This window comes from Agelaius tricolor, unplaced genomic scaffold, assembly GCF_023055355.1.
Source record: "Agelaius tricolor isolate 1412-34295 unplaced genomic scaffold, bAgeTri1.0.p SCAF_29, whole genome shotgun sequence".
Lineage (NCBI taxonomy): Eukaryota > Metazoa > Chordata > Aves > Passeriformes > Icteridae > Agelaius > Agelaius tricolor.
Genome location: NW_027269289.1, coordinates 1,881,907 through 1,951,988, shown reverse-complemented (window position 1 = coordinate 1,951,988; position 70,082 = coordinate 1,881,907). Strand labels below are relative to the sequence as shown.

Genomic DNA, 70,082 nt, shown 5'->3' with positions numbered 1-70,082 from the left:
GCGATTCTGTGATCCTGATTCGGTGCTTTTGGAACAAATCCACCTTTGCAGAAACAAGGAGAGCACATAGAACACCAGAATTCCTTCCCATTGCACCTTCACATTGCCAAGCCCACTCCCCCTCTCCACAGCCCCATCAGCTCCTGCTCCTCACATCAGGCATGGGATTCTGGGACCCCACTGGCTGCCTCTCAGCCCTGCTTTTCCCAGGCCACGTCCCCACTGCTCTCCCAGCGCCGACCCTTCCGGAGCATCTGGAAGCTGAGCACACAAAAGTCGGGCAGGGAAAACCACACAGCATTTTTATCCCCCAGCAGAACCTCCTGTGTTTATTTCTGGAGTCACAGCAACCCCAAACGAGGAGCTCTAGGGCTGAGAAGGAATGTCTGAGAAAATTGTCAGTGGGGCTGGGACACTGGCTGGGATGTGCTCTCCAGAGGATGGGATGGGCTCTCCAGAGTGTGGGATGTGCTCTCCAGAGGGTGGGATGGGCTCTCCAGAGGGAGGGATGGCTCTCCAGAGTGTGGGATGGGCTCTCCAGAGGGTGGGATGGGCTCTCCAGAGGGAGGGATGTGCTCTCCAGAGGGAGGGATGGGCTCTCCAGAGGATGGGATGGGCTCTCCAGAGGGAGGGATGGGCTCTCCAAGGGTGGGATGGGCTCTCGAGAGGGTGGGATGTGTGCTCCAGAGGGTGGGATGTGCTCTCCAGAGGGAGGGATGTGTGCTCCAGGGGGTGGGATGTGCTCTCCAGAGGGAGGGATGGGCTCTCCAGAGGGAGGGATGGGCTCTCCAGAGGGAGGGATGGGCTCTCCAGAGGGAGGGATGTGTGCTCCAGAGGGAGGGATGGGCTCTCCAGAGGGTGGGATGTGCTCTCCAGAGGGAGGGATGGGCTCTCCAGAGGGTGGGATGTGCTCTCCAGAGGGAGGGATGAGCTCTCCAGAGGGAGGGATGGGCTCTCCAGAGGGAGGGATGTGTGCTCCAGAGGGAGGGATGAGCTCTCCAGAGGGAGGGATGTGCTCTTCCGAGGGAGGGATGGGCTCTCCAGAGGGAGGGATGAGCTCTCCAGAGGGTGGGATGTGCTCTCCAGAGGGAGGGATGAGCTCTCCAGAGGGAGGGATGGGCTCTTCAGAGGGAGGGATGGGCTCTTCAGAGGGAGGGATGGGCTCTCCAGAGGTAGGGATGGGCTCTCCAGAGGGAGGGATGGGCTCTCCAGAGGGAGGGATGTGTGCTCCACAGGGAGGGATGGGCTCTCCAGAGGGTGGGATGGGCTCTCCAGAGGATGGGATGTGGGTCCTCCCAACATACAGCTCTGGAGGACAATCACCTGCTCTGTGCTCATGTCCCTCCCTCGTTTTGGTCATGGACAAGGCAAGATTTGGGGTGAAATCCTTCAAATTCTTCTTGCAAACAGATCCCTGAGCTAATCCAGCCCCTCTCTCCAAGGGATCATCCCCATCTCCACTCTGGGGAGGGATGCCCACTTGCAGATCTCTGCAAACCCTGGGCAGGCACAAACCACCCCCGAGTGATTCCTCTCAGCTTTTCTTGTGTGGTTAAACAAGTTTGAATCACAACCCAGATTGTTTATTAAACCAATTTCAATGAATGTGCCACCCTGGGAGCAGCCTGTGCTTGTTTCCTCCTCTCCCACAATCCCAAAGCTCACAGAGGGGGAATCCAGCGCTGCAGCTGCTGAGATTTCTAAATCCACACACCAAACCTGGATTTGTCCTGTTTCTGTTTGTCATTTCCATAAGCCATCCCAGTAGGAATTGCACATTCCTGGTTGCTAATTTTCTCAAGAAGGGCTGCACAGATCCCCGGGCTGATCCCAGGAATGCTCCTATGGAAAGAGCGTCGTGTTTTCCTGTCTGCACAGAGTGGCCCTTCCTGACAGGAGCTGCAGATGGATTTTTGTTGAGTTCTTGGGTTTGTTTGGAGTTTTTCCCTCCTTGCTGGTGGCTGAGCAAGCAGCTGGCACAGCCCCACCATGGATGATTCACTGTGACCAGGCAAAGGCGGATCCAGCTCTTCCTGGCCTGGCTGCTTGTGACGGGAATTCTGGGTTCAGGCTGGGAGGTTCTGGGGATGGGCCCCAGCTTTGGCTTGGGTTGGTGCAGGATGAGGTGCTTGGGAAGGAGAACGTGCAAAATCCCATTTTGCTACTGCTACAATGTGGTAATCTTGGGACTGGGGAGGAATCATGGGAGTGGATCAGAATGGTTTGGGTTGGAAGGGACCTTAAAGCTCAGCTCGTTCCAGTGGGACCTTCCCCTGTCCCAGGTGCTCCCAGCCCCATCCAGCCTGGCCTTGGGCACTGCCAGGGATCCAGGGGCAGCCCCAGCTGCTCTGGGCACCCTGTGCCAGGGCCTGCCCACCCTCACAGGGAACAATTCCCAATTCCCAATATCCCATCCATCCCTGCCCTCTGGCACTGGGAGCCATTCCCTGGGTCCTGTCCCTCCATCCCTTGTCCCCAGTCCCTCTCCAGCTCTCCTGGAGCCCCTTCAGGCCCTGGCAGGGGCTCTGAGCTCTCCCTGGAGCCTTCTCCTCTCCAGGTGAGCACCCCCAGCTCTCCCAGCCTGGCTCCAGAGGGGCTCCAGCCCTGGAGAAGCTCCATGGCCTCCTCTGGACTCACCCCAGCAGCTCCACTTCTGCTGTTGGACTCCCAGGCTCACACAGCACTCCAGGATGGATGTGCCACAGGCACTGATGTACAGTTCCAGCTCAAAATAAGGTTCAGTTGCAGAAACTCTCCCAAAACTGGTGTGAAAATCCCAGGTTTGTTTTCAGCACCTCAGCTTGGCATCCAGATGGGATCCCTGCAAGGAGCTGCTGTATCCTGCTGCAAGGAATGATTCCTTTGAGCTGCAGAACATACTTGGGGGGTGAGGAACAAAAACGAGCCCCAGACTCCAAATAAGCCACAGCATTCCTGAGCAAACCCTTCCAGAGCTTAACGAACCTCACCAATTAACACCTTCCTCATTGCCACTCTGTATTTGCTCACTGATCAGTTTTTGCCTCCCAACCCTTCATGGCCACATTTCCTTCTCCCATGGAGAAAGGGATAAATCCTTTCCAACACACAGAGAGACAAATGGAGCTCCCAGAGCCTCATTCCAATAATTTTCCTCATCTCTCCTGAACTGCTGCCAATTTTGCAGCTCCTCCACTTGGGCTGTAAATATTGGTGCTGTTGGAGCCCAAAAGCTGTCCCAGCTCTGGGATGCTCCTGCTGCTCCCAGTTCACATCCCCTGATTTGCACCCCAAAATCAGAATTATATTGGCAGAGCTGTGAGACCAGGCACCATTTTTTGGTTATTATCCCTGTTTTACTGGGGAGATAAGGATGTGTTCACATTAAACCCCTGGAAGTGACCAAGGCTGGGCTGGAGGGGGTTAGAGAACCTGGGATAATGGGATAAATAATTGCATAATTAATAATAAATTAATAAATAAATAATATTAACAACTATTTTTAATTTTTAATTTAATTTTAAATCTTTAGATTTTATTTATGTAATAAATTACACAATTTAATGTACACATTAAACCCCTGGAAGTTCCTGCCCATGGCAGGGGGTGGAATGGGATGAGCTTCCCAAAACCCTGCAAACCCCAGGGCAGCACCAAACATCTCACCCAGCCTTTGGAAAGGCACCCCTGGGTGCTGGGGGGCCCTGGGGAAGCTGCTGGCACCCACAGAACCCACAGCAGGCTGGGTGGGATCCAAACCCTTTGGCACATCCCAGAGCAGCCCTTGGCACAGCCCTTAAACAGGTCAGCAGTGGCAGAGATCTCCAAATGCAGCTGGGAAAGGGGCTGGAGGGCTTGGATTCACCCTGAAGGGCATAAATCCATTGCTTCACACCAGCAAAGGGGCTTTCCCCTGTGTCACCCAAGGATGGTGACAAAATCTCTCCATTTGAGCCCTTTTCCTGTGTTGATCCCACCCAGCCAGAAGTTCCTTGGATCCTCGAATCCTCCTGCAGCTCTCTGAGTGCCATTCTGTCACTTTTATTCATTTATTTGGCTTTTCATCCCCTTTCTCCTCCTTCCCTCACTGGCAGGAAGCCTCTGCCTTCTATTTTTATCTTCAGGAATTGGCTCTGCCATGAAAGTGGGACCTCACAGGAGCAACCCCTGGATCCAGAAAAGGGGAGAGGGAAAAATAAACATCGATGTCACGCTGTGCCAGCACTGAGCCAGGGCTGGGATTCATGGAGGAGGGAAAAGCCAAACCAGGGCTCTGCCAGCTGCGTGCTGAGAGTGAGATTTCCCCCAGTTGCTATTTTTTGGGGGGATTTCATGATGAAAACCCAGCATGGTGATGCAGATCCCAGTGGTTTATGGGGAGTTCTCCTCCAAGGAGGATTTTCCACTTGGCCAGACTGGGCAGTGCTGAGGAGAAGGGCTTGGAGGGGCTTGGGAAGAGGAGCTGGCAGGGAACTGGGAGCAGGTGCTGCAAACCCCTTCAGTCAGGCCCCAAAGGGTCACCTTATCCCAGGGTCTGGGGCACAGGATGGGGACATGGGGCCTCCAGGTGTCCCCAAGGTGCAGCCACTGTCACCAACCCCATTGCCAGAGTCCTGGCCCAGAAGAGCAGGAGGGGCCCAGCTGGATGAGGCTCTGCAGAGCCTTTGCACATCTTAAGGTCCAAAATGACCCAGGTTAACTTTTGATCCTTCATGCAGATGTTCCCCATGTTCCCAGGGAAGCTTTGGGAGGTGTTTGGGAACACAGAACCCCTTGCAAGGGCTGCTCACAGCTCAAACCCTGAGCTCCTTGGGCAGGGCATCCCACCAGGCTTCCCACAGGATCCTGATGGTCCCAGCTCCCAGGTTTTGGGTGTGGTGTCTCCAGGGAAACCCCAAATTACATCCCCCAGTGTCCCCCATCCCACTTTCCTGGGAAATATCTGGGATAGAGGTGGGGAAAGGTGGCAGCAATGAGGGAATGGGTTTATTCTGCCCTGCTGGGCTGATCCTGGCTGAGAATTCAGAAGATTGGAAAAATGGAACATCACAGTGGTGGTGGGGCTGGAAGGAGCAGCCATCCCACCCCATCCCACCCCACCCCATCCTATCCCATCTCACCCCATCCCATCCCATCCCACCCCACCCCATCCCATCCCACCCCATCCCACCCCATCCCACCCCATCCCACCCCATCCCACCCCATCCCATCCCATCCCACCCCATCCCATCCCATCCCATCCCATCCCATCCCATCCCATCCCATCCCACCCCACCCCATCCCATCCCATCCCCTCCCATCCCATCCCATCCCACCCCATCCCATCCCATCCCATCCCACCCCATCCCATCCCCTCCCATCCCATCCCACCCCACCCCACCCCAGCCCAGCCCAGTCCCAAACAGGGACCCCCAATGTTCACCCCAGTGTTTAAGGCAGGCTGGGAAGGTTTGGAGATCTGGGATTGCACTTGGGGAAACTGAGGCAAAGATGGTGAAAGAGGCCAAACTTGCCAAGAGCTCCCCAAGTCACAGATCCTGAGTTCCAGACCTGCAGTGGGGGATCCCTGCCAGCTCCTCGTGCCCTTCAGACAGGAAGCAAAAGCTTTTCCTGCTGCCAGATCCCCCTGCTTGGCTTCCTGGGTGCACTCAGCAGAGGATCCTCCCCTGGAGCAGAGCCCCCAGCAGGAGGACAGCGATGGGAATTTTGCAGGAGCAACCAGGGCAGGAAAAAGGAAAAACATAAAAACCCCAAAGAAAAATCTCAATGTGGGGAATTGTAGTTTTATTTTTTCTTGCAGAGGATGATTCCCTGCTCCAAAAGAAGCCCTTCTCTGGCAGGGCTGGAGCTGAGCAGGCTCTGCTCTCCCCTCCAGCCTTCCCAGCCTGTCCCAGCTCCTCCCAGCCCTGGATCTGCTGGAGGTTCTGTGCTGGGCACCTTGGTCTGCCCCAGCCAAGGCCAATGGCTCTGCCTTCACCTCTGGCTTTCCAGCTGGGAAATGCCATTAATGGGGGCTGAAATCCAATTAATTCATTAATGGGGCTGAAATCCATGGCACCGTTCCTGCCGTGCCTTTCCCACCGTGCCGGAGCTGGAGCGGCGGGAGGGGGGCGGAGGATGCCAGGGAGGAGCCCCGGAGGAGGGAGGGGAGTTTGGGATGGGTGGAGGGGTGGAGGAGAGGGGGATGTGGGAAGGCGGTCAAGGAATGAGCATGGAGGAGGAGGGAGAGGATCTGCTGGGTCCATCAAGAGTGAGTCAAGCTCAGGGAATGGGAAATGGGGAAATTGAGCCCATGGAAAAGTCAGTTCTAACCTGGCTGCTATTTCTGGAGAAGACAGTGCCTCTGTCTGCTACCAGCTCACCGGCTTGGTGTCCACAGGGGCTGTTTGCAGCCCTCAGTACCTGTTCTAAACAAAAGGTTTGCAATGCAGAATAGGGAGCAAAAGGAATTGGAAGAACAAACCCAGAAATACGGTGAGTTGCCCTGTCTGAAGGAAAAGATGAGCTCAGTTCAGCATGACCAGGCTGGCAGTGTCCTCCTCCCTTCCCAAAACGATGCTGAAGGCACGAGGGGGATGCAGCATCTGGGGAGCATCCCCACCTCAGGGATACAGAATTTTGGGGAGTATTCTCACCCAGGGATGCAACATCTCAGAAAGCAACCCTACCCCAGGGATGCAGGATTTTGGGGAGTACCCACACTCCAGGAATGAAGTTTTTGGGGACCATCCTTCTTTGATGGGTGCAAAATGTTGGGGAGTATCCCAACCCCAGACTTGCAGGATTCTGGGCAGTGTCCTTGCCCTGGGATACATCAGCTGTGGGAGTATCCTGACCCTGGGGGTGCAGAGCTTTGGGGAGCATTCTCACCCCAAGGAAGCAGCATTTTGGGGAGTAGCTCCACCCCAAAGATGCAGAATTTAAGGAAGAATTTTAGGAAGCATCCATCGTTCTGTGATGAATGAGGAATTCTGGGGAACAGCCCTGTGCAGGGATCCTTGGTGAGCACTTTGGGGACCATCCTTTCCTCTCAGCATCCTGGGGAGCATCCCTGCCCCAGGGGTACAGAATTCTGGAGAGCATCCCAGGGACTCGGGAACCATCCTCTTTCCAGGGATGCCACTCTTTGGGGAGCATCCCTTCCCCAGGGGTGCAGAATTTGGGGCAGCAGCCCTGGCCCGGGCTGCCCACGATGCCCTCCAGCTCAGGCTCTTTGCCTCGTGTCCCTCAGTCCCGAATTGCTGCCCTCCGGAGCAGCCTGGCACAAAGGCTCATTGTGGGAGCGCCTTTCAAGCCAGGCCAGGGGGCGGCCGCGCTGCCGGGAGCGGGGAAAGGCCGCTGGAAGAGACCAAAGTTGCTGTTGGACGAGGTTCAGAGGCCGGGGCTCGGCGGGAGGGAGCCGGGGGAGGAAAGCAAACAGCGGAAAGTGCTGACTGCGACAGGCAACCCCGGCATCCCACGGCAGCACGGCCAGCCCGCCAGGGGGAACGGGCACCCAAGGTGTCCCAGTGCCTCCCAGCAGCCCCAAATCTCCGTTCTGGACAGGGAATGGGCACTAAAGGTGCCCCAGTGCCTCCCAGCAGCCCAGATCTCAGTTCTAGAGGGGGAATGGGCACTAAATGCCTCCCAGCAACCCCAAATCTCTGTTCTAGAGGGGGAATGGGTACCAGAAGTGTCCCAGTGTATCCCAGCAGCCCCAAATCTCTGTTCTGGACAGGGAATGGGCACTAAAGGTACCCCAGTGCCTCCCAGCAACCCCAAATCTCTGTTTGGGAGGGAGAATGGGTACCAGAAGTGTCCCAGTGCCTCCCAGCAGCCCAGATCTCAGTTCTAGAGGGGGAATGGGCACTAAAGATGCCCCAGTTCCTCCCAGCAGCCCAGATCTCAGTTCTAGAGGGGGAATGGGTACCAGAAGTGCCCCAGTGCCTCCCAGCAGCCCAAATCTCTTTGCCTGGTGTGATGTGCTCACTGTGCCTGGATCCAGCACTGGGATGTGTCCAAGGGTGTGCTCACCCCACAGGGAAGCACAGGATGGTTTGGCTTGGGAGGGATCATGAAGATCATCCAGAAATCATCACCCAGGAAGGAGCCAAGCTCATCCCCTGCTCCTCAGCACCCCATCCTTCTCCTTCCCCCTCTCCCTCTGCATCTCTTTGCTTGGTCCCCTTAAATTCATCCTCCTCCTCTTCCATTGCCTCCTTCCACCTCCCCAGGATCTCAGGGATTTCCAGAGCCCTTCCCTCATTTCAGCCTTCAATAATTCCTGTTCCTGTTTCCATCTCAGTGTCCCTCAAACACCAGTTTCAATGTCTCATTTGAAGACACTAACCTGAAAATGTCCCTTTTCCTCACTGGTCTCCCCTTGGAGCAGCAGCTCAGGATTCCAGCCCAGAAATCCCCTCCATCCCACAGGGATCCCTCAGGACACGCTGCCTCCTGCTCCCCTGCACTGCTGGATGTGTGCATCCCTGGATAATCACATGCTGGAGTCAGGGAAAACCCTTCTGCCCACTCTGGCTCTGTTCAGTCCCACACCTGAGCAGCCTCACAGCAGCCAACAGACCAGAAAAATCCTCCTCCAGGTGCAATTCCCCACACAGGCAGGATTTGCTTCCTGGAGAGGACATCACTCCCAGCAAACCCCTTCCTCTCAGCTCAATTCTATCATGAAGCTCAATTATTCCATGATTCTACAAAATGATTGCACTCAAAGGTCTTGGAGCAGCCTGAATTGCAACCTGAGCTATTCTATTCAATTCAATTCAATTCAATTCTATTCTATTCTATTCTATTCTGTTCTCCCATCCTATCCTATCCTACCCTATATTCTATATTCTGTAATTATATTCGATATCTTGAAGGTCTCTTCCAACCTTGTGATTCTGTGATATTCTATAATCTTATATTCTATGATTTCAAAGCCCCATGTTTTTAATGATATAATTTATATAATATTTATCTATAATATTATATTCTATGATTCCAAATTCCCATGTTTTTAATTAGAAGCCTGGTAGCAGGATGCTGCAAAGGGGATGGATTTTGGGGGAGCAGAGCTGTGGCTGTGATGGTTTTTTCCGTAGGAAAAGCTCCGGCTCCCTCCCCAAACTCCACATCCCCGTCCCAAATCTCACTGCAGCCGCTGGTGGCATGGAGACCTTGGGAAAAGGAGGGGTGGGGACAGGGCAGGGGCATCGGGGGGGCCACATTTACTCCGTGTGCCCCCCGGGCTTCTTCTGGGGGAGCAGGGGGCGGTTAATGGGGTTAATAATTAACGCGGGGCCGTTAATGGGCGCTTTTAATGGGTGTTTTTAGCAGGAGCGCTCCACAGGCTGCAATCCCTGCGGGATTCGGGCTGCGGGGGGAGGAACCTGCGGCATCCCCGGGTTCTGCAAGGAGGGAAAAAAAAACCCCGAGAGCTGCGGCACCTTCACCCCTTTGGGGTTTGGCTGCTCCCGCAACAGAGCTGGGAAGGGAGCGAAAGGAGGGAAAGGAGCAGAAAGGAGCCGAAAGGAGCAGAAAAGAGCCGAAAGGAGCCGAAAGGAGCAGAAAGGAGCAGAAAAGAACCGAAAGGAGCAGAAAGGAGTGGAAAGGAGCAGAAAGGAGCGGAAAGGAGCAGAAAGGAGCAGAAAAGAACCGAAAGGAGCAGAGAGGAGCGGAAAGGAGCAGAAAGGAGCCGAAAGGAGTGGAAAGGAGTGGAAAGGAGCCGAAAGGAGCGGAAAGGAGCGGAAAGGAGCCGAAAGGAGCAGAAAGGAGCCGCTGGATGTTTATTTTCCCGGGACAGCCGAGCAGGAGCCCCGGCGCTCCCGCTGCCATGGAGAAGCCGCGCCGGGACCAGCGAGTCCCGCCCGGAGCTCCGCGCTGCGGGGAGAGGACGGAGCGGGCTGGGCGCTGGCCCTGGGCTGTCCCCGCTTCGGTTCCGGCCCCTCCGAGCTCGGGGATCGGCTCGGGGGTGCAGCGATGTCCCGGGAGCACGGCCCCATCAGGATTGCCCATCCTGGGCATGCCGGGATGCTGTTCCCTGTTGTTATAAATGGAGAGAGTTCCTTATCCCACATCCGCATCCCCCCGTGCCTTGTCCACTGCTCCTCTGGTGGTGGTGACCGTTCCCAGTGTCACATTCCTGAGCAATGCTCTGACCCGGGCCCTGCTGACTCAGCCAATCCAGCGTCACTGGTGTCCCTTGGGAACTTCCCCTCACGCAGAATTTTATGGATCAGCATCAGCTCCTGGCCCACGGACGTCCCCCAGATGCTGAATTCATGAATCACCACTTCCAGAGGCTCAGGCTCCAATCCAGCACCGTTTTCCTCCTGCCTTGATGAGGACAAGGAAACACCAGAGCCAGCATAAAATTCCCTGGAAAAGCATCCCAATTCCTGTGCAGGCTTGGGAGCTGGAATCACTGTGAGTCTTTCCTGATGCCTTAAGGAGCTGGAACTGAGGCTGGAGGGAGTTCAGAGGAATAAAGTGGATTTTTATTGAGGTGCCTTCAAAGGCCACACCCTGGCAGTACCAGAGCCACAGTCCTGGCTCTGCCTGGATGGCTCCAAGATGGGAGAAAAAGAGGCCTGGGTCACGAGATCTCCCATTTTTATAGATTTTAGTCCATTTGCATACAGGACTTAACTGTCCAATTAACAGCTTCAAATTATGAAGTTTCCTCCTCCTTGCTTGCTTGCCCCCCCTCCTTTTCTCACATTGTTTATGCTTTGGGCCTGAAGTTTGAAGAGATTGTCCTTGAGTCTCCATCTGGAATAGGATTGTTTTGTCTCCACCACCCTGTGCAAAGATCCTGGTAACAGTGAATATAAAGCTAAAAGCTGCACACCAAAACAGAAGAGAAAAACTCCAAACCCAAGGTACCATTCCAACCCAGGATATTCCATAATGGATCCAAATGTGCTTTTTTCCAGGATCTGAAGCACAGTGGTGAAGGACACGGAGAGGACCAAGGTGGATTTCTCCTCCCCATGGGCCCCAGCCCGAGGTCTCCAGGAGGAAAGAGAATTCCCAGCACAAATTCCTGCTGGTGGCCACGGGACCTGCAGAGGTGGCCACATCCCTCACCCCATTCCTGCTGAGGAAATGCCCCTCTCAAGGCTCCTTTGGACTGGTGAACCACAGATACCCCATGCTCCCAGTGAGCACTTGGGATCAAAGAGGCTTTGGGAGGCCTGGGGTGTGGATCCACCAGCCCAAAGTGAGAGGGAGCCGTGGGGAGCATCCCCCCACCATGAGGTCAGCCAGGCCCTTCGTTCCCATAAAACCCCAACTTCAATAACGGGGAAAACAGAGAAATTGCTGGATTTTCTACATTTTTTGTTTTCCCACTTTCTGCCCCAAATCTAAAGAGGAAAGACAAGGAATAATCACATGGACACCAAGGGTTAGGAATTATTCTTCTTTTAATTTCACATGGTTTAAAATACGATATGAAATAAGGCTACAGTATATAAAAAACTCTCCAGCAAAATGATGTGCCAGCATCAGCAATTAAAACAAAACCAATCCCCTCCTTCTCTAGGAATTCAATGGAGGAGGGATTTTATTTTTTTTTGAATCCTTTAAAAAAAACCAAACAGGACCAGACACAACACACGGACACACACACACATCGCTACATCTCTAAGCTACCTCAGCTCAGGTTTTTTTAAAAAAGCACCTGCTTTTTCCTTGTTTTTTTTATTTTTTTTTTAAATCTCACTTTTAAACTGTTTTTTCCCCCACTTTTAAAAAATATAAATTATATGAAAATACACGTTGGAAAATAGTCGAACAGCACAATATAACAATCTCTTTTTTTTAACTTCTTCTAAGTTTATCAGCTTAAAAAAATGTGTAAAACCAAAATAAAACAAAAAAGACGTCCTTATTTTTGGATTTTTTTGTTGGTTTTTTTTTTTTTTTTTACTGAGGCAGTTAATTCCTGGAGATATTCCATTATAACATATATGTATACATAGATTTATCCTCTATTTAAACCTCTTTGGAATGTAGACAACAGCTCCTGGGTGTTACACAGACCCTACCAGGGAGCAGAGCACACCAAGGCATCCCAGTTTTCACAAGGAACCAGCAATTGAATCCTAAAACCTCAGAGAAAACCTCTCCAAAAACTCAAAACTCAGAAAGTGGAGATGTTTCCTGCAGCATCTGGATTTACTGCTGCTTTCTGGGACTGTTTTTTGGAGGAGGTGTTGCTTTGGGAAGACAGGAGAAAGTGAAATTTTTTACATTACTCTTGACTTGTTGCCCTGTTTTGTTATTTCTCCCCCTGAAGGATCCCATCTGGATGGGGATGGTTGGAGTGTGGGAATGACATGGATCTGCCCTTGGACCCACTGCAGAGTCCAAGGGTTATGGTGATCCCACACATGGAGATGGAGAGGGACTGGCAGCAGGAAAGTGCTCGTGGGTTTTGTCATTATTGGGGTGGGATTATCATTATTGGGGTGGTTTTATCATTACTGGGGTTTTTCCCTTTAGTTTTGAGTTCCCAAATATCAACTGTCAAGGCCCCCAAAGCTGTTTGCAAGGCTCAGGCTCTGCCAGAGGGGCCAAGGGAGCACCAACGCACATGGAAACAGCAGAGAATGAGCAGGACACAGGAAATATCCCAAAATCTCACCCAAAGCACCTGAGACATTCCAAACCAAGACAAAGTCACCCCATTTCCAACAGTGTCTGCAAGGGGGAAATTCACTCCTGTGCACAGGAGGAAGACCCTGCCCTGGCAGATCTCCATCATCCCTCTCAGATCCATCCTTCTGGGCCAGTGGGAATTATCCAGATTTTCATGGACTTGAAGGAGCTCAGAGGGTTTGGGTTGAGCTTGTCCAGCTCAGCACAGCCCTCACCAAAGGCAAGCAATGAAAAGCAGAAGGGAAAAGGAACCCAAGCAAAAGACACAAAGAGAAATCTGCACATTTCCAGTGTATAAACAGCACCCATCTCTGGGATGGCCTCTAGAACAGGAATAAAAGCAAAGGAAAATAGGAAATGATGGAGCTGATGTGTCTGGGACTGTTCACAGGCTGTGAGCTGGGAGGGCAAAGGGCTGGAGAAATGATGGGGAAACTCCAGCCAGAGGCTTCTTCCAAAAATCCAGAGCTGCTTCCCCTGGCTCACCCTTCCCTACCTTTAACCCCAAAATCTCCCCAAAATCACTGGGAACACCCAGGCTCAGCTTGGAAACCTGGAATAAGCACAGTAGGGGAGGGATTTAGCCTGGCAGGGGCATGGGGCTGTAGCCAAAGCTGCAATTCCTCCTATTGGAGGGAAATTTTATCCCATTCCGTTTCTTTTTCAGCTGGAGCGTCCAAGCAAAGCAGAAGGGATGTCCTGGGACACAACCCATGCCAGGGGCAGGAGCTGGGATGTCTGGGAGTCCCTTTCTAAGGCTGGAAGGGGCATTGGAGTGACCCACGATGGGCAAGCTCAGGGCACTTTGCAGCAGCCCTGAACATCCCCAAAGCCCTGGGGTTGCTGCTGGGATGCTCTTGCCAGCTCCTCCCTGTGCCCTCACCCCTCTCCTGGCTCCCTGTCCAGCTGCCCAGCCATGGCTCAGGCTGGACCTGTCCCAGAGCCTCACCTCTGGGGTCTCATCCATGATATCCCAATTTTCCTTTCCTCCCTCCAGCTTGGCCAGGCTGCCTCCATCCTCCTCCTCCTCCCTGCCTGCCCAAGGAGATGAGCCTGAGTTCCACGTCTCGGTGGGCAGAGTCCCTTTCCTCCTTTGGGGTTCCCTTCACCTTCCTCCATCCCCTCTTCCCTCCTTTCCCTCCATCCCACCTTTCCTTCAGACAACCCACAGCACCTGAGTGTCACACCCTCCCTTCCTGGGCCCCCTCTGCTTCCACCCCCTGGCAGGAGCTCCCTCCTGGCCTCCCCATTTCCCTCCAACTCCACCTTTTGTGAGGACACAGCAATTCTGGGCCTGACTTCCCCTAAAATGCCCAGGTTTAGGATACAGAGGTGCTGGGTCCCCCCTGCTCCAGAGGCCAAGGAGAGCCCAGCACCTCTGGGCATCACTTTGGGGTTGGGCTCCCCTCCAGCTCTGCCCCTGTGAGGGGAGGGTTGTGCCTGAATATTCTGGGTATTTTACACAGATTCCTGTCCTGCCACCCCATCCTTTGGGATCAGGCAGGAATCACTCCCCAGCCCCTATGGAAAAGCTTTGACCCCAAGTCCCAGAGCTATCCAGTGCCTGAGCTGTGCCCCAAGACACTCAGAGAAGGATTTTGGTAAAGTCCAAAATGGTGCCTTTAAATGCAAACACCAGGGGGGTGAAAGATTCCCTTGGGAGGCCAAATCTGCAGGGATCTGGCTTTGGGACTGAATTGGGATATGGGAACAGCCTCTGACCTGTAATTCCCCCCAGTGCCCCCGAGGGTGGTGGGGCCTTGTCCTCAGCCTGCCCAGAGCATCCCAGGGAGCAGCAGGAGCGACCCCTCCAGAGAGAAGCAGCTGCAGGAAGGGTTTGGAGGCCAGAGGGAGCAGCTGCCCTGGGCCTGGTCCCTGGCCACCCCTGGTGACACCGTGCTCCGTGCCACCCTCACCCTGACAGCAGCAGCCCAAGAGCCACAACGAGCCCATTGCAGGGACAATTTCCTTTCCACTGTGCCCACACACGGCCATAAAGACAGAGCTGCTTGAAACAGGAAGGAAAAAGCATTTCCCTTTGGGTTTTGAACTTTTTCCTGATTTTTCCCCTCAATTAACTTGCATATTTTCCATTTACTGCATTGAAAACATGGGAATTTCCCTCCTTTCCCCCTCCCAAAATAAAATGTCTGTAAGCACCAAAGTGTTCCTTGAGCAAAAGAAGTGATTTGGAAAACGCCAAAAGACATTTAGACATTTTCCATGGAAATTTTGAGAGGATTTGTGCAGCCAGACATTAAAAAAAGCAGGAATTTCAACCAGAATTATCAGCACAGTGTGTGGGGCTGGAAACAGAAGTGGCACCCCCAGCCAGCATCAACAGGAGCCACTTTGGAGTTCATTTTCCTTCCCATCCCAGTCCCAGCATTTCAATTCTCCAGTGGGGTCTACATAAACTAATTCCTCTTTTTCTCTTTTTTCATCCCTGGGATAAAACTCTCTGCTGGCAGAACAGAAACAAACACACACAATATTGCAATACTGAGACCATCTTAGAGCTTAAGACTATTTAGGAAAAAAAAAAAAAAAACAAAATACTGGCACAAAATTTAATAAAATAAAACTTTGAAAAAAAAATAAAAAAGTCTTGATCCCTCCTAGGAAAAATTCTCTCTTGTAGAAAAGAGGACAATGGACAGAAAGGTGATGGAACAAGAACAACAGTTCTTGGTCTTTTCCTATATTGCCCCTCCCCAAAGCAAGAATATTCACCCATTTTGGTTTTCCAAAAGAAAAAAGTTTAAAATTCCTCAAATCCTCAGGAATATTGTCATTCCTGACCTGTCAGTTTGTGTGTGAGTGACCAAAGGGATCCATTCCATTGCAATTTTTTCTAAACAGCCAAGGGTGAGGAGGGGATTGTTGGTTTTTTTAAGTGAGCTACATTTTCCTAGCTTTCTCAAAACTCAGAATTTTCCTCCAGAAAAGCCTGTCTTGGAACTTTCAGGAAATCAACAAAAAGCCCATCCTTCCCTAAAGTTTTCCTCTTTCTCCCCCTGTCCCCCAACATCCTCAAAGCCTCGAATCTGAGCGGCCCTCAGAAAAAAAACGAGCAGAAGAACAGCGAAAATCAATAAAACCAGAACCGCCAAACAAGTCCCGCGGGCCGTCCCCGTGGGGACGGCGCCGTCCCCGTGTCCCTGTCACTCATCAGCGTCGGGTTTGACGTCGAGCATGGCGTGCAGCTCCTCGGGGGTGTAGCCCAGCAGGCTCTGCAGGTCGCACACGAAGCGGTACACGTAGCGCTTCCCCGCCGTCTTGTGGATGATGTTCTTGTCGTAGTAATAGCGCAGCCCGCGGCTCAGCTTCTCGTAGTTCATCTTGGGCTTGTTTTTCCTCTTGCCCCATCGCCGGGCCACCTGCAGGCAGCAGGGATGGGGAGGAAAGGTCACCCTGGCTGTGGGGATGTTCCCTTCCCAGCAGGAAGGGGGAGGATTTTCACAGAATTCACAGGATTCCTCATCATTAAGAATTGATACTTGGGAAAACCAACCTCTGTGCAGTGGCAGAACATGGCAGAGCACACCATGAAGATTTATCTGGGTAATTTCATGTGCTACCTCAGATATATCCTCATATCCTGAGTCCTTCACCCCTTTCCCAAGGTTCCTCCTCCACCTTCTTGTAGGGGGATAGAACATAAGCAAATAAAGGTAGTATAAAAAGTAATCTTACCCCCTAAAGAGTTGCAGCTGAGCCAATTATTAAGGATTAGGAGCAGGCCTGATGTTAACAGGCCACAGCTGTAGCCAATAAGAAGAGTGTTATAAAAGAGTGGATTGGTTGGTTGAGGGGAACTGGAGTCAGCTGGCTACTGTGAGGATAAGGAAGAGTCAGTGCCTAGAGGAGCTGCCTACAAAAAACCATCAAGGAGGTACAAAACTCTGGCAATATGGAACCCTTGCAATGTAATGATAATAGAACTCTTGCACTATAATGACAACACTTTCTGCCAGTTCTGAACCAGATGACACCAACATGCAATGGCCCAGTGCCAGTCACTTTTGCACTTAAGCAGGCTCCAGTCACTCATGGAATTATTTAGGTTGGAAAAGGCCTCTAAGATCGTGGAGTCCAACTTTTGCCCAGCACTGATCCACATCCCCAAGTGCCACATCCACAGAGCTTTTAAATCCCTCCAGGGTGAGGACTCTCCATGGGCAGTTGTGGACAGCCCTTTCCATGAAGAAATGTTCCTTAATATCCAACCTGAAGCTGCTCTAGTGCAACTTGAGGCCACTTCCTCTTGTTCTGTCACTGGTATTTGGCAGGAGAAACCAACGCCCACCTTCCAGTCAGGGGAGGGGACAAAGATCCCACCTGTTCCCCAAAGCAGGGGACAGTCACCCTCACCTGTACCCAGCCTATCTGAAGAGCTTTGCCACTGCTCCTCTTCCTAAGGTGTCCCATTTACTTCCCACCAACTTTGGGCACAAACCCCTGCTTCCAAAGGGTGACTGCATCCCAATTTTCAACAAACTTTCAGTTGGACTCTGATTCCTTGGTTCCCCATGACACACCCAAGACCAGAACAAAGTGGCTGCGCAAAGGGAGGAGGAGAGGCTTATCCACCCCAATATTTCTGAGGAATTTGGGTTGAGCACTTAATTCCAGGGCACTTTACCTCGTCTGGGTCTGAAAGTTTGAATTCCCAGCCATCGCCCGTCCAGCTGATGAAGGATTGACAGGACTTGTCAGTGAGCAGTTCCAGCAGGAATTGCCACAGCTGGATGGGTCCACTGCCTAGAAAGACAAAGGAAACACGGGATATTAATGCCAGGAAAAGAACAGTTTGCTCTATCACAGAGAGGAAAAATTCCCATTTTTCCCAAGTGAGCAAAAGGTGCTCACTTAGTAAAACAAAGCCTTCTCCTGTCAGAAAGAGCCACAGCAGCCACAGGGCAGAAGCTGAGCTGGGACTTTAACCCTACAGGTAACAGAGCTTCCTATTTGCAGGAAGAGCTGAATATTCATGCCCTGGAATGCTTCGTGTGGAGTTACATAAATAGGATTATTTTTCTGGCACACAAACAGGAGGAGTCACTGCCTTGGCACGGCAGCAGCGCCAATCCCTGTGCCAAGGAGCCGCCGGGCACGGCTGAACTCCGGCAGACTCCACTTCCCGGCCGTGACTCTTTGCTCTGTGCTGCTGATCCAGATAAGGGGACCCAGGTACAGAATTCCTTGGCCTCTTTCCAGGGCATGTTGCTGCAGGAATGGGCTCTGCAGGCTCATGGGGAGGGCGGGGGCACACAGAGCTCCCCAGCCCAGGATCTCCTCACTGGCACAGCCTCAGCACACGGAACCTCCCTGCGGCTGCTGCTCCCCTGGCCCCGCTGGAGAGGCAGAGGTGATGCAGAGCATCCCATGCCATGGGCATCCCATGCCATGGGCATTCCACCTCTCCTTCCACACCTGGTCTCCACCTCCCCTCCAATCTCTCCCTTGGGCCATCACCAATTTGTCCCAGCGCCCCCAGTGAGAGCCTGTGGTGAGGTTTGGCTGGATTCATGGAGTTTTGAAATATTTATCTCTCCCTTGGGCTTGTGTCCCAATCCAAGGTAGAGGAGAAGCCCTGGAGCTAAAGTCTCTTTGATGAGCAGCCTCCAAATGTGGCCACACCCCAAGTATTGCACTTAGCTGTGGGTAAGGTGTTTTGGGAAGACCTTGCCATGGTTTAAACCCAGCTTAGAATAGATCATTAATTATGACAATTTATAATGAGACAGACAGAGGAGAGAGGAAATTCTTTATCCCACAGGGAGTTGCACAGGCTGGATTAACTGGGGTAATCCCAGTGCTGACAGCACTGAGCAAAGCTTCAAGCAGGGAAAAAATGAGTTATGGGCTCAGAAGAAGGGATGGAGCCCAGCCTGTTTCCAGGAATGACAATGGATGCTGTCCGAGCTGTGGCTGTGGGATAATGCACAGAGGGAAGGGAGGGCTGCTCCCCTTCCCCACAAAGTTTGAAATTACTCCAAAGCTGCTGGGGAGGAGGAAATGAGGGAGCTGGCTCCAGGACACGGGAATGGCTGTGTCCCATCCAGCCCTTCCCAAATTGTTTCCCTCCTGTTATCCCTGTGGAACCCCTCCAGGGCTTTGTCAGCGCCAGCCCTGGGGGTTATCACAGCCCCAGGCAGGGCAGGGCAGGGCAGGGAGCTCATCCTGCTGGAAAGGGGAAGGGACCCGGCGGGGAAAGGCTCCAGCCTGCCGCTCCCTGGAGCTTGCCAAGATGTTAACTCCACAGCCACGCTCCCCAGCAGGGATGGAGCTGGATTATCCACGCCAAAATGAGGGAAGAAATGCAGATGACGCCTTCACCTCTTATTGAAAGGGAGGAGTGAAAAGCCTGGCCTGAAGTGCCACCACATCTCCAGGCTCAGGCTTATTTATAGCAGTGAGCTCTTAATGCAGAGAAAACACTGGGAAAAGGCTTTAGTGGCTGCCCGAGGTCCTCCACAGGTGAATTCCCAAGGGGATGAGTTCTCTTGGCCCATCTGGCCTCACACCAACTCCCCACACACAGCCAGGAAGCATCCAACACCCAAATCGAGTTAACAGAGACACAGCCCAAGTGTCCAAGGCCAGGTCCATCCCCTCCCCTTGATTTCTCTCCTGCCCAGCTGAAGAATAAGGATTTTTAGTGGATTCCTTCCCCAGAATAAGAGGAATGGAAATTTATCACCTGGGTTCTTGGATGAGGAACTGCCCTCAAAACACCCCTGGCCCATCCTGGCCCTGGATCTTTGGAGGTTCCAGCCAATGGCCAGTGCCATTCCTGTTTGTTTGCCAGCTGGCAGAAGAGGTGCTGGGAAACTCAGGAATTCTTGCCCTCTCTGCAGCAAGCAAGGTAGGGCTCCTGCCACAGCCACCCTGCTGGGTATTTTGGGATTTCCAAGGAAGTGGTGTCATCCTTGGAGCAGGGATTCCCAAGGTCTATTCTGAGCTGCCTGCAGGACACGCGTAAAGCCCCAGATTTCTCTCCTGGACAGGCAATTATGTGAGGAATGTGTTTGTGCCGGGCTCCAGGCATGTCCCAGCTCCTGCAAACACCCCCTCCCTGCCCGAGGGGGAGGCAGTGGAGCCTGGCAGATGTGGCACTGCTCGAGATGGCAGCGAGGTGGCAGGAGCCAAACCCCAGCACATGCCCAGGCCTGTGCCCCAAATCAGCACTGGCAGGGAGGAGACAGAGCAGGGAGCAGTGCTGGAGGTCAGGACATCATCTGCTGCAGCTGTAATTAGTGCTGGGAGGGGGAGCTCCACAAACGAGCCACTCAGCAGCCAGCAAGGAGCAGGGGATATCTTCCCATAGGATCTCAAGGTGGCTCATGCAGCAATGCCACTCCTCAATGTCACAGGGCAAGCTCCCAGGCTCGTCCCTGCACCCAAACCTCCTCATCCACAGGAGCTGGGAGCAGTGCCCATTTTCCATCCCTTGTGCCCCAACCCTTCCCCTCACCCCAGCCAGGGCTGGAAATTCCCATCAGGATGCCAGGTTGGGATCACTCCATGGGATCCTATGGGCTGGGATCACTCCACACAGCCAGGCTGTGCCAAGGCCAGAGGGTGCCTCCCACCACGGGATCTGCTGCCTTGGTTATCCCAAAACAGCCCCCTGCTCCCACAGCCTGGATTGGGGTGCAGCTCTGAGCGTGAGGTGGAGGGGCATAAGGCAGCTTTTATGGCATTGCTCCCTCCACACACATCCAGGGGCTTCCCAGAGCAGGCCCAGCCCTGGCTGGGGACTGGGGGCAGCCCCTGCTCCACAAAAGACAAGGGGAGGACTCAGAGGGGTGGGGGTGTCCTCCCACCCCACCACGACCTCCTGCACCCATGGGGCTGCTAAAAATAGCACCCACAATGGGGGCCCTGTCTGGCCTTGGTGGCACTGAACAGGGTCCTTCAGCAGCACTGTCACACCACAGGAATTCTGCGGCGTCAGGGGGAAAATATTCCCCTGGGCCGGGTGTCAGTGGAACTGTGGGAACTGGGAACCACTGCCCGAGCGGGGCTTCCTCAGCACCAGGCCCTGGTGGTGTCCCCAGAGCCAAGGCTTTGGTTCCACACCATCCCTGTGCCATCCCTCCTCGGGCAGCACAGGTCCCCAACCTCCTTTCCAGCCACGGGGGACACCAGACTGTCCCGGGTGGGGCCATTCCAGTGGCACAGTGATGGTGGCACCGCCCGGCTGGGGCAGACAGGGAGGGCACAACCCCAGCCCTGCCATCTCTCTCAGGACGGTTTTACACACCCACCCCTCCCAACGGCCTCTGTTTTGTTTCCCTTGGTTCAAACAAGACAAGAAGACAAAAAAACCCCACCTACCAACCCCCAGCGAGGCACCTTTGCCTGGCGCTCTGCGGTTTGTGGTTCCAGCCCCACAAAACAACCAGCCCTGGCAACGGCTCCAAAACAGCCCCTGCCCCATCACCTGCCAGCCTGCCCACCCCCTGGATGGCACCACGGTCCCCAAATCCCCCAGAGTGTTGGGAGTGCTGGTCCCCATCACTCCCTCATCAGAGCAGCTCCCACAGCTCCTGCCCAGGCTGCTGCAGGCATCAGACACGGCACTGGTGGAGCTTGGATGGAGCATCTCCAAGGAACAGCTGTGAAAAGGCAGGAAATTACCCAGGAAGCTCCTTGCTCCTTCCTTAGGGAGCAGCATGGCCATGACTGCAGGCAGGAGAGCAGCCAGGGCTGTTCAGGCCAGAGCTGCTCCCCTGCTGCAGCTCCTCTGCTCTCAGAATGGGGTGTTGGGAGGACTGATCTCATAGAATCTCACAAGTGGGAAGAGACCCACACAGATCAACTCCAGCCCCTGGCCCTGCATGGGACAGCCCCAAGAGTCCCACCCTGTGCCTGACAGCCTTGTCCCTGAACTCGAGGCATGTGGCAGAGCTCCAGGGGCTCTGGGAGCTCCACATCCCCCTGACAGTGTCCTGCAGGCCATGAGCTGCTGGGCAGCACCAGCTGGGTGTCTGCAGGAGACCCAGGCAGAGCTGCTGCCCCCAGCACCCCCTGAGCTCTGCCACGCTTGGGCAGCAGCGTGTGGGGCTGGGTTTGCTCTCGTTTGCACGGCTGGCAGGTGGGGAGGGAGCCACTGAACCGGCCCTGGTGCCACCCTGGATCCCCACCCTGGGGAGGCCACAAGGGCACGGAGCCCATTGGGCCCTGCCTGAGGCAGAAGGGGGCAGGAGCTGCTGGGTGGTCACCCTGAAGTCACCTGTGAGGGCAGGGGAAGGACATGAGCCAGGAGGGGCAGGACATGCAGGACATGAGCCAGGAGGGGCAGGGGGACCCCATCCCCTGCATCCCAGCAGGGCCAGAGGAGCTGTTGTGCTGCTGGGCACAGGAGGGGGGTGCCTGCATTCCCCAGCTCCTGTGCCCTGCTGTGCCCACATGGACTCTGTGCTCCAGCAGGGCAGGCAGGGAAGGAGCTGGAGTCCAGGAATGCTGCAGCACAGGCTGGGGAAGGGAAGGCAAGGGCAGCCAGAGCCCTGGAGTGAGGCAGGAAAGGGGACAGGGAGGCAGCTGCTGGCAGAGTTTTGGGTGCTGGTGGCCACAGCAAGGGGGGATCTGCCTGTGGAGGCTCCAGAGCAGCAGCAGAGCACAGGGGAGGGGCAGCAGCACCTGAGCTGGCCTGAAAGGGACCCACTTTCCTTGGCACCGCCTCAGCTTTCTTGCAAAACAGCAGCTGTGCTTTCACTGCTGGGCACAGATAACATCGCTCACCACCAGCGGGGAGGCTCAGGCTCTGCTCACAGCAGCTCACACACTGCAGGGGCTGGGGCACATCTGGGCCCCAAGGCACAGCCCTGTGGGTGCTGCCAGCCAGGCCCAGCAAGGCCTGGCCTGGGCAGGTCGAGCTCAGCAGAGAGCTGGGGTGGGATAACATCTGTGAGGGAGGCAGCTCCTGCAGGGCTCCTGAATTCCTGCTGCCCAGCAGGACAACAGGGATGCTCTGGGAGGGACATTCAGGGCATGGGTGACATCAGCTGGAGGGGCATTAACTCTTTGAGTGCTGGGACTGGCTTTAAAGGATCAGCACCTCCCTGACCAGGCCCAGAGCAGAGGACAGGAGCAGCAGCCATACAACCCCAGCCTGCATCTGTGGGATCAGGGCTTGCTGTGCATTCACCTCAGCTCTCCCATCCCTCTCCCCTCCCCTCTGGAACACGAGGGATGGCCCTGCTGGGTGCTCAGTGATGTGGAGCAGCACTTCTGGGCCATGGCAGCACTGACACCATGCATGGAAAGCCCCAGGCTCTCAGTCCTGCCCACCACAGAGCAAACAAACCCCACAACTTGACTTCCAAACCACACAGCTGCTTGAGGGAACCCAAAACTAGCTTGGTGCTGAATGGCCACAGTGAAGCAGCAAGGTCTGAGCGTCCTGTGGCCCTGCAGGGAGCAGCAGCACTGGCTGCAAACACCAACCCAGGGCACAAGGATGCAGTTGAGTTTATCCACCTGGTGCAGGGCTCCTGCAGAATGCTGGTGGCCATGGGAATCACCAGAGGCTGCAGGATCCAGCTGTGGCACAGCCCCAGGGCATGTGGAGGCAGAGCTGAGCTCAATTTAGCCCAGCTGGGCTCAGGCACTGGAGGGATCTCTGCCCACTCACACCAAAGTTGGCTCTGCTGCTGAACCACAGAGCTCAGACTGAGCTCAGCTGGGCCAGGGTGAGGTTTAGCAGTGAACACATCCCAGGCCATCCCTTGCCTGGATTTCATGTTTGCACTCTGTGTCATGGCAAAGAAAATTAAATCTGGCTTAATGTAGAATCTCAGAATCAGAGAATCTCCTGAGCTGGAGGGACCCACCAGGACCATCCAGTCCCATCCCTGGCCCTGCCCAGACCCCCAACAACCCTACCCTGGGCATCCCTGAAGCTCTGGCAGCCTTGGGGCTGTGCCCATTCCCTGGGCAGCCTGGGCAGTGCCAGCACCCTCTGGGGACAGAACCTTGCCCTGATCTCAGCCTGCCCTGCCCTGGCCCAGCCCCAGCTGTGCCCTCAGGTAAAATCCAAGCTGTCCAAGCTCCAAAGCCAGGTGTCCAGGGCTGGCCCTCCCTGCAGCAATGGAAACTGAAGTTCACCAACTCCTGAGCAATTACATTTCTCCTTCGAAAAAAAGATAAGAAAATTGCATCAACCTCTCTGTGAGCAACCATGGCAACTTGTTAAAATAGGTCAAGATGTGGGGGCAGATAAGGCAGCTCTGAAAGGCCGCTCAGAGCCGAGTGAAGAACACATCAAACGCAACAGAGCTTCCGCCAAAATGCACCTTCTCACCCCAGAAGGCGCCTCTGGGGCAGATAGCATCAGAGATCTGCTGGGGCCACCTCCCTGGGCACCCAGAAACAGCCTGCCAACACAGCCTGAGCAAGAGTGTTGGGTCCCTAAAGCCAGGACAGGGAGCTCTGGGCATGAGGGATGTGATGTCCCTCTTCATCCTGCAGGTCCAGCAGGGCCAGCATGAGCAGGGGCTGGGGCTGGGGCTGGGTGTGTCCCCAGGGGGGAAATGGAACCCCAAGGTCTCGGTGTTTGGGGCTCCTGGGCTGGCAGAGGCTCCACCTCCTCAGCAGAGCCACAAGCAGAGCCCAGACTCTGAGTTCCTCTGCTCTGGCTGCCAGACAGCACTTCCTCCCCTGAGTAAAGTAAGAGTAAAGCATAGCAGTGCACAAAGAGGCCTGAGTTCTGCCTCAGTCCCCACCCTGAGCTCTGCCTAAGTCCCCACTCTGAGCCCTGCCCAAATCCCCACTCTGAGCCCTGCCTGAGTCCCCACTCTGGGCTCTGCCTGAGTCCCCACTCTGAGCCCTGCCTGAGTCCCCACTCTGGGCTCAGTGTGAGTCCCCACTCTGAGCCCTGCCCAAATCCCCACTCTGAGCCCTGCCCAAATCCCCACTCTGAGTTCTGCCCGAGTCCCCACTCTGAGTTCTGCCCGAGTCCCCACTCAGCTCCCCCTGAGTCCCCACTCTGAGCCCTGCTCAAATCCCCACTCTGAGCTCTGCCTGAGTCCCCACTCTGGGCTCTGCCCAAATCCCCACTCTGAGCTCTGCCTGAGTCCCCACTCTGGGCTCAGCTGGCCCAGGCCAGACCTCCAGCCCTCCTCAGGGCAGCCTGAGCAGGGTTTTCCTCACTGGCACAGACCCAAAGAGTGGGGAGTGCCCAGTTCTCCTCCAGTTTGTAACCCAGCATGTTCTACTCGCTCTCCCCAGACCCTGCTCTCACAGTGACCCAGCTCTGGCTCCCTTTGCTTGGAAAACCCACAGCTGAAGGTCTGGGGGCTTTAAAATGGCTCAGAGGACATCTCTGGAGTCACTGCCTGCCAGGATCACCCATCCAGGGCCCTTTCCCAATGGCAAAAGCTGGCTCTGCTGGCCTGAACCTTGAATATTGCTCAGCAGCCTTTGGAGCAGGCAAACACAGCTCCAGCTCAAGCATTTCCCAGTGATTCCAGATTTTCCTCTCTACATTTAAGCCTATCAAGTGAAACAATGCAAAAATAAATAAAGAAATCAGGCCTTCCCAATTATTGATCCCAACGAGGTGCCTGGGCCAAGGGATTCTCTTCCCAGCTCCAAGAGGGGTTGGAAATGAGGTGAGGGAAAATGTTACACAGAGGAAAGTGTTTGGAATTGTGCTCTGGCACTGCATGAACCCGAGTCTCCCCTTCCCAAAGGCACAGCTCCAAGGACAGCCTTTGGGGTGCTAATATTCCTTGGAAAAACACAGGGCCCAGCCACTGACTTCAGCTCCTCGCCTCTCTCCAGGGGTGGCTCTTTTGCACTCTTTTCCATGAGCAACAGCAAACGTGGAGGGAAATATCCAGCTTGGAAAAGAATGCTCCTGATTTTGCCAGCACCTCGGTGCCTCGGTTTCCCCAGCTGTTCAAACTCATCCCCAAAGCACTTCCAGGTACCACAGGGAAAGGCATTGCCAGGAGAAAATAGGAGTGAAAATAGGAATGAAAAGAGCAACTTGTGCTCAGTGGTGCCTTTTTTCAGGAGCATGGATTTCCATGGCACAGCAGAGAATGAGCCCCAGGGCACAGTCCCTCCTCTCCCTCCCCAGTCCATTCAGGAATGCAGAGCACTCTCATATTTGGTAGAGTCTCATTCAGCAGGCAGGGCTGAGCTCTCTTTCTAACTAAAGCTATAGCAACAAACCACTTCCTTTTCTACACTCCTAAAATTATCTGCCCACCTTTCCTCCCCCTGCCCCTCTCCCACCCTCGCCAGGCTCGGTGTCAGCCCCAGCTGAGCCGTGCGTGGGAGGCACTCGGGGACAGCCGCGCCCCAGGATCTGCTCTGAACCTGGCCACGATCTTTATCACCACAAACTTTCCACCAGCTGCTCCCAGCTGGGCCAGGACACATCTGAAGGTGCAGAGCCAGGGGAACTGGCAGGAGGCTGCCCCAGAGTTTTCCTCAGAGCACAGGGAAAAGCCATGGCACAGAAGGTCTGGAAAGGATTAGCTCAGCTTTAGCTGGAAGTCCCATCCCACCAGGTTTCTCTCCTTGGAGATGCCAGATTGCTGAAGGGCTGTCATAAAGAGCCAGAGTTTCCATGGCCTATCACCTTCTCATCTCTCCCAGTGCCAGCAATGGAAAATGTTTGGGATGGCTCTGGCAGTGCCCCATCCCTGCCTCACACCAAGGTACAGCGGGGCCTCCTCTGTGCCAGAGGGAGAGGATCCATCCCCACACACAGAGCAGTGCTGGGGCTGGAGCTGAGCCTGCTCCTGCCCCAGGGGGAAAGCACACCAAGAGCCCACCAGTCACCAGCACAGGGGCTGCAGGCTCTGTTCAGGAGCCAAACCAGCCCCAGCTCCTCCACAGGCAGCCAGGGGCAAAGGGAGAACAGGGCATTGAGTGCCCCATGCCCAGCCACATCCCCCATGAGCTGTGGGATGGGTGGGATGCTCATGCTCAGAGGAGATGCAGCCCTGGGCTGACCCCAGACACCCCAAAACCCTCCCTGCACCTGCCCCCCCGAGCTGGGGCAGCCCAGAGTGCCCCGAGCCTGTGTCCCTGGGCACGGGGAGGTGCTGCCCCAGGGGCTGGGGGCACAGAGGGGTTCCCAGGCCCTGCCCTACCTGTGTAGCCAGCCAGGGCAGCAGCAGGGATGACAGGCTTGTCCTTGTTCATGTCGGCCCGGTCCCGCACATAGTCCTTGAAGGTGCCCTTGGGCTTGTGGCTGGGCAGGGTGGCAGGGTAGTCCTCAGAGTCGAAGCTGTCGTAGGAGGGGACGCGCTGCAGGCTCTGGAAGGAGGACTGGCTGCTCCAGGACTGCGTCAGGCGGTCACAGCTGTCGTAGCTCTCTATGCTCTCGAAGGAGTCCTGGCCTCCCAGCTTACCTGGGGGAGTCACAGCAGGTGAGACAGGCCTGGCCAGCACAGGGTATTTCACCTGGCCAGCACAGAGTGCTTTCCCTGGCCAGCACAGAGTGCTTCACTGGCCAGCACAGGCTGCTTCACCTGGCCAGCACAGGGTAACCTCCCCTGGCCAGCACAGAGTGCTTCCCCTGGCCAGCACAGGGTATTTCACCTGCCCAGCACAGAGTGCTTCACTGGCCAGCACAGGGTATTTCACCTGGCCAGCACAGAATGCTTCCCCTGGCCAGTATAGGGCACTTCCCCTGGCCAGCACAGAGTGCTTCCCCTGGCCAGCACAGGCTATTTCACCTGGCCAGCACAGGCTGCTTCCCCTGGCCAGCAGAGTGCTTCACCTGGCCAGCACAGGGTATTTCACCTGCCCAGCACAGAGTGCTTCCCCTGGCCAGCACAGAGTGCTTCACCTGACCAGCACAGGGTATTTCACCTGCCCAGCACAGGGTAACCTCCCCTGGCCAGCACAGGCTGCTTCCCCTGGCCAGCACAGAGTGCTTCACCTGACCAGCACAGGGTATTTCACCTGGCCAGTACAGAGTGCTTCACTGGCCAGCACAGAGTGCTTCACCTGGCCAGCACAGGGTATTTCACCTGCCCAGCACAAAGTAACCTCCCCTGGCCAGCACAGAGTGCTTCCCCTGGCCAGCACAGAGTGCTTCACCTCTGCACTGTGCAGGCACAGAGCAACTGATGCTGTTCCTGTACATCCCATCCCCAAAGTGAGCACAGCCCAGAGCTGCAGTATTTTCACCTTTGCCATCCACAGCAGGGCTGAGCCCTGCAAAACTTAAGGCAGAAGAGCAAGGCAGAGAGAGACAGGGGAAAAACCCAAATCTGGCCTCTCTACCCAAGACTTGGGCCTGGGGCTGGCTGGAAATGGTCCCTTATTTCCAAAAGGCAATTTCAGAGATAAAATTCACTTTAGATACTCAAGGCTGAGCTCGGGAGCCTAAACATGGGCACTCCAGGATCTCTTCATTCAGAGGGTGGGCAGGCCCTGGCACAGGGTGCCCAGAGCAGCTGTGGCTGCCCCAGCCCTGGAAATGTCCAAGGCCAGGGACAGGGCTTGGAGCAGCCTGGGACAGTGGGAGATGCTCCTGCCCATGGCAAGGGGTGGAACCAACTTTAAGATCTCTCCCAAGTCAAACCTTTACATGATTTTCTGATTTCTGTGATTCTCTTGCTGCTGAGGGATATTGGAGGTCTCCAATAAATCTCCACTACTTCTGCCAGCCCAGTTCAAACACTGCTCAGGCACACCCAGCTCCTTGAATTTGGATGTTTCTCCCCAAATTACACAGCAGCCTTTTGCTGCCATCTGTTCCAGCCAGCCCCAAATCCCCAGCCAGCAGCAGGTTTGCTGCAGGAGCAGAGCCAATGGCTGAGAGCTCCAACAGCTTTTTCCAGCTCTGGTAAGGTGAGCACAGCTGGTTTGTGTCAAAGTCACTCTCTGGGGTATTTTTAGTCAAAGCCAGAACATGAGAGGCCAGATCCTCAGCAGTGCTGATTTACACCCCCCCAGAGCCAGCCCTGTACTGAAACAGAGCTAAAAAAGGCCCCAAAGAACAAACTGAAATTGCAGCCTCTGATCTCCCTACTCTACTGATTGCTCAACATCTTCCCTGACAAGCTAACAGGATCATTCAAGTTCACTAATTTCCCAAACCCAGCTAAAAACAGCTGCTGGGATTGTGCAAGAGCTCCTGGAGAAATTTCCATTGGCAGAGCTACCCACAGCCCGGGCCCAGAGAGCAAATCCCAGGGGACAGGGAACGTGGAAGGGCGCTGGCACACGCCCCCAAATATTTGTTGTGTTGTAGTTTGAAGAGCACTTGCTGTGAAAAGACTCAACTACTGCAGGGCCTGCCCTGATTGCTGGCCTGGAGTCCCTGGGAGCTGGGATCCATTGGCTTCATTCTGCTGGGACAGCCCTGTTCCAAACTCTTTTCTATTTGCTTTTTGTTTTTTGAGGATTTTCATGCTCCAATCCTTCTCTGAATCCTGCTAAGGAGAACACAATGCTGCTGTGTGTGTGTGTACATTAATTGGCATAACCAATTCCCTGAGCAGTCCTGTAGCACAGGCTCATTTAGAAAAGGAATTAAAACCTGACAGAGATGTGATTTGTGTCAATCCATTGAAAATTCACCTAAATTCCACCTAGCTGGAACAATCACACCCTGCACTTACTCAGGACCAGCTTAAATGAGTTTGGCAGCTCCACTTCTCAACCAGCCACCCTCGCTGACAAGGCAGAGAGAAACAACCCCCATGGGACCCCAAAACTTCCTCCTAAAGGCCTCACAGAAGGCTTGGAAAAGGCCCCACAGTGTCTGGAAAACCTTCACCCTGAGGTGATGCTGAAGGACTTGACTTTGTGTCAGACTAACCTTGTAAGACAGTGCAGGGTAAAGAGGGACATAAATATAAATGAACTGGGCTCTGCTTTATATTAAGGCTTTCCCCCAGCCCTGGGAGGATCTGTGTTCCCCAAAGGCCCTTCCATGGCTGAAATGCAGCACTGGTGTGAGCACAGCCTCTTGCAACCAGTGTTCAAGTCTTTGCTAACAGCAGCAGCCAGGGCTCTCTGTTCCCTCCCCCACAGCCATTTTTAGGTTTGCCACTGAGAACAGGCTCGAGGTTCAGTTGCAAAAGCCTTCCTGAACCATTGCACTGTGAGAATGATGAAATCACCTGTGTTAAAGAAAAGGTCAAGAAAAGGCAAAAACATTGCTGAAATTTAGGCAGAAAAACAACCCCAAATAGAGAAGTTTCCCCAAAATTAAAACCCTGTTGCCCTTCTGGCTCAGGTCACCTCTCTCAGAAGGAGAGGCAAGAGCACAAATAACAAGTTCCCTGTAATTGGCTCTCCCAGCCTGGAAAAGAGTGAGGAAGTTCAAATGAGCTGCACGTGCCCTGCAGCCTGGAAAGCAGCTCTGGCTTTGCTGGGAGGGCAGCTCATCCTCAGCTCTCTGGATAAAGGGGTTTAACTGCTGCACATCAAACCCAACTCACAGCACCACCACCTCCCTGTAAGGAATTCTGGGGCTGAGGACACCTGGACTCCATTTTAGGGAATGGCAGGCAGGTCACAGCTCTTCCCTGTGGCCCAGGTTCCCTACCTGGAATCTGGAGATAATGATCCCACTTGTGAGGGACTTTGAGCTCCATGGATTCAGCTTTTTGCTTTGAAGGAGGCAGAGCCACATCCCCAGCCTGGCATCACTGATGTGATCACAAAGCAATCAGACACGTGGGCCCCACGTGTTCCCAGCCTCACAACATTAATTGGGAAGGAATTTGGGCTCAGATCCTCCAAAGTGTTCGGGTGTTTAAATCCCACCACCTCAAACAGGAATCATGTACCTGTAACTCTTTGGGGAGCAGCATTTGGGGGTCCTTGGCTCTGCTGCTGCCCCAGCCCCTGACACCTGCACCTCCTAACCAAGCTCAGGAATTGGCTGCAGCAGAGTATTTCAAACAAGCAGTCCTCAAATCCTGGACATAATGGACAAAGACTTTGGATCACAGAGTGCAAGACTCTTCAGAGCCTTCAACAGCAATTCCCAGTGAGAACTTGTGAAGAATTTGTGGGGCTTTGCCTCGGCTCCTAAAAATGGGATTTCTACAAGCACCCAGCAGTTTGTCCCTCCTGGTAACATGAAAGCTCAGTTCTATTTCTCTCAGGCTGGACATCAAAGCACAGCACCAGAAACATGCCCTTTCTGCAGAGGATGTAAAACAGGCGGCAGAGGAAAGGAAAGGAAAGAAAGACCTTCCTCGAGGTTTCCCTGGGGGGGGAGAAGGGCAGGGAGGGCTCAGAGCCACCAGGGAAGGCAGCAGTGCTGGAGAGGGCTGTGTCAGCACTGCACAGCTCCCTCAGTGCTCCCAGGGCCATTCCCTCAGGAGGGAGGGTGAGAACAGCAGGAACCCAAGCCAGCCCCTGTCAGACAATCCCCTTTTCTAGGACTTTCATCATTCTATTGCTCCAAAGTATCTAGTCTTATTTACAATCTATCCTTTAGAACTCTTTTTCTAGTTCCATTTTATAGGAGTGTGCCCTTTGTTGACAGAGTCACAAAACTATCCTTTGTCCCTTAAAAAAGGAAAGAAGGCCAGAAGTTTCTCTCCTGGATTAGGTGAAAAAGCCACCTCATAGGATATGTGGACTTCACCTCAAACTTAAGGCTAGCCAATTGGACAGGAGCCAAAAAGTCCTGCCTGGGCAATTAACTAGAAAAAGGAGTGGACAAAGAAACTAATTGCTTTTGTGAGGTGTTTTACCAGGAGCAAGAACGTCTAGCACCTGTCTTGGTTTTTCTTTCTTTGTTATTTTGCCTTTTATTAAACCTTTTTGTTTCCAACACTGCAACAGAAGCCATCCTGCTGATTTTTATGCCTCCAAAGGTAGCTGAGCTATCTTGGGTGTGATATAGACCTCGGAGAGCTCATTAGACCTGGCTCAAAGACATTACTACATCACGATTTCTCTCTCAACAATATCTGTCCTGTTCCATGGCATTTCTAACTCAGCATTTCTCATCTCCCAGTTTCCCTACAAACACATCCTGTGTAAACCTTCTGTTAAACCCTGACAACTCTGTCCAAGTTCCTTTCCCAGGTTTGGTCCCAGCCTCACCTCGGCTGGCACGGCCCATGCACATGTTGTCCGGGGTCACCACCTCCTGCTTGATGGAGAAGAAGTCGTTGTGCAGCGGGTCCTGGGCGGGCTCGCGCAGCAGCACCGAGGGGTACTCGCTCTCGTACTTGAGGGACAGCAGCTCCTCCGAGCTGATGGGGTGCAGGGTCTGGTAGGACTCGGTGATGAAGCTGGGCTCCGAGAACTCGGAGGGGGGCACGCACTGCGCGTGCTCGATGCCGTAACCTGGGGACACAGCAGGGTCAGAGCCCACCCAAAGCAGCCCCGAAGTCACAGAGCGTCCCACAGCCCTCACTGCTTGGGGTGAGGGCCCCAGAGCATCCCACACCCCCTCACTGCTTTGGGTGAGGGCCCCAGAGCATCCCACAGCCCCTCACTGCTTTGGGTGAGGGCCCCAGAGCATCCCACAGCCCCTCACTGCTTGAGATGAGAGCCCCAGAGCATCCCACAGCCCTCACTGCTTTGGGAAAGGGCTTCAGACATCCCACAGCCCCTCACTGCTTTGGGTGAGGGCCCCAGAGCATCCCACAACCCTCACTGCTTGGGATGAGAGCCCCAGAGCATCCCACAGCCCTCACTGCTTGGGATGAGAGCCCCAGAGCATCCCACAGCCCCTCACTGCTTTGGGTGAGGGCTCCAGACATCCCACACCCCCTCACTGCTTTGGGTGAGGGCCCCAGAGCATCCCACAGCCCTCACTGCTTTGGGTGAGGGCTCCAGACATCCCACACCCCCTCACTGCTTTGGGTGAGGGCCCCAGAGCATCCCACAGCCCTCACTGCTTTGGGTGAGGGCCCCAGAGCATCCCACAGCCCTCACTGCTTTGGGTGAGGGCTCCAGACATCCCACACCCCCTCACTGCTTTGGGTGAGGGCCCCAGAGCATCCCACAGCCCTCACTGCTTTGGGTGAGGGCCCCAGAGCATCCCACAGCCCTCACTGCTTTGGGTGAGGGCTCCAGACATCCCACACCCCCTCACTGCTTTGGGTGAGGGCCCCAGAGCATCCCACAGCCCTCACTGCTTTGGGTGAGGGCCCCAGAGCATCCCACAGCCCTCACTGCTTTGGGTGAGGGCTCCAGAGCATCCCACAGCCCTCACTGCTTGGGGTGAGGGCTCCAGAGCATCCCACAGCCCTCACTGCTTTGAGTGAAGGCTCCAGACATCCCACAGCCCTCACTGCTTGGGATGAGAGCCCCAGAGCATCCCACAGCCCCTCACTGCTTTGGGTGAGGGCTCCAGAGCATCCCACAGCCCTCACTGCTTTGGGCAAGGGCTCCAGATATCCCACAGCCCTCACTGCTTGGGGTGAGGGCCCCAGAGCGTCCCACAGCCCTCACTGCTTGGGATGAGAGCCCCAGAGCATCCCACAGCCCCTCACTGCTTTGGGTGAGAGCCCCAGAGCATCCCACAGCCCTCACTGCTTGGGGTGAGGGCCCCAGAGCATCCCACAGCCCTCACTGCTTGGGATGAGAGCCCCAGAGCATCCCACACCCCCTCACTGCTTTGGGTGAGGGCCCCAGAGCACCCCACAGCCCTCACTGCTTGGGATGAGAGCCCCAGAGCATCCCACAGCTCTCACTGCTTGGGGTGAGGGCTCCAGATACCCCACAGCCCTCACTGCTTGGGGTGAGGGCCCCAGAGCATCCCACACCCCCTCACTGCTTTGGGTGAGGGCTCCAGACATCCCACAGCCCCTCACTGCTTGGGGTGAGGGCCCCAGAGCATCCCACAGCCCCTCACTGCTTTGGGCAAGGGCTCCAGAGCACCCCACACCCCTCCCTTGGGCACTGCTTTGGGTGAGGGCCCCAGAGCATCCCACACCCCTCCTGTAATGCTTTGGGTGAGGGCTCCAGAAGCTACCAAGATGGGGTCTGAACATGTGGCAATTTAGCAAAATAAGACACCCCCGACCATCCTCAATGTGCTTTGCACTAAATTCCTGCCAGGACAGCTGCCAGAAGGAAAAAGCTGGAAAATCCTGGGGAGTGGATTTTACCCTGCTGCTCAGCAGAGGAGTAACAGGGTAAAAGTGTTTCATTGCTGGTTGGGAAAGGTGAGTCTTGCACAGCCACCTCTCCCCATGCCAGAGCCTGGAATCCCAATCCACAGAATCATGGAATCCCAGAATCCCAGAAGGTTTTGGATTGGAAGGGAACTTAAAGCCCATCCAATCCCACCCCTGCCATGGCAGGGACACCTCCCACTGTCCCAGGTTGCTCCAAGCCCTGTCCAGCCTGGCCTGGGACAATTCCAGGGACAGAGAGTCCACAATCTCTCTGGGCCCTGTGCCAGGGCCTTCCCACCCTCACAGTGAAGGATTTCTCCCTCACACCTCATCCACATCTCTCCTCTTCAGGTCAGTTAAGCTTTCTGCTGGTTCATGAAATATCTCCCAGATTTCCAATGCCCTTAAAGAACATCTCCAAAGCAATGGCAATGGGAAGTGCAGGAGTGCAGGTGGAGACTCATCCCTTTCCTTGCTAGGCTCCTCCCTGGCAATCCAGAGTTCAGCCTTTCCTCCCATTCCCTCCCTTTTTTAAGAGGTTTTTTACAATTCCCAATACTCAGGTGTGCTGAGGCTGCTTTTAAAATCTGCTGAGTTACATCTTCAAGCAAACAGTGCTTGAAGAAATCCAATGTTGGCACACAAGGCAGCCACCAAAAAATCCAAGAGGCTTCCAAAACAACCCTAAACCCTTGGAAACACAGGATCCCCTTTGCAGGGTGCAGTCCTGTTGTGGTGAGGACAAACCTCTGCTCAAAGGTGCCTCCAGGCATGGTAATGGTGCTAATTGACACTGCTAATTGAGACTTACTAATGAAGTAGTCTGAGGTGTAGCGGGACTCGGGGTACGTGGTGTTCACTCCGTTTGCTGGGTACGGTTTCACCTCCTCTGCAAAGAGGAAAGGAAGGAAATGTCACCAGTGGAAGGCACACAGAGCTGAGCAACACTTGCTGTGACACACAGAGCCCTGAACTTCCCAAAATCTCCTCCCCAGGTCAAACTGGGATGTTCTGAGCAATGGAAATGAATCCAGAGCTGAAATCCCACAGGAACCTGGGGCACATGGGGTCCTTTGGGAATTCCTGCTGCAGGTATGGCTGAGCTTAAACAGAACCAGCCCAACCCAAACAGCAACAGTGTTCTCAGCCAGGGCCCCAGGAGGCTCTGAGCTGCAGCATTTCCTTGCTTGCCTCAGGCTTTGTCACCTCTCCTTCTCCTGGGGGCTGCTGAGCACACTTCCATGTGTGAGCTCCTGGAAAAACTCCCCACACAAGGACAGTTGTTTTCCTGGAAAATGCCTATTTTTAGACCAGCAGTAGGTGTGTACAAGGGAGTGGGTGACCCATCCCAAAGCCAGCTCCTCTAACCCCAAATCCATGTGAACTCCCAGCTTGTGCAGCACCTGATGCAGGCAGAACATTCCATGTTCCAAACTGCTTTGTTCCACTCCTGACACAGACTCCTCCATGTATATACGGTCAAAATGCCAAATTTCAGCTTTCCATAGGCATAACTCACTGGGACAGAGCATGGAGCACGTCAAAGCATGGATTCCCTGCTTCCTGTGGCTTTTTCCAAGCACTTTGCTCCTCCTGGGCTGTGCTTAATTTGATTTCCCATGTAAAAGTCACCCTGCCCCTACCCTGAGCAGTTTTTCCATGAACACCTGACTCATTCCAGCATGGCATGCTGAGCAGGGATACTGGGATGGGAATTTTCTTTCCTTTAACCAAAGCAAGGCCCCTGGGCAGCTCTGGGCTGGGTTTGTTCTGCCCCAGCTCTGGAGAGCTGAGCACAGATAACGCACGTTCCCCTCTGAGGAGCCTAAATTTGGCCCTCTCCCCTGGGGACTGCAGGCTGGAAAATATTCCCTAACAAAAGGAGGGGTTGTGCAAACACAGAGGGCTAATGAGAAATGCTCTGTTCCTCTCTCCACAGTGTCTGCCAAGGGGCAGGGGGTGACCACAGAGCAGGGGAGAACCTTCAGCCGAGCTTAGAGTCAAGTGCAGGGCACTGCTGACTGCTGGTAACTGAGGAGGTTATTTTAGGAAGAATTATGGAAAAGTGAGCCTGAAAATACCCAAATCCATGCAGGGAAAGGCACCCTTGTGCTGTTTTTAAAGCCTGAGCAGGCTGTGGTACGTGAGTCAGGCAGTGCTCACAGGGGACAGTGTCAGCTCAGGGGACAGCGGGGTCACAGCCTGTCCCAGCACGACCCCGGGCCAGCAGCACAGGTAAAGCCAGGAATTTTGGGGTTAACAACCACTCCCAGCACCAACACCCCCAGTGATGATGGTGGCGAGGATGGAGAGACAAGTTGGAGCCCTGACTGAGCCTGGGGACACCTGGATCTCCTCCCATATCACATCCAGGTGCAGAGGGAGAGCCCCAGCTCCTCCTGCATGGGCAGGGATGTGGCAGGGACAGGGTCAGGGACAGGGACAGGGACAGGGACAGGGACAGGGACAGCTCTGCTCTGTCTGTACAGCTCCAGCCCAGCTCTGGTCAGGGCTGGAATGAGCCCCAGCGCTAACAGGGAAAAGAAACCAGTCCTGGGGGGAGTCTGGTTATTTCTTGGGAGTTCTTTGTCACCACAGATACCTCACTGGAAATGTGCTCAGAGCCCAGCAGAGGAGCAAGGGCCCTGCTTGTGCAAGAGTGACACAGTCACCAGTGAAACCAAACAGGCAACGGAGATTTCTGGGTTCCCAGGGCAACACCAACAGTGTGAAGACACAGAAATTCAGTTTTATTCATTTTCAGCCATTCAGAAGAAGAGTTGCAGCATGCACCAAGATTTTCAGCTTCTTTAAAAAAACTCCTCTCTGTCCCAGGCCTTTGTACGACCAGTGTCTGAATACCCACGTGTGTCAGTGCTGTCTGAAATGATGATTCCCCTCTGCCATAAATGTACAGCATCAAGTCCATCTCTGTGTGGGGAATCTGCAGGAAGGAGGTGCAAATCCAGCCCTGGTGCCTCAATCAGCACCTCCAGCACATCCCACCCTCTCCAGTGGGAACAGTCCAAAAAATCACAGAATTACAGAATCCTAGGAGGGTTGGGTTGGAAAGGACCTTGAAGACCTCCCAGCCATGGGCAGGGACAGCAGGGAAGAAGGGCTGTGGGAAGGTGCAAGCAATGGCTCAATGCAAGGAGAAATTGGGCTGACACAAGGTTTGGCTTTGTTTGGTTAAACTGCTCAGTGTTGATCCAAGCACTCCATGAAAAATATGCAAAACAAAAGGGACAGACCAGATTTAGAGCCCAAGAGCAGGAAAACAGCCTGGCCTGGCCAGAGCCCGGGAAGGGCCATGTTTACCTTCTGCAAACCACAGGTAGCAGTAAAATTAGTAATGGGCAATTAACATCCATTTGTCAATGGTTTCCTGGAAGGAATAACTGTGCTCCCCCTCCCCTTCCTGCCACCAGGGTCAGTAGGACAGCACAGGGGACATTCCAGGAAAGCAAAGAGCTCTGCAGAGAAGGGAGCTGGAAAAAGAGCCCAGGTGTGCTGCAGCTCCTGCTTGTGGCTCAGGTTGAGGTGCTCAGCTCCTCACCTGCTCCTTAGAAACCATCCCAGTGCTCCTGGGCACCCAGACATGGAAAATCAACACCCTAAATCAAAGTGTGTATCCCCAGTCACTGAAAGTTAATGCCCTTGGGTGCTGTCATGCAGGGAATGGCACAGATGCCTTCTCCTCCCAGAAATGCTGGCTTTGGGGACATGGAACACCCTTTTTTTGGGACATGGAACAAAGCAAAGCAGCTTCCAATTGCCACTGGGAAATTCGGGTAGGATTTTGGCTGTATTCCTGTACCCAGTTCCAGCGGAGGAAATAGTAAAATTCACAACAGGAGTTGAACATGCTGAGGAAAAATGCTTTGGAAAATCCCACCATGGATTCCAGGCAGTCACAGTGTCCCTGCCCACTGGGGATCCCTGCCAGGCAGCTGGCACAAACACTCTTTGAGGCACTGCCAGGATTCGCCTTGCCCGCTGCCGTTGGGATGCCCATTTGGAATCCTGCTGAAAAGCTGGGCTTTGGAAGATGTTTTTCGTGGGATTAAAGCTCAAGGTGAACACCTCCTGGTCTGTGGAAAGCCCCAGAACCAGGCTGGCAGGGATGCTGTGAATTGCTCACCCCAGTACTGACCTTTCTGCAGGATCTCCAGATGTTCCCAAAGGATATCTCCCACAAAGTCAGGCGCCAGCTCCAGGAAGCACTCCTTGCCCAGGGCACAGAGGGCAGCTCCATTCATGCAGAACTTCTGGAAATCCACCTCCTTCAGGCTGAACTCGTTCACTGCCCACATCACCCAGTCCCGCACGTGCGTCTCCGTCCACTGCTGGGGGTCTGCAGAGGGATCCAGCCGTGAGCACCCTCAGGCAGTTTTCCCAGGAAAGCAGGACACAGACAGTGCTGCAGGAGCCCTGCACTGCCACAGCCTCACCCCTGGAGACTGGCAGCCCTCTGGCACCAGGGTGTGAGGAACACCATGCCCAGTCTGGACCAGCCTTAGTGTGGACACGTTTCGTCCAAGGAACAAACTTTGGATTTGTTTGGGATTTCTAAAAATCCCATCACTTCTCTGACCCCCTCTTCCCAGCCATTTCTCCAATTTTCTTGGTTTCTCCCTGTCACCAGCCTCTGGTAAAGGGTTCCTGCTGCTTCTCTGTTTAGTGGAGATGACTTGTCCACATTTTTCCAGCTGAAGCTTCCAAGAAGCTTCAGGTGGTATTTGAAAGGCAACACCACCTGAGGAGAACCAGCAGGGGAGATGGCAGACAGGGAACTCTGGGCAGCCTGGAAGGAGGACACAACCCCTGTGGGTATTGTGGTTGTGCATGGGAAGCCATGTCTTACCTTTGGGAATTCCCAGCCGCTGCTGCTCCTTGGCAAAGCCGCTGAACGTGGCTTTCAGTGCCTGGGACATCATTTCTTTGCTGCTGGGCGTTAATAAAGGCACATCTGCACATTCCATGTCTGAAAGAAGCAGGAGACAAACACAGCCATGAGGACATAGGCTGGGAAAGATGTCAGGGAATGCCAGCCAGGTGCACATGGTGTACCTACACTTCTGGAATGTGCTACTGGATGATGATATCAAGGCCTTTCCAGACATCAGCCTGCTGGGCATCAGCATTCCAGGTGTGTCTGGAGCTTGGGAAATGGCTCAGCAGCTCCAGGCACCGAGGAAGGCAGAGTCCCACACCAGGGTGAGCAAGAAAGAGGGAGAAAAGCATCTCTGAATTACCACTCTGTCATCCCAGTGCAAAGAAAAGCAAGGAGAAAATTAAAGAATCCTAGAAAATTCTTCATCCTAGGAAATTCTTCCCTGTGGGGGTGGGGAGGCCTTGGCACATGTTGCCCAGAGAAGCTGTGGCTGCCCCTTCCCTGGAAGGGTCCAAGGCCAGGTTGGAACAACCTGGGATAGTGGAAGGTGTCTCTGCCCAAGGCAGGGGTGGAATGGGATGGGCTTTAAGGTCTCTTCCATCCCAAACCATTCCATGATTCTACGGCTCCATGAAAAAGTGAGCTGACAGCAGGCTGAGACAGGATGGAGGAGTGGCAGAATACCCATTTGAGGGGGGAAGGGAAACAAAGAGCTGGAAAATCCCACATTAGCCCAGAGTTACGTCATGCACATCCATAGCACGGAGCCAGGGTGAGTCATGGCCAACGCTGCCATCCCATGGGACAGTGGGGCCAAGCTGAGAGCCAGGCCTGGAGTCAGTCCTGACAAGGACCAAACCTCTTCCTTTCCTTTTTTAAATCCCTTTTTCTAATTTATTTGGAAGGAGATGAAGCTTTGTTGCCAAAGAGTCTCACAAATAAAAGCAACCATTTGAGGCAAAATATCTGAATAGAGGTTTGGCTCTTTTTCCCATACTTTCAGTATTCCTGAAAAACATCTTTGATGGAGAAGGAAAGTCTTGAACAACCACCACCCCAAAAACTGCCCTTGGTCAGCAGAGATGAAAATCTTCCACCTGAGGTTGGTTTAGCTCTGCAGCCTAATGGAAATTTTCCATGAAAACTTAGTGGAAAAATGACACCATGGGCAAAGAAAGTCTTTGGTGTTCTCATGAATATCTGGACGCAGACATTGAAAATCAAAAATTCTATGTCTAGTGGAAACTCAACCACCACAGTTTTCCATCGCTCCAAGTTCATTAAACTCCTGATTTAATAAACCTTTACACCTGCAACATGCTGCTGAGGGCCTGTTCCAGGCAGTGTTGGTGTATTCCTGATAAAACACGGAGTCAGGGATGGAAGCAGTGCTGCAGCCACTGGGAAGAGCCAGCCCAGCTGCCCAGTCTGGAACTCCTGCTCCATTCAGCTCCTCCCCAGCCAAACTCATGGGCATCATTTAAAGGCCAAACAACCCAGCACTCGCTTTTGTTCCAAGTGGGAATCTGGGGGTTGGGTCAACAGAATTCCAGGGCAGTGATGGAGTCATCGCCCCTGGAAATGTTAAAAAAACCTGTGGATGTGGCTCTTGGGGACATGGGTTGGTGGTCACCTGGCAGTGCTGGGGACCTCATGATCTTGGGAGGCTTTTCCAACCTAAACAATCCTGTTTTTCCATGGATAAACCTCCACATGCAGCTCTGTAGCACAGGGTGAGGGTGACAATGCAGAAAGTATCCCCAGATCATCCGCTGGATGCTCCCGATGCAATTCCACTGCCAAGCCAAACACAGCAACTTCTCTGTCCCCACTTCTGCACCTTCCACCTCTCAGCCCCAATACAAAAATTCCCCCTTCCCTTTGCACATCCTCCAGCCAAGTCCCCAAGGCTCTCAAGAAATCATTTGCAGACTCTTGGCTCAGGTAGGAACAGTGAAATTCCCGACACGGAGTCTCTCAGGACACAATTCCTGCCCTCAGCCCAGCACACAATCCAGAATTGCCTCCACAGTGGCAGGATCAGGACCTTTGAAAGTAAATCCCACATCCAAAGGCTATTTGGCAAATTACACTTCATTATTTACTGGATTTGGCTGGAGAGGGCACGGAAAATGAGCAGCCACCATCGCTATCTCTGTTCCCCATCTGCTGCCTGAGATAACACTGGGAGAAAGTGGCTCGGTGCCCCTTTCCCTTCATCCTCAAGTTACACTTGAATGCTCTGCTCTCCCTGCTCTGTGGCCACAGGGACCACCCAGGAATCTGCTCCCTCTGCCTGCCTCAACAGCAGCTCCTGCCTGCCCTGGGACGATGAGTCAGAGCCAGGCTGAGAAAACGGTTCTAACCCCAATTTAACACTGAATCACCATGAAAACCTGTGTGGAGGTGAGCTCCTCAGGCCAGACACCAAGAGCAGGGTGAAAAACGGTATTTTTATCTCTGCAATAGCAAGGGCCCATCCCTAATCCTGTTTGGTTGTGCAGGATCCACGGGTTGGCTTTGCACAAACCCAGCAAATCAATTTTTCAGTAGCAGGAGGATAAGATTTCGGTTTAGGAAGGTGAATGCTGAGCTCTGCACAAACAACCTGTCAAAACAGGGGGAGACTTAAAAGTGATTCCCAGGGAGAGGTCACAGGGAAGCAAACAATCTGTTCCCAAATAAAAAAAACCAAGCCAGAGGACGGTTTCTATTTAAACACCCAAATCAACCCAAATGTGCATTTCAAGGTTTCTGCAAAATCTGTTGTGCTCGGCAGATTTAGGACTAAAACATCATTTGCTTTTTCCTGCGAGGTCGCAGCCACTTGTTTGAATTTCTGCTGAGGACAGAGCAGCCCCAAAGCCCTGAGCCTGCAGAAGCCTTGGTTGGCTCAGCAGTGTCCCAGAGCTGGGGAAAACTCACCCAGGGAAACCAAACGTGTGTGTGAAGCTCTGCAGATGTGTTTGGGGACAAGGCTTGGCTGGTGACTCGAGAAAGATGAGTTGGATGGACACTTTTTACCCTAAATTCTGCTTCTGCTGCTTTGGGGGTATTGAATTTATTTAAATAATTCAGTATTTATTTTAAAACTGGGTGATTTATGTGTAGGGAGCATGGTGGGCTTCACCCAGCTCTGTGCAGGGCCAGGACTCAGACTTAGTGATCCCTGTGAATCCCTGCCAACCTGGAATATCCCACAACTCCATGAACTTTGCTGTTGCAGGGAAATTCCTTCCCGTGGAGGCAAACCCAGCCCTGGCAATGTCCTCCAGCCCTTCGCCTCCAGTCCGGGATGCCTAAAGGTCAGAGTTGAGCAGAATTTCAGGAACAAAAGCAACAAGCCCCGCTTTGCTGCCCCGGTATCAGCTTTCAGTGCCATCTGAAACCTGTTTGCAAGATTTTAATCAAACCTTGCACCAATAAAACCTCTCCTTTAGTGCTGCCCACGGAGCTCAGGCTGTGTGCAAGGGCTGGGGTGGGAGCCAGCACCAGGCCCAGCTGTTCCACCTAAACCCAGTTTAGGAATGCCGGGGCTTTAATCCCAAAAGCAAGCTCAGCAGCAGGGGCCAGACTGGGATTTCTGGCTGGTTTTTACGAGCCCATCAAAGCCCCTGACACGGCTGCCACGTGCACCCAGCTGTGGGGATGCCATGTCCTCGTCCCTGCCGACAGAGCCGCCTTTGATTTCCCTCCTGGGAGAGCGGGCAGGGAGCTCTGGGTTGATTTTTAAACTGTGCCAGTTGAGTTATGTCAGCAGCATCTGCAGAGCAGAGATGCAGGATTTGCCTCGCATGGGGACAGCTTTTATCTGGCTGCAGCTTTCCAAGGCAAAGAGGGATCTGGAGGCTCTGTGGCTTCTCCAAACCAGGCCCCTGCAGCTCCCTGAGATCCCTGGGGATGGGACTCAGAGACACAAGAGGACAAAACACCCTGACATTGCCCTGGATGGGTTCTGTGCCAAGGGAGACCTGCCCAGACCCCCCAGCCAGGGGCACTTGGAGCCAGAGAGAAAACCAGGAGCAGAGAGGCCAAGATCACCAAGTTCATCTCCCAGCCAAATTCCCACTCTGCTCCCACCAGGCCCTGCATGTATAAACTATTTCCACACATCTGATCTTTTTAAAGGACTCGGATTTACAAACTTCAGGGATTTTGACCTTCAAATGCACAGAACTCCTCTGCACGCCAAAGCCATTTGCAGCTGATTGCAGAAGGAAAATAAATGGCAGACGGGAAAAAAAGGATGGGCCAGGCAGAGGGATGGGAGCAAAGTCATTTTTCAGCCCAGTTTCCACTCGGGGTCAGTGACTCCTCCAAGCTCCCCTTGGCCACTCACTTTTTTTTCCATCAGAGCCCCAGTGTGTCCCTGTGTGGGGTTTCACCCAGTAACTGCTGGAAATGGATGTGGGGAGGGTCAGAGCAGAGCCACCTGACCCCACAGCACCTCCTGTCCTGGATGGATGGATGGATGGATGGATGGATGGATGGATGGATGATGGATGGATGATGGATGGAGGGATGGATGGATGGAGGGATGGATGGATGGAGGGATGGATGATGGATGGATGGATGATGGATGGATGGATGCATGGATGGATGGAGGGATGGATGGAGGGATGGATGGATGGATGGATGGATGGATGGATGGATGGATGGATGGATGATGGATGGAGGGATGGTGTGGAAGGGGCTAACAGCAGGCCTGTTAGCTAAAGGAGCGAGAAGAAGCTGAGAAGTAAGAAGAAACTGATAAAGAGCTCTCTCCAAGGCTGTAACCAAAGAGACCGAGAGAAGAAAGATAGAAGAACTTTGCAGCTAAATGAAACATTTTTAGAAAGTTAATTAAGTCACCATAACTTTTTCACCAATAGTATTATGTTGATCTATTGTGGCCAATAGTAAAGATAGAAGAAAGATAAACAACTAGAAAGTGTATAAAAATCAGCCATATTCAATAATAAAGTGTTGCCAACTGAGACTGCTTGTAGTCTCTGCTTTATGTCGTAACCGCCTCGACAACGACAGGATGGATGGATGGAGGGATGGATGGATGGATGGATGGATGGATGGATGGATGGATGGATGATGGATGATGGATGGATGGATGGATGGATGATGGATGGATGGATGGATGGATGGATGGATGGATGGATGATGGATGATGGATGGATGGATGGATGGATGGATGATGGATGGATGGATGATGGATGGATGATGGATGGATGGATGGATGGATGGATGATGGATGATGGATGGATGGATGGATGGATGGATGATGGATGGATGGATGGATGGATGGATGGATGGATGGATGATGGATGATGGATGGATGGATGGATGGATGGATGGATGGATGATGGATGGATGGATGATGGATGGATGGATGGATGGATGGATGGATGGATGGATGATGGATGGATGGATGGATGGATGGATGATGGATGGATGATGGATGATGGATGGATGGATGGATGGATGGATGATGGATGATGGATGGATGGAGGGATGGATGGATGGATGGAGGGATGGACGGACACCAAGGGCAGGAACCCAAGGTCTGACCAGGCCTGGAGCACAGGATGCCATGGAGATTCCAGGCCTTGTGTGGCTTGGCAGAAGCACAGGGACAAGGGGGAAAGGCTTGAAAATGAAATAGGGTAGATTTGATTTAGATTCAGATTTAGATTAGATTTAGATTTAGATTTAGATTAGATTTAGATTTAGATTTAGATTTAGATTTAGTTAGATTTCAGGATGAAATTCTTCCCTGTGAGGGTGGGCAGGCCCTGGCACAGGGTGCCCAGAGCAGCTGGGGCTGCCCCTGGATCCCTGGCAGTGCCCAAGGCCAGGCTGGACTGGGCTGGGAGCAGCCTGGGACAGGGGAAGGTGTCCCTGCTCATGGAAGGGGGTGGAGTGAGATAAGCTTTAAGGTCCCTTCCAACCCAAACCATTCCAGTATTCCATGATTAAATTAGGGGAGAAAATGCAGGTTAGTTTCAAACAAGATCCTTTGCATCCAAGGGCTCCATGAATTTGTGCCTGTGTCCCTCAGAAACCTCAATCCCTGAGCCCTGAGGCAGCTGAGGTCCCCCTGGAGCCCCCATCCCGTCCTTCTGGAGCTGCCCACACTCCAGGATGTGCCCTCACTGCTGGGTGACGATGGAGCAGGAGTTTCCCAGAGGGTGCCAGGGGTTCACTCTCCCACCCCCTCCCACGTGCCCACAGTGAGTCTGTGGCCACCAAGGCCATGGTTCCCCCCCAGCCCAGCCCGAGCTGAGCCCCTCTGTCCCAGCTTTCCTTGGGATCCAAAGAAGGACAGAGCTGGAGCTGGGGGAAGCTGCAGCACAGATTTCCCAACGTCCCCCAGCTGGGAGGGTTCAGCAGCACAGAACCTTTCTCAGGATCAGAGGAGGCTGAGGAGAGGGGGGCTGGGAGCTGAGACCCTTCCCACGCTCCCCAGCGAGGCTGCCAGGCACCGTGGAGCCACCACGTCCCCACCACGTCCCCACCACGTCCCCACCACATCCCCACCATGTCCCCACGTCCCCAGCTCGGGTTTCCAGCACCCCCAGGCTCCTCCAGCCCCTTGGGCAGCTCTGCCTTTCCCAGGTGCCCCCAGCCCTGGAGCAGGGACACCCGGGCAAACAACCCTGGCTGAGCCCCCTGTTATTTAGGCAGGATTAGGCAAAAATTTGTGTGCACTTTTGAACTGTTTTCACAAGCGTTGCCTCTCACTCCCACGCAGGAAGCAGGAGAGGAGCCGGCCTGTTCCAATTAGGGCTCCTCGGACCCAAAGGGCAGCGAGATTCCAGGGGGGGAAAGGGAAAGTGGGACAGAAAGCTGGAAAAAAGGGACCAGAAGGAAATCTAGATGGGGAGCAGGGATAAGCACAACAAGGGGTGTTTGCTGGGGATGGGATGGGAGCAGATGGGGCAGATTTGGGTCCCCTTCCTTCCAGAGACCGGCTCGGCTTCCCTCTGCAAGGATGGCACAAAAGGTGCAGACATTTGCTATTTTAATTTAAAATAAATATATTTCTTAAACAAAAAAATAAAAAAGAGAAGAAAAATAAGTCTTTTTTTTCCCTCCTTCAAGCAGTGAAAAATAAATACTGTGAGATGAAAGCTGGGCTTCAAGAGAAAAACAAGAGAGGAAACCGAAAGCCCACAGTGCTTAGCACTGCAGAAAGCCCAACAAAGCCGGCTTTTTTCCGGCCCTCAGCAGTTTTCTTAGGGAGATGTGGTGTGCCATGGGGGCCAGCTCTTCCCCTCAAAACGGGCCTGAGCACTGTCCTCCCTAAATGCAGATAAAAGCATTTTGTCCCAGGTCTGGGCTCTCAGCACTCGGAGCACCAGAGGGGAAGGTTTGGCTGTGGGTGAGGTGTTGGGATGCTCTGCTCAGCCTCGGGTTTGGGGTTCAGCCCTGTGTGCCATGGACAGCCTGGCCTGGCAGGGACGTGTCCATGAGGAAAACTGGACACAGAGCAGCCACCAGGTGAGGAGGGCTGGTGTGGCTCTGGGGTCTGGCAGCTGTGAGGAACCCAGCGCAGGGAAAGGGTTCTGCAGCCACCATCAGTCACAGCCCACCCTGCTCAGGCTCCAGCTCCTTCTCCTCCCTCACTCTCCCTGCTTTGTAACGTGGGTGTTGGATGGCAATCCTGGGAAAGCAGCATCCTTGAGAGTCCCAGGAGCTCGCAGGGGAGCAGCCTGGTGGGCAGCTCACTCTGTCCTTGGCTTTTGTGGAGAGAAGAGGGGATGAAATGCTAGAGAAAGGCCAGGGCTGAAGCTGAGCTAAACCACAGCCCCTGAGTCAACGCTCACTGTGCCTATGGGAAAGCTCCCCCAGCTCAGCAGGGCCAGGGCCTACAGCTCCTCTTCCTTCAGCAGCTCAGGGGCTTCCCTCAGCTGGGGATTCACCCCATCCTCCCCATTTCAGCTGCTGGAAGGAGCACAGATGGATAAAGCAAACCCTGGGGAGATTCAGCCACCTCTGAGGTTGGGGAACATGGCCATGGTTTAACAGCACTTGTTGGAACCATCAAAGAAGTGAGAAACAAGATTGGTCATCAATCAAATTCCACCAGCATTGCCCAGAGCGGCTCTGGCTGCCCCTGGATCCCTGGAAGTGTCCAAGGCCAGGCTGGACAGGGACAGGGAAGGTGCCTGTTGGATGGGATGAGCTTTAAGGTACCCCCTGACACAACCCACCCGAGGGTTCCAGGATGAGATGCTACAAGGCTGGAGTGCTTCAGCTCCAGCAGCAGCTCAGCACCACACCCTCCCACTCTTGAATCAGCTCTAAATGCAGCTCTATCTGCAGCCCCTTCAGATTTAACAGCATCACAACCTTCAACTTCCACCTGCCTTTTCCAAGCCCGCTGGCCTGAGGGCACAGTCCAGGTCCATTAAACCCCTGTGGAGGCTCCAGGCTGCAGCCAGCCAGGAGCAACCTCCACCTGCCCAGCCCCTCCTGCTCAGGAGGCAAAGCCATCGGGCCCTTAGAGCCCTTCCCTGCCTCTTTCCCAATGGAATATCCCAGCAGCAGCATCCCTCTGGAGGCAGGAGGAGCTCCTCACCTCCAGGCTGGGATCGCTGCTCAGCAGGGCTGGCGCAAACCTGTGAGCCAGGCTTCCCCCTAATCACCCTAATCCCTGCTAACCATGCCTCTAAAGGCTCTAATCCCTGGGCAGGGCAGGGCACACGAGCCTGGAAATGCCTGTCATGGACACCCAGCCCTGGAAAAGCCTGTCAGGGACACCCAGCCTCTGGAAAAGCCTGTCAGGGACACTCAGCCCCTGGAAAAGCCTGTCATGGACACCCAGCTCTAGAAAAGCCTGTCAGGGACACCCAACTCTGGAAAAGCCTGTTATGGACACCCAGTCCTGGAAAAGCCTGTCATGGACACCCAGCTCTGGAAATGCCTATTATGGACACCCAGCCCTGGAAATGCCTGTTATAGACACCCAGCTCTAGAAAAGCCTGTCATGGACACCCAGCTCTGGAAATGCCTGTTATGGACACCCAGCTCTAGAAAAGCCTGTCATGGACACCAAACCCTGGAAAAGCCTGTCATGGACACCCAGCCCCGCTGGAGGCAGCTCAGGTGGAACCAGCCAGCCTAGGTCATGCCCCACCTCTGGGAGATGCTCCTTTCAACCCAGCCCCGCTGCTCACACCCCACAGAGCTCAGGTTGCTCAACAGCAATGGGGGAAAAAGGAAAAATCCCTGCCAAGCCTCGGCACTCAGCACGGAGCAGACGAGCACAAATGGGCACAGACAGTGCCCTGCTGCTGGCACAGAGCCCAGCTGCTCACGGGCTCACAACCAGAAGCTGCTTGAAGCTCCTCACTGTCCCCAGGCTGGGCCAGGAGCCCCCAGAGCCTTGCAGGGCTGCAGGAGCCCAGCCTGAGCCTGCCAGAGCAATCCCACCTGGGCTCCAGTGCTCAGGGCACGGTGCTCGGGGTCAAACACACCCACCTGAGAGCTCACATTCCCTTCCAGCCTGGTCACACCCAGGAGTTCTGCTGTTCTCTCCTCAACTCCCTGGCTGATCTTGCTATTTCTGGCATCTCTGATGAGGGAGGGGATGGGACTGGAGGGTTTGTCCCAAGAGAAGGATGAACCCATCCCAGAACCCTGCCATGGGATTTTCCTGGATTGCAGAAGCACCCTTGGGATGCTCCCAAGGTACTCCCCAGGCAATTCAGATGGAACATTTCTCCATCCATCCAAACAAACCCTCAGACTCTTCTGCAGATATTCAGCTCCCTGTCCTTCATCATCACCCAGGAATAGGGACAGACACAAAGGGGATTCAGCTCCAGCACCTCCAGCTGCTGCTGCAGGCTGGGGCTGCCAAGCCATGCACCAGAGTCCCCCAGCAAGGAAGAGCAGGGATGTAGCAAGGCCAGGTTGAGGATAATTGGCAGAACATCGTGTGGGGAAGATGCTGTCAGGATGGGAAGTGTGAAAAGGGATGGCTGAGATCTCTTGGCAGGGCTGTCCCCTCGCAGCAGGAGGAAGGCCAAGGAACCTTCACTCAAGCTGAGCTCTTTCATCACTCACAAAGGATCCCAACCCTCCCAGCCGGCTCAGACACTCCTGAAGAACAAACTGTGCCAGCACACTTTGTGAGCAGCCACGCATGACCTCACAGCCTGGGATGTTTTCATCCCACAGTCCTGATGATCCATGTGCAATGACTCCACGCCCTGGATAAAACCCCATCATTTGTGCTGCCCATCACCAGGACACAAGAGATTTCTGAGGCTGACGGACTCCAGAGCTGTCCCTGCTGCTGGGGGATCCTAACAGAAGACTCAATTCCCTTGCCTTGGGAAGGGATTACACACAGAGATGCTCAGCCAAACACTCCAATGTCTGTCCCGAGGAATTCCCAGCCTTCCCTTGATTTCCCTGCTCAGACTGATCCCTCTGTGTCCAGGCCCAGCCCCTGCCCCCGGGCCGAGTCACACCAGACACGAGGCAGCACATGGCAGGGCAGTGGCAGTGCCCGGGGCTGGGGGGATGCTCAACCCCAGATATGTCCGACCACATCAAAGCCTCTGCTGCTCTCAGCAGCTCCCATTCATCCTCCGGGAATGTGTGTGAGAGCCGGACCTGCCGCGGCTGTGTCCATGCCCCGGTGGGGAAGGTCCCTGGGATGTTCCTGACGGCCAGACCGTCCCACAGGATGCTGCCAGCACGGAGGAAGGCGGCGATGCGGGAGGATCAGAGGGAGGAGCGAGGGAGGGAGGCTCGGAGCTCCGGGTCACCTCCGCTCGCTGCCGCGGGCGACGGGCGCTGGGCGAGCCCTGCACCGCTCGGCAGCTGCAGATTCCTGCCTGTCCCACCCCCTCCTCCGCAGCCTCGCCGGGCACCCCTTCCCCGCAGGGCAGCGCCGGCAGACAGCGGGCATTGCTCAATGGCAGCGCCGCTCACATCGCTCCTCCGGCTGCCACAGCTTCCACATCTGGGACTGCTGGGCTCCCTGAGCGAGTGCGGGGCACAGGGAGGAGGAAGAGGAGGAGGAGGAGGAGCCCAAGAGCTCCTTCACAGGAGCCCTGTCCTCACCTGTCCTCCCCATGTCCCCCCTCACCCCTCTGTGCCCAGGGAAGTCCCTGCACACGAGGACTCCAGGGCTGCCCTCCCTTATCAGCCCAGTTGCAGCTTCCAAAGGCAGAGAAGGAAGATTAGGATATTTAGCTTTGAAATCAAACAAATAATTGCACAGGCTTTCTGCAAACAGATCAGGGTTGGGAGGTCAGAGAGCAGCTGGTAAATCTCAGCACTGTTTGCTCTGCCTAAATAATATTAGACCAAGAATAATCAATCATTTTTAATCAACAAAATTATTTATAACTCTTAGAGCAAACAGTCAACTCCACTGGCAGCTGCCAAAAGATGGTAGGTAATGATCCCCACGTCTCCAATTCCCCTGTGTGGTTATGGACTGGCTCCTTTGCATCCCTGGATTTACTGCCCTGGAGATTTGCCCTCACAAGTGCCATGACCCTCTCTGGGGGTGTCCCTGGCCAGGCTCACAAGCACACACTCAAGCACACACAAATACACCCAGCAGCCCCCCTGTAGCTGAACCCCCCCAGGGCAGCTCACAGCAGCCACTGCACACTCCAAGCACCTTCCCAAGCTGCATCTCCCAGGAGGGAGGGGAGGGAGAACCTGCTGGACAGGAGAGGAGAAGATGCTCCTTCTGCTCTGCCACCTGAGCCAGTGACACCTCCTGGGGTTGTGGCTGTGCTGATGGCACCACTCATGTCCCACACCCTGCACATCCCCCCAGCCCTGGGCAGGCTCTGCACAGCAGCAGATGATCCCAGCAGCCACAACAGGACAGGAGCCTTTTCCTGGCTGGGCTGGAAGCCATGAAAGCCAAGGGATTGCTGAGAGGAGAATGAGAGCCAGCTTCCCATTTGGGACCAGGAGGGAGCCAGGACACGGCCATCCCTGGGTGCTCCTGCCAGCCCTGCACCATTTCACCTCCCTGTTCCCTGCCCAAGCTCAGCTCCCCCAGTGATGGAGGCCAGGAAGGGCCTGGGAAAAACCTGGGAACCAAAGCTCTGCAGCCCACGCCAACCTCAGGAACAGCGGTGCCAAAGTAATTTCATTTCACAACTTCCCAGGAACAATTCTCCCGGGTTTATTAATTTTTAAGCAGACAAGAAAACCAACAAAGGGGATTTTCCAGGAGAGCCCCAAGATTAATCATCTCCATCCCAGGCTGAGCACAGGGCTCCTGGGCTTTGCCCAGGTGTGTTACACCATGCAGCATCCGGGTTTCCAGTATCCTCAGGCACAGGAGCGAGGGTTTTCCCAATCCCCAAGAAGTTCTTCTTTTCCAGCTCCTACTTCTAGGAAACTTCCCACCAGGGAAGGGACCAGTGCAGGGATTGGGCCAGAGCAAGCCCTGGGAAGATGAAGGTGGGAGTGGGCTGGGACAGGCGGCCAAAGAGGAGCTGGGCTGCCCCATCAGGCTCAGCCCTTCCCATCCCAGAGCCAAGCGCTGTCCAGGATGGATTATGTCAGCTCCTGGCCTCAGCTGGGAAGAGAGAAGGGCAGGCAGGGATAAATGTGAGGTGCTGGGATCTGCCCAGAGGAAGCCTGAGCTTGGAAACCTCGGTGAGGGCCAGGGGAGAGGCTGAGACGCTCCCAGGCCTCGCATCCACCGCACGGAGCATCCGGAAGCCATTAAGGAATTACAGCCCCGCTGGCCCCGAGCCCTCCCCGGCAGAAGTGCCTGGAGCAGATGGTGAAAGGGCTGATTGAATTCGGCTGCTCACGCCAAGAGGCTCTTTAGGAGACACTCAATGGAGGAGGGGGTGGAGGGGGCGGCATTTGGGACTCGGGAGCTGGGAGCCCTTGCCAGGAACTCCAGGAATCCTCTGTCAACCCTAAGGAGGCTGGAGGAGCTCTGGCAGTGACTTGGATGTGTGGTTTGAGGGGTGTGAGATTCCCTTGGGAGCTTGACCCCAAGCTCCTGGTGCTCCAGGAGTGACTCCCCAGTGATCCAAGGCTGGTTCCTCTCCCTTCATCTCCAAGGGCACCGTGCATTGGACCAGCTCATTTCCAGGGACCTGGCATGGCCCCAGGAGCTGAGTGATCCCAAGCCTTGATCCCAGCTGAGGAGGAGGCACAGGAGCTGTCAGCCGAACAGCCCTGCCCACCCCCGGGGCTTTCCTCCCAGAAAAATGCCAGAAAATGTTTGTAAAGATCATTAATTCCCAACTTGGTGTAATCCCACCCCATTCCCACACTGGGTATGGGACCAGACCTCCCAAAGAGCCCTCAGAGTGGGATGGAATTCCAGTTACTCTGGATGAAGAAGAGGTGGGGGAAAAAGACCAGGGTGAGAGAAATGTAGGATGAAAAAGAGCCAAGAGGAGAGGGAAAAAAGCCTAAGGAAAAATGTGCTTCAAAAGTCATCCTCGGTGCCAGCCCTCCTGGGGGTGATGCCAGTGCCTGGGCAAAAACACAGATGGAGGAACCAAAATTGCCTGGGGATGAAGGAAGGGCTTAAACCCTCCCTGGAAAGTGGAGAGTAAGAAAAGGAGGAATGCCCCAAAAACCAACACAGCCCCCCAGCTCTGGGCTCCCTGCCCTGGCCAGCCAGCTCCAGCTCCCCATTCCCTGTGTCCCGGGGGAACAGGCATCGGCCGCGAGGCCCCCGTGCCATCCCCTATCTCCGAGTCCATCCCTGTTTTTCCAAGGGAGAAAGCTGCAGCGAGTCCCCCCGGGATCCCTGGCCGGCTGCCCGAGGTTGGGAAATCGGGAGCCTGGTCAGGCTCTGCCGGAGGGGCCGGCACGGAGCGCTCCGTGACCGTCAGGGGATCTTTGCGGAGCAATCTTTTCCGAGACAAGTCATGAGATTATTTCTTGCCTGGAATTTGCTCCCGCAGCTCCCATCGGCCCCGGACTGCTGAGTCAAGAGACCGCCGGGGCTGTGCCCTGCAGATGAGTAAATAAATTGCCATGGGGAGCGCGGGGGGCCGGGGGGGCTGGCGCCCGGCGGGGCGCGGGATGGGGCAGGGAGGGACCCGATGACTCCCGAGCCTTGGGCTGGGGATGGATCCCGGCTTGGCAGCCGCGCACGGAATTAGTCACCAGATTAGCGAGCAGTTACACACGCGGCTTAAAGGCACATCATCCTCCCCTCCCCTTCCCTTTCCTCCTTTTCCTCCGGGGTCTTATCCCCCCTTTGCCCTTCTTCTTTTATTTTTGAGATTTCTTTCGGCCGAACTTTGGCTCTCATTGAGTGCCAGGGACGGACAGCCCGACAGCCACGCAAGGCAGAAGCCCTTGAAGACGCCGAAGGGGGGAAAGGGTCCGGCCCGGGGGTGACAGAGCTTGGGGCAGCCCCTCCTGATCCCTTCCCTCCCCTCCCCATCCCGCTGTGCCGCCTCGCCGGGCACTCGGGTCACTCTATAGGATCCATATGGCCCCGGCTGCTCCGCGCTCGGCTGCTTGGAAGCAGGAATGGTGCGAGTCATCCCGCTCGAAGGCAAACAGGCGCAGGGCCGGGGCCTTTCATGTTCCGGCCTTTGGAGCCAAATTCAAATCTGGAGCCGCTTAAAGGGATGGAAAGAGCCCGAGCGAGGAGCGGCCCCGCCGGGCCGCGGCTACCGGGACAGCTCCGCATCCCAAACCCCGCTGCTGCCGCTGGAAAGGGAAACTGCCCCAGCCTTCCCAGACCCTGCTGCTGCCATGGGAAACTGCCCCAGCCTTCCCAAACCCTGCTGCTGCCACTGGAAAGAGCCCCAGCCTTCCCAGACCCTGCTGCTGCCATGGAAAACTGCCCCAGCCTTCCCAAACCCCACTGCTGCCATGGGAAACTGCCCCAGCCTTCCCAAACCCCACTGCTGCCACTGGAAACTGCCCCAGCCTTCCCAAACCCCACTGCTGCCACTGGAAACTGCCCCAGCCTTCCCAGACCCCACTGCTGCCATGGAAAACTGCCCCAGCCTTCCCAGACCCCACTGCTGCCACTGGAAACTGCCCCAGCCTTCCCAAACCCTGCTGCTGCCACTGGAAACTGCCCCAGCCTTCCCAGACCCTGCTGCTGCCACTGGAAACTGCCCCAGCTTCCCAGACCCCAGTGCTGCCATGGAAAACTGCCCCAGCCTTCCCAGACCCCACTGCTGCCGCTGGAAACTGCCCCAGCCTTCCCAGACCCTGCTGCTGCCACTGGAAACTGCCCCAGCTTCCCAGACCCCAGTGCTGCCACTGGAAACAGCCCCAGCCTTCCCAAACCCCACTGCTGCCATGGGAAACTGCCCCAGCCTTCCCAAACCCCACTGCTGCCACTGGAAAGGGAAACTGCCCCAGCCTTCCCAGACCCTGCTGCTGCCATGGAAAACTGCCCCAGCCTTCCCAGACCCCGCTGCTGCCATGGGAAACTGCCCCAGCCTTCCCAAACCTCACTGCTGCCACTGGAAACTGCCCCAGCCTTCCCAAACCCTACTGCTGCCACTGGAAACTGCCCCAGCCTTCCCAAACCCTACTGCTGCCACTGGAAACTGCCCCAGCCTTCCCAAACCTCACTGCTGCCATGGAAAACTGCCCCAGCCTTCCCAGACCTTGCTGCTGCCACTGGAAACTGCCCCAGCCTTCCCAAACCCTGCTGCTGCCACTGGAAACTGCCCCAGCCTTCCCAAACCCCACTGCTGCCATGGAAAACTGCCCCAGCCTTCCCAAACCCTGCTGCTGCCATGGGAAACTGCCCCAGCCTTCCCAAACCCCGGCACAGTCTCAGACCCCAAGCCCAAAGTTCCTGGCAGCCCTTGACAAGGATGGGCTTGGGAAATGTCACCGGTGCTGCTCCCAAGCTGCCGGGCTCCTCTGCTGCCCAGGGCTGATGGCAGGGCTTGAGCAAAGGAGTTTTTCCTCATTTCCAGCTGCAGAGCAGGAGGAATTGCGTTTGCTGACCTCATGGAGCAGTCTGAGGCATGGAGCAGTTGGGTAACGTGCCTCGAGCACTTGAAAAGAGAAAGCTCTTGGCATTGCATTTTCAAACCGCTTCTAACAATAATGGGTAAAAAAAGAAGGGAAAAAAAAGACCCAAATTTCACGTGTCCCACTCCATCTTTTTTTAATTTTCCAGTGGAAAAAGCCAGGACTACTCAGCTTTTGCAAGTTGTTTCTTCAGAGGGTTCAGGTTTCGGTAAACAATTGCTTAAAACTAAAAGGTAAGAAAGCAAAAATCCCCTTTTCTGCTCCCAGAGCAGTGACCAAAATTCAGTGGCTTTGCACAAACACATGCAGGCACCTCTGAAAAAAACTTTCATGTGGGTCAAAAAGCCACAGTTTGATTATTGTGATAAAAAGTGCTGACAACGGGGGGTAAACAACAGAAAACAACCCCCAAGCACTGCCCAGTGTCCAGTTTCAGCTTTTGGGGTCTGCTGCTGGCAGGGGCAGCTTCCCTGAGTGAGCAAGGTTATCCTGCAAGGCCATGCCAGGAGAGGCAGCATCCCAGGGAATGGCAGCCAGCCCCATCCTGCCGTGCCTGACTTGGCTCCCAAGGGATGCTGAGCCTGCCCCAGTCTCCCAGCACCCCCAAACTGGGAATTCTGGAGGGTGGATGGCTCCAGGCCTGCCTGCTGCTGGGGAGGAGCCGGGCAGTGGAACACAGAGCATGGAGAGCAGGAATCCTGCAAGCAGAGGGAGACCTGGAGCACCCAACTGAGGATGCTCCCACCTCCCTGACATGGCAAAATGGGAGTGCTGTGCCTCAGTTTCCCTAAAAACAAAATCTCATCAAACCTTTTCTCAACATCTTTTGGGGTGCAAGGCCCCAAAGCTTCAGAAAGAAGCTTTTAAAGAAAAGCTCAGTCCCTGGGCTGGCTTCTCCTGCACTCCCCACCAGCCATGAGAAGAATGCCTTGGAATCACATCAAGTATTTGAGATGAGATGGGGGGAGAGAGAGGGGGCATGGCGAGGGGAGAGGGGGAGCTTTTGACTCAGTGTCTGGCTTCTTTCATCAATCCCACATTCCTGCTCATGCCATCACCCTCCGGGAAAGTGCCACAACCTACAGAACCCATGTGGAGCCAATTTAGAATCCCCTCCGTGTAAGAAAATGCATTTTGTTCATTAGCAAGCTCTGGATGCTCAGCTGGGGTGAGGAGGCAGCCCCACAGCCATCCCAGAATGGGATTCAGTGGGAAAATGTCCTACACATAGCTACAGCCCAGAGCAGAGCAGTGCTCCCTGCTCTCCCTCCCAGGATGTTGTTCCAGCCCAAATAACCCCGAGGTTCCTGCCCCAGCCACCTGAGCTGGAGGTCTCTGCTCTTCTGGCTGTGTAGGAAAGGTTTAAACACAAGGAAAAAAGCTGGAAAGCAGGGAATTGCTGGAGCAGGTATTGCTATTGTGCCCAGCAGCAACTGGGAGATGAATGAATGGGAATTCCAGCCCCAGAGCCCAGTTCAGAGCCAGACAGAGCCCTGGGACTTTGCACATGCCAATCCACAACCAAGGCTGTCACAATGACTCCAATCCTCATTCCCAAAGCAGAGGGAGCCACAGCAAAGAGGGGATTTTCCTCTCTGGGAAAGCAAGCTGCTGTTTCTCGGTGTGTTTGTGATATTTCTCTGGCAGGTTATATTTATCCACGAGCTCCAGGAACCAGATGTGGGAGCGAGGGGCTGTGCTGCACCAGCTTCCTGCCTTCCTGCAAACACCAGCCCCACCTGCCCTGCACAGAGCAGGACACAGCCTGCAGAGCCAGGAAACTCTGCAAGGTCAGCACAGCCAGGGCAGGGGACAGGCAAAACCGTGTCACCTGCCTGGTCCTGCACAGGGGGCATTGCTCCCATGAGCTGGTGATGTTCATGGGACAGAGGAGCAAATCAAGGCTTGGATTTTGGCAGTTGACTGAAAAAAAAAATCCAAAACCTCAACATAAAAATGCAGAGTTTCAGTTCAGAAAGAGATGGTAGTGAGAGAGCAGGGCTTGACCTATCCAGGGCTACTCTGAGCCAGCCACCCTCAGGAGGAGGATGAAACACCTTGGAGCAGCTCTGAGCACAGCACTGGGGGCTCTGCCTCCCCCTCAGCCCTGCAGGGCTCAGGCTCTGCCAGGCAGCGTTTGCAGCCTTTTTGTGAAAGGCTCCAGAGGCCGGGGTGAGACACTGAGACACCACAGCTGAGCCCTCACACCAAACTGCAAACTGAAACCACCCTGGAGGTGCCCAAGGCCAGCCTGGCCAGGGCCCTGAGCCACCTGGTCCAGTGTGAGCTGTCCCTGCCATAGCAGGGATGGAACTGGGTGAGCTTTAAGGTCCCTTCCAGCCCAAACCATTCTGGGATTGAAGGATTTATTTCTTTTTTTGCCATCTCTGTGCACTTGGCCTCCAACTCAGTGTCCATCCCAGACTGTCCCTCCCCTGTTCCAGGAGATATTCAGGCACATGAAGCCACTGTAGATTTCCACATTTTTCCATCACTGCCAGGGAAGCCTGCAGGCACAAATCACCAAAGCTGGGAAAGCTGGGCTGGGGAGATGAGAGCAGCTCTGCAGGGCTTGCAGCAGGACCCAGCCCAGCTTTCCAAAGTCACCTCTGCAGGAGGAGATCCCACTCCAGGCCCGTTATCTCCAGAGCCATCTCCCAGCTCTGCCATGGGCAGCACTCAAGTGTTTCCCCCCCTCAAATTCCACTGCACCTGGGAAAAATGTAGGAGCTCGTAGGAGAATCAATAAATATTTATTGTTTAACCAGCAGTATTTTGACTGGAGATGTAAGCATGGCCCTGTGCCAGGGAAACAAGAGCCTTCTTGGCCAGCGCTGCAAACAAATTTTTGTCTGTATCTCGTTGGAAGATTATAAACTACACAATGAAAGGAAAAAAAAGAAACACAGGCAGCGAGCAGCTTAGTCACGGAAGAGGAACAAAAGAGCTGAGATGGATAACTGTGGCATGGGGTTACAAAAAAAGGGCTGCAGGCCTGAATTTTGGCTGTGAGACAGCTGTGCTGCTCAGATCAGCTGCAGATTGTGCCACTGGCTCCTGCTGGGATGGGGCTTGGAGCTGCACCAGGAGGCTCTGGAGAGACACTGGAATCCAGCAGGAGCTCCCAGCCAAAAGCAAACTGGGGAGTCAGGGCTGAGCCTGCAGGGGCACAGCCTCACCCCTATGGAATACCCCAATTCCCACAGGGATCCCAGGATCAATGAACAGGCAGGCCTTGGCTCCAGGGCAGTTTTAGTGCTCCAGTACAGCAGATCATCCCCTCCTTGTGCACCTCCTCAGAGTCCTGGCACACTCCTACCCAGCACAGGTGCTCCACCAAGCCAGATTTGTCAGCCTGGAGGGTGCCAGAGCTGCATCCTATGGATCAGGGACAGCAGTGACACTTGCTGTCCTACATCCTGCCACTTCCTCACCGTGTGCCATGCAAGGACCAGCTGACAGTGCAAAAGGGAAAAGACTCTCCTGCCTTATCTGGGACAGATTTACTTGGATTGATTCCCCAAAATCCCAGCAGATCCTGGTGCTACAACTGACAGGAGCCATTTAGGGTGGCAGCTCTGCCAGTTCACATCCCTGACATGTTTCAGACAGTCTGGTCCTACTCACACCCACCTGAGGCTTTAATCTCTGGGACAACCTGTGCACCCTCAGCCTGATGCAGCTGCCCCAGCTCCTCACACAGCAGGATCCATTCCAGAGGATTTCCACTTTTTCCCATCATTGCCACAGCAGCCTGCAGTTCCACCCAGAGCTGGCTCCCAGAGCAGCTGTGGCTGCCCCATCCCTGGATGTGTCCAAGGCCAGGTTGGACAGGGCTTGGAGCCACCTGGGCTAGTGGGAGGTCTCCCAGGTGAGATCTTTAAGGATTTCAACCCAAACCATTCTGGGATTCTGTGATAATCCCGTGGCAAAGCTCAGCGTGTCACAGTCCTGCTGGAGTCCCAGCCCCTCGCTGCCTGCCTGCAATCTGCTCAGGATTTGGGAGTGCAGGAAGTCCCAGGATGTCTCAGCAGCTCCTTTGGAGAGCTGGAGCACGGCATTCCAGCATGAGCCTGTGCTATCCCTGCATTCTGTAAGGCCCATCAAAGCATGGCACGCTGTAATTACATGGCAAATTAGGGGCCACTTCATGGAACGACACTGTAATTACACACTTGGTGCGTGCTTTGGGGAGCTGGGATAGAAACGTGAAAGGAACGGGGTTTGCTCCTGTTCCCTGGAAATCTCCCTCCCCTTACCCAGGTTAAAAACCAGGGATGTGCTCTTTCCACCCCTTTTCAGAGCTTTGGTGGGAAGCTGACACTAAAAAACTTGAAGCTGGTGGCAGCCAAGTGCAGCCAGTCCCCCCTCCTGGGAACCTCTCATTCCCGCATCCCGGCTGGATACCACAGTAATGGGCATTTTGTCAGCGCATACAGAGGTAATTGCTCTTCTCAGCTGAGTTCTCACCTCCTCCGCAGGCAATCAGCACCGAAAATGCGAGAGCGGCCCCGAGCCCTCCACGGCTGAGCCTCAGCCTCGCTGCTGATCATTGCAGCCCACACAGAGCATCCCCAGCCGAGCCCAGCTTCACCTCGGCTGCACTGCAGAGCAAAGCATTCCAAAAGATGCGGGTGCCATTCCCCGCATCCCTGGAAACACCAATCCGTGCTTTCCTTTCCCAGGCTCTGGCATCCCGCGTGTCCCCGGCAGGACAGGCGAGCTCTCCCAGTGCCACTGAGGCAGAGGGGGGATGCAGAAGGTGCCGGAGCAGGGAGGGAAATGCTGGGGCTCTCTGCTGTGGTTTATCCTTCATGGAAACAAAACGTGGCCATGCAGGAGCCAGTGCCCGTCAGCAGCAGGGAAACTGAGTCACACAGCAGCTGACACAGCTGGAGGGCTCAGCCCTGTGAGGATAAGGCAGGATCAAACCTTTCTTTTTGAGAATAATGAGAATAATGTCCCAAGTCCCTGGGCACTTTTACCCCGAGCCGCTCAGCAAACTGCCCCCCGTCGGTCGGGCTGGTCCAGCTGTGACTCCGTTCTGTGCACACCTGGAGCCAGGGATGGCTGCAAACTTGTCCTCCCTAGACAAGGCAGAGGCCAGAATGAAGGATCCCCTCCTAAAACCCAAAGAAAAGGGATTTTCTCTGCCACTTGCCCGCGGCCAGGCTCTGTGCAGGAGCTCTGCCTTTGCCAGGCTCACTTTAAATGCGAACTCCCTTATTTGTCTGCGCTGAAAGTGAAAGCAAAGCCTGACCTGGCTGCGGGAAGGGGGACAAGCACGGTTCAGGCAGGTCCTGCATCCCCGAGCAGCATGGAAGCTGTGTAGGAGCTTCCCTGTACCCTGCACCACCCCAGCAGGAGATCCAGAACCCTACAGAGCTTTGGGCTGGAAGGGAAAATCTTCCTTCAGCCCTAACTGATGTCGTCCCAAATCCTAAACGAGGGAAAAGCTCTTGTCAGATAAAAGCACACCCCTGGGATGCCACCCACGCACAGGCCAATGGAAACAACGTGTCCATGTCCCAGCTGTCCTCGGGGTAGGCATGGGAAGGGCCAAACAGCCCGGATTTCTGAGCAAATCCTTTTTCCAGGAACAAAGCCCCCCCCTGCTCCCATAACACACCTCAGGGAAAGGAGGCAGGAGGAGGGCTGGATGCAGGATGGGGAGTTTGGCATCACTGCTCCACTGGGGATGCCCAGGAACGACAGCTGGGATTACAGCCCTGCTCTGGTACCTCGGGGAGGCAAATCTGCAGCTTCCTGAGCAAGAAATGAGCACTGGGAGCCCTAGTTACACCCCAGAGCTCCCAGCAGGGCTGGAGCTGCTGCCCACTCTGCCCACAGCCAGCAAATGCAGCTTGGCCGAGCTGCAGGAAACAAAGTGATTTGTTGAGGGCAGCCTTCATCAGCCCCCAGGTGAAGTTCCCTTGGGGTTGAATTTTGTGTGGTTTGGGGTTTTACTGTTTCAGAAAACGTCCCACCAAGCCTTTGGTGGATCAGCCATGTATGTACAACCACAAGTGATGTTACCACCCTTCCATCACATCCGCCTAAGAATATCCACACACCCAGAATTGGGTCCTGAAGGAGAACCCACCCCATGGGGTTCTGGCTCTGACCTGCTCATCTCACTCACACACTCCTGCTGCTAATAGCAGGGGTGGAGGGGGAGGATTTGGCTTTGGAAGCTTTCTGGAGCTTTACAGCTCCACATCCCTTTCAGGTTATTTTTAAACCCTTTGAACACCACAAATCTCCCCAGAGTTTTGCAGGCAGAGGTGTGGGGTGGAGCAGGGTTTGGTTTGGGGGGTGAGAGGGGACAGAGTTTCATGGGGCACCTGGCACATTAAACATCCTGCACAGCTGAAACCCTCTGGCTGCAGGGCCCTCCCTGCCCAAGGTTTAACCCCAGGGATCACATCGGCACGGCTGCTGTGAGAGGGGACAAGGGGCTGCAGTCCTTCTCAGCCCATTTTGGAATTAAGGACGATGGGAACATTTGGTGGTGGATTCAGGGCTGCGGGAGCCATCAGGGAGCAGATGAGCCCTCTAGGAGCAGAGAGAAGTGATGCTCCCTCCTCCCCTGGCTGGATCCCAGGAGCACGACCCAGCAGCATCCACACTCCTTCCCTCGCCATCAATCCCACCAAACCAGAGAGCTGCAGCTTTTTTTCCTTCGGAGTTGGAGGGGAAATGAGGTTAAGCCAGCTAATTGACAGCGCTGACCTTTGTGGCTCCCAGCGAGCGCAGCCACCAGCACAGGAGCGGCTGCAGCTGAGCCGATGGGGGGGGCAGCGCTTTTCTACCTCTGCGTTTGTGTTTTTCAGCGCTCTTCCTGCCCAAGTTTCAGCTTTGGGTCAGCTCTAAGAGCAGTTTGCTGACATCAGCTGCAGAAGAGCTTCCAGGGACAGAAGAAAACGAACTTAAGGCAGGGTGAAACTCTGAGTCCTCCCTTCAGGCACCAGGGAATTCCACTGCTCCCGACACCCAGAGCCTCTGAGAGAGCTCTCACCCCGACCAGGAGAGTGCAAATTTTAACAGATGCTTTACTCTGGAGTGAAAAGCAAACCGCACCCCACCCTGACGGTCCAGGTGTTATTCCTATGCCGTTTTTCTCCCCTCTGAACAAACAGGCTGCCCTCGGGGGCTGAAGGGCAGGATTGAGTCTTCACCAGAGTTTTAGGAAATAGGCACAAACAGGTCCTCTGCTCCCCTCCAGCCCCTCATTTCAGCTGTGTAGGTGCATTCTTAGCATCCCTCGGGCATTTGCAAGCCTGGCGCTCCCCAGCCCAGCCCGGGGCCAGGCTCAGCCCTGCTGCCCGGGCCAGGGAGCGCTGGCACCTCTGCCCAGCACAGGGAGCTCCCTGCGGCCGGGGAGGGTGGGAGGAGGGATCCCAAGGGAGACCCCAGCGCTGGACACTCGGAGTCCATGGACGGCTGAAGCCAAGGTGGTGCTGCCTTTGGAGCTCTCTGCGGCCCCGCTGATGCTGCACCAGCATCTATTGAAGTCGAAGCACCAACCCCTGTGCGGCTCCAGCACTCAGCTGTCATTTTATTTCCACATGCAGCCCAAAATCCCAATGCCTGCGGGAGCTGTGGCTCCCTTCTGGCTTTCCTAGAAACTTTCTAACCGCCAGAGAAATGTACAACTCAATCTTTAATTTGATTTTCTTTCCCGCACCGGTGCTGCACAAACTTCCAGTTTGGCGCAGTGGGAATTGCAGCAGGGAGAGATGAAGCAACAGGAGTCGTTTAATGCAGAAAAAAGGGTTGTTTTTTGTTTTTCCTGCGGGTCCTCCAAGCTCCATCCTCCACCTCGCCTGGGCAGGGCAGAGAGGAGTTGGGCGCCCGGGGTCAGCGAGCAGCCAGACGCCAGCAGTGTGTGAACAGCAGCCCTTATTCTGGTCAGGCTCGGCTCGGAGCAGCAACCACAGCCAGCAGCAGCTGAACTCACCCCGCTACAACACACAAAAAACCCTTCTCGCCTCCCTCCAGTAACGTGTTGCTCTCTGCACCCTCTCTCCACCCATTTCTCCAGCTCCAGAAGGGCGAAAAAAAAAATCAAAGCGGCGGGTTTTCCTGGATTAAACGTGCTAAATCCAGAGTATTTAGCACTGGAGTTGTGTTTCCCAAATACCACGAGTGCCTGGACCACACAAGACATTTCCAGCGAGGGATGGGGGAACGCACATCCATCCCAGCCAACGATGGGAACGGGCGGGAGCCCCGGGAGCGCATCTCTCCCGCCTGCCCGCCGGACGGGCTTCCCTACATCCCGGCAAGGATGCCAGGAGCGTGAGGGAAGGAGGCTGGAGGGGCGGCGGGATGGATTTTAAGAGAAGGAGGGGGATGGAAAGTCATAAAAGCGCTCGGAAAGTCAACTCGCCTTCGGCAGCGGGCAGAGCCCGGGCGGCGCCGCTGCGCTGCGACTTGGGGCGCGCTCCGTGCTCCCTTCCGAAAGACACCCCCAAAAAACCCCACACCGACCTCTCTGAGCGAGCCCTCCCCAGCGGTCCAGCCTCTCCCCCCGCCAAACCTCCCCCCCCCCCGCCGTCTTCGCCGGTAGACGGGGCCGGGGCTGCGCGGAGCGGGGCGCGGAGGGGACACGGCGCTCACCGGGGGACGGGAAGAGCTCGATGTCCACCTTCTCCGTCTTGATGATGGTGAGATCCACCGCCGCCTTCATGGCTGGGGCAGCGCCGCGGGGGCGTCGCGCCGGGAGCGGGGGGCGGCGGCTGAGCCCCGCCGAGCGCGGAGCGGGGCGCCCGGGGCAGCGCGGCCGGCGCTGCCTCCTCCTCCCGCTGCTCTTCCTCCTTCTCCTCCTCCTCCTCCTGCTTCTTCTCCTCCTCCTCCTCCTTCCTTCCTTCCTTCCTTCCTCCCGCGCTCCCTCGCTCCGCTCCCGCCTGCGCTGCGCTCCCCGCTCCGCTCCGCTTCGCCCGTCCCCGCCGCCGCCGCCCCGGCCGGGCTGAGCCGAGGGGAGGGCGCTGGGCCGGCCCCGAGCGGTGACAGCGGCCGAGGGACCCGCCCCGCCCCGCCCCGGAGGCGGCCCCGGGCCCAGCGCTCCGGGGAGAGGAGCCGGCCCTGCTCGGCCGGGGGAGCGGGGGTCTGGGGGCAGCGCATCCAGGGGGGAACGGGGGTCCGGGGACAGCGCATCCAGGGGGGAACGGGGGTCCAGGGACAGCGCATCCAGGGGAGAACGGGGGTCCGGGGGCAACACATCCACGGGAGAACGGGGGTCCGGGGACAGCGCATCCAGGGCGCCTCCGCCCCAACCTCTGCTCGCACCCCGGCCCCCAAACACTCGGGATAAGAGTTTGAGCACGCTGGCTGCAGGCAGCCCTGGCTGGAGCCACTGCCCGAAACCGATGGTTTTTGAAACAGGGCCAGTTGTGTTCACCCTCCCTGTCTCGCCGTGAACCGCTGCCTTTCACACTCACACCTTTGCCTCCCATCACCCCTTCATGCTCACATCATCTCCTCACATTTCCATCTCCCCTTCACATTCCCATCATCCTGCCTGGAGCAGCCTGATCCTCTCTCACCCACAAGCACATCCAAAGTCAGGGGCACAGCCAGGGCAGAGCAGTGCACACTGTGCTGTGGTGGGTGACAGCCAGGGGAGCTGTTCCTGGACTGCTTGGTGGAGGTGGGAGGCCAAAGAGAGTTGGGAACTGACTGGATAAAAAGCATCTTGAAGATGCAAGATGAGTGTCATGCCAGCACAGCATAGAGTTAACAGAAGAATATCGGTTTTCACATGAAATCTGTTTGATTGTATTTAGGTAGCACAAACTTGAGACCACAAACGGCACAGCAGAAGGAGAGTATGACTCACAGATGTCAGCTTACCGGTACGGAGAAAAAAGTCAGTAGCCACCAGCTCTTGTGGTTCTGTCACTCTGAAAGTCTTTAACAGCTTCCGATCCAGCACAGATCAGGCTGCTCTCATAGAAGAAGATGGGCTCAAGTGAGCACAGGCCTGCAGGAGCAGCTGCCCAGGGTCACAGTCACTGCCCAGCCCTTAGGATGGAGCAGGGTCCTGCTTGCAAACCCGGCCTTTCTCAGCCAGCATGGGCGTATTTATAGCAGGGAGTTTGTGCAACTGAAAGAGCTGCGAGGCTGCCGGGGCCAGACAAGGAGAGGCGGCTCTGGCTGCACACACAGCTTTGCCAAGGCAGGCAGGTCGAGCAGCAGGAGGGCTGAAAGCTGGCAAACGTGGGCTGGGAGCTCCAGCCCCAAGTTCCTCTTCCTCACCCAGTGACAGCCTCTCACATTCCCAGTTTTACAGGCAATCTTGTTTCCAATTTACTTGCAAGCTCAGTTCTGGACAACCCATTCCTGCAGCAGTGGAGTGGGAGCAGAGATTTGCTGTGATGAAAAACCTCCCTCCACTGATTCCCGAGGGCTTGGGAGAACCTGAGCTCAGGCAGAGCACAGGGCTGGAAACCTCAGCTGGTCGTTTGAAACCACAGGAATAAACCTGGAAATCCGAAGGTGGAAAGAGGATTGCTGCAAGGATAAAATGTGGTCCCTCCCCGGGACAAGATCATGTGCTTGCACCTGCCTTGGGTTTGGGTTTCTTTCCTGCCCGTACAGCAACGATTGAAGGAAGAAACTACAGAGAGGTGATTTAGCAGAACGTTTCTAGTTGAAAATCAGAAGGGGATTCAGGAGAAACAGCTGCCTTTCTATCTGATCTGTGAACCCTCCAGAGCAGGCTTGGGCAGAGAAACCTGATGCAGTTATCAGAGCCCCCAGCCTTTCCCTTCGCTTCCCTTCCCTTCCTGCGCTCCCGGGCTGGGATCCCGGGCAGGGAGAGGAGGGGAGGGGGCTGCCTGGGGGTGCCGCTTTGTGCAGCTGCCTGATGGAGCCATCAGAAAGCACCTGCGGTCCCAGCCGTATGGAAATGACCCCGGGCGGATCGGCCGCCCCGCTCAGCGCGGCAGCAGCAGCAAACCACAACCCCCGGAGCGAAACGGAGCAGGAGGCGCGGCGGGGTCACTGGGACTTGCCCAAACACAGGCTGGGACAGGCTGCTGGTGGCACACAGCACAAGGCTCTCATGGGCAGAGAGGCCCTGCAGGGAGCTGCCACAGATTGAGATGCAGCAAGAGGAGGCAGCGGGTGCCCTGAGGTGTCTCTGCTTTAGCCTTGGCCCCTTTTGGCTCAGCCGCTCCTGCAGTGTTACAGTCTCGAGGACTGGCTGAACTCCAGGGCACCTGTACTGGAGATCCTTCTCTTCTGGACCAGGACAGAGGCTCTAATAAAGACCTTTCTCACAGCTTGTGGGGTTTTTATTAGGAGAGATCCACACTCTCCTGGCATCCCGGTTGAGCCCTGATCCCACAAACCCGATGACACTGAGCCCAGCTTGGTGCAGGATGGCTGCAGAGGAGCTCTGAGCTGTGCCTCACCCCCTCGTGCCTCCCCAAACCTGTGTTCCATTTTGCTGGTGCAATGCATGGCAACCTCTACATGCAGGGAAACTGGAAATGCTTCCAAAAGTAACACCAGGGCAAAATCCCCAAAGGGGAGGAAGAGAAGAGAGTGGCTGTGGACAGAGGTTTCCTCCCAGGGCAGCTGAATCTCTCCTTCGAACTCCATCCCAGCAGCCGCCTTAATTTGTGTTCACTTCAGAGCTGCAACATGAAAGCCCTGGCTCTGAGCTCCAGCTGAGCCGCTCAATGGCTCAGTGTTCGCAGAAGGCATGGAAGGAATCCATTGATTAGTTTCTTCAGCTGGGATGTGACCATTCCGAGTCCAAGACCTGCCAAACATGACTTCGCCCCAGCAACTGGTTCCTATTTGCTGCTCACAGGCTTTAGGAAAATCTTTCCTCTTCCCCATCCAAGTCTCACCCTGGTTTTCCACTGTGTCGTTAGGAACGTGAATATCCATTCAGGCTCCGTGCGGGAGGGAGGATGCTGGGCTGGAGAACGGCCCTGCAGCCCAAGGATGGGCGATAACCATCTGCCCTCCCTCCGCAGCGCAGCCCCACTGTTTGCAACCGCTGGGAACAAAGAGAGGATGGGCAGTAATGCCCCATTGTTCGCAGGGCCGCTGACTAACCTTGGGGTAACAGAACAAGAATAATTATTATTCATTTAGCTCTGAGGAAAGGTGTTAGGAGAGCGGAGCCTTTGCTGTGATTTCCGAAGGAGAGGACAGGAGAGGACGGCTCTTCCATGACCTCTCTCCTGGCTGGGATGGCTCTTTCACTTCTCCACGGCCAAATTCACTCCTGTCCCAGCCCAGGGCAGCTGCTGTCTCTCCTTCAGATGCCGTGGAGCTGGGCCAGCTTCTCCTTTCCCTCGCATTTCCCCATTCTCATTCCAGCAGGAATTAGGTGTAACTTCTGGTCTGGAGAGGGAGCTTTTCCGAGCACGGCTGCTACCAAAACATGGGGTGAAATACAACGGCCACGTAATAACGTGGAGCATCCACCCAGCTGTAATGGCCAGGAAATGAAGAACACCATATCCAATTAAAACTGCAGGGGGATATTTATGGCAGAACGTAATTAGCCAAATTGGAGCCTTCCCCAAAACTGCCATGGGATTTTTAATGACCGCGAGCGGTCAGGGATTGGGTTTGATGTTTTGTCAAGTAAACAATACCCAGAGGGCATGAGACAAAAATCAGGAGCAAAGGGGAAAGGAAAAAGAAAAAAAAAAAAAAAAACTGTTCTGCAATTCCAGGGAGAAACGGAGACATGAAAGGAATTATCGTAACGGGGACATTGTTGGAAGGAGCAGCAGCCACCAGTCCAAGAAAGGAAAGAGCAGGGAGGTGGCCCTGGGTGTGGAGGTGGCCCTGTGCAATGAGAGGAAAGAGCAGGCAGCTGCCGCGGCCGTTCCCCCGGGAGATACCTTTCCTGGAATTTAAAATGATACGAGAAATTCTTTCAAGTGCCGTAATAGCTGGGAAGCATTGGAGTATTTTGGTAAGAGGAGGCTGGGTTAGCCCCGCTGACTCCAGCTCCCGTTTTTGGCTCGGGCACGGAAGCAGAGCTCGTCGGTGGCACATCCTGCGTGTGCCCCGGGCGGGCTGCGGGAGCCGCTCCCAGAGCCAGCTCAGGGTCCGGGGGCGGTGACCGAACCCCAGTGTGGCCCCCGGGGTCCGCAGGCACGGACAGTGCCCCGGGCTGGGCGCTGGGGCAGGAGGAGCAGGGCAGCGCTCCCGCTGGGATGCCCAGCCTGGGCCATCGGCCACAATGCCCTCCTGTCAGCGACTGTCCCCGGGCTCCGAGCCTCCGCGGCTCCTGCTCTCATTAACTCCCGGCGGGGAGGGCTCACAAAAGCCGCTTTGTGGCCAGCGGGGGTCAGGGCTCGGCACACAGAGCCCCGTGGCTGCGGGAGCCACAGCCCTGTCACACACCCGGGACCCCTCAGAGCCTCTCAGGCTGCCCCAGCATCTCCAATGCCTCCGCTCCTGCCTTCCCAGAGGTGCTGATCCCACACCTGAGGAGCTGCTCCGGGCTCTGGCAATGCCATCCCGATGGGAATGCCCTGGCACAGAGCTGGCACTCCCTCGTGTCCCTGCTGGGAGCAGGGCCTGGATGGAAAATCCTCCTAGGCTGCTCTGCAGCCCTGTTTGCTCTCAGGACAACTTCCCCCTGCCCTCAATTCACAGCACTGGGCTCTGGGTGAACACATCCTGAAGGGTTTTGCTGCTGAACTCCTGATATTCCCAATTACACCGAGCATGTGCAGCCAATACCCATCAAATCCCACCTGCAGGACACCTCTCTGCCTTTGCTCAGATCTCCTGGCTCAGATCTCTCTCCTTCAGAGCACAAACAAAGCAGCCAGCTCAGGTTTGAGCAGCACAGCTCTGCTTGTGGCTGTGCTCTTGGCATTCACCAGTCTCTCCCTATTGAACTGATCCCTGATAGCCCTTGAAATTCCCTCCCCTCGGATACATGGGGGGATTACAAAGGAGAGCCAAAGGAATCAGTGCCCATAAATGGTCTCCTGACAGCCAGACTGTGATCACTGATGCTTATCTGCCCTTTCCATCTTTCAAAAACCCATCACCACCAAAACACTGCCCACTGCTTCACCGAACACTGAGGGACAGCCACGTTGCACTTTATTGAGGTCCAAGAGACACACCAGCACCTCCCAAGGGAGGTCAGTCCAGCTCCGAGCTCTGGTGTAGAATCCACAGCCCGAGAAGTGGCAGCCCCCAGGACAATGCCATGCTGGCAGCCAGTTGGAAGTGATCAGCCCAGGAAAATAAACCACAGGCCTGCAGTGACCCCCGGGTTAACACCAGGGCCAGGACAGAGGGGTTCAAGTGATGGAAGTTTAACTCCTGGCCAGTATTTCCACCTTTGTGCTTCCATCCCTTTTTTAAATGACACTTTCTCCCTTCCCAAGGAGCTGGGAGCTCAGCAATCCCAAAGGAAAAGCTCAGGGGCTGGGGACTGTGATGGGGTCTCTCCAGAGAGAGATTTAGGAGAGAGAACCTGGATTTCCATCCCCTGTTCCACAGGACCCTGGAAGGCACAACCAACCAAGATTCAGCAGCCAAGGAAGGTCCCTCCATCCCCAACCACTGTCCTGCCAAGGCCATGAGGTGACAGGTGCACATCAGAGAGACAATTCAGGGCTGGGCACGATTATCCCATGTACACCGTGCCCAGAGCACAGAAATTCCAGGAGGAGACACAGCCCTGGAGCTGCCCTCCCCAGAGAGGCTCTGCCAGCAGAGGCACCCCCAGCACCGCTCCTGCCTGAGGATCCGCCTGCCAAAGCCTCTCTGAGAGGAAAAACCCTCTCCCTGCGCTGGAAACCTCCTCTCCCGCAATTGTCCGCGCTTGGCAACCTGGCCTGGCAGTGAATAAGCGCCAGGGAAATATTCCTCCCTACACGTGTTTGGGTTTTTCGGGGTGGTTTTCTTGGCCACAGCTCCTGGCTCTACAACAATGCCCGGCTTGTTCGGGCCCGCGCTGCAGGGCAGCTTTGAATAGATCTGTCTAAAATTATAAGCGGGCAGCCCCTGGGCTCTGCGAGATCACAGAGCCCACGCTGGGGCTGAACAAAGCCCCCGCTATTTCCCAACAATTAGGCCGGCTAAAAGGACATCTATCTCCTGCCATCAGAGCCACCACGTGCCTCCCAGCCAGCCCATTGTGCAGCTAATTAAATAACACGCCTCTCTCCCCGGGAGCGTCTCCTGATTAGCCCGCCGAGGTCCTAAATCCTTGCGGGTGTGAATGGGAGCAGACAGCTGCTGGGCAGGGAACTGCGGCTCCCGAGGGGACACGGTCACCCCGGGACAGCCACGGCAGCGGCACCGCGGATTTCGGGGCTTTTAGGGACCTTAAAGCTCATCCAGTGCCAGACCTGCCATGGGTTTCACTGTCCCAGGTTGCCCCAAGCCTGGCCTTGGACACTGCCAGGGATCCAGGGGCAGCCACAGCTTCTGTGTGCCAGGGCCTGCCCACCCTCCCAGGGATTAACTCCTTCCCAACATCCATCAGCCCCAACCTGCTCCAG

The 70,082-nt window shown here is 55.1% G+C and overlaps 1 protein-coding gene across 1 annotated transcript; it reads right to left on the bottom strand.

The window, feature by feature from the left end:
• Positions 1–11,369: 11,369 nt before the first annotated feature.
• Positions 11,370–63,492, bottom strand: ETS1 (ETS proto-oncogene 1, transcription factor). Its single transcript, XM_071449568.1, has 8 exons — positions 63,196–63,492; positions 38,572–38,691; positions 37,861–38,061; positions 34,516–34,593; positions 31,678–31,923; positions 26,745–27,005; positions 17,270–17,388; positions 11,370–16,004 (listed from the first exon to the last, which is right to left on the bottom strand). The coding sequence occupies exons 1-8, from the start codon at positions 63,263–63,265 to the stop codon at positions 15,789–15,791; spliced, it is 1,311 nt and encodes a 436-aa protein (XP_071305669.1). The 5' UTR covers positions 63,266–63,492; the 3' UTR covers positions 11,370–15,788.
• Between the last annotated feature and the right edge of the window lie 6,590 nt (positions 63,493–70,082).

Bases quoted from the DNA above. Each gene is read 5' to 3' on its own strand.
- ETS1 (XM_071449568.1), bottom strand. From the start codon at position 63,265: ATGAAGGCGGCGGTGGATCTCACCATCATCAAGACGGAGAAGGTGGAC. The intron at 34,594-37,860 runs GTCAGTACTGGG...TCCTCTTTGCAG, and splicing joins TCTGGAGATCCTGCAGAAAG to AGGAGGTGAAACCGTACCCA. The intron at 27,006-31,677 runs GTGAGGCTGGGA...TGACTCCCCCAG, and splicing joins CATGGGCCGTGCCAGCCGAG to GTAAGCTGGGAGGCCAGGAC.